The following is a 72,089-nucleotide window of genomic DNA, read 5'->3' on the forward strand; positions in this document are numbered from 1 at the left end:
CAAGGAATTAGTCTTAATTTACCAAAGATGAAAATTCTCATTCATCAAGCAATACAACTTGCATGATACCAAGTTTCTGTCCAATTGAAACTTGGGCGATGAGAATCTTTCCTTATTTGGTAAATTTTGACACTACCAGAAACGAAAGAATCATATCCATATTGCTAACATAGAAACATACAAACATCAACTTTTCACAAATGCCATTGCGAGGATATATAATAAAATAAAACAAAATTTTATTTATTATAATAAAATGCGGAAAAAACTTTTCCTTACAATGCAATTACAAATGAAAACTATGTTATTACATATTTCCTAGCAATCTATCATAACCCCTAAGCAGCAGCTCAAAAAATCCGATCTTCAAACCATGCGATTGAAATCCATCTTCGCGATCAGATTCAACATACTCTTCCTTTAAGCTTCCTTCCTTTTGCATGATCCTCCAAAACATCAAAATGCAACCTTGTCACATCATGTATTAAGAATCAACAATTAGGAACTTAATAGAGTTAGACAATAGACTTACCTGAAGTAGAGTCAAACTTTTCGATTCTACCTATTCTCAGATCTTTCAGGTAGTCAGGGCAGCTTCGCAACCAATGCCCCTTCTCTTGGCAACAAAAACATATGGACTCTTTGGGAATGGTACACGGGACTATCTCAGACTTAGCCTTTCTCTTTCCCTTGGAAAAAGAAATCTTTTATGGACTTCCATTGTTTCCATTATCAATGTCCATGGAAGTTTGGAGAGTAGATCTTCCCATCAAATTTTCTTTTCCAGTGCGCCACATCATTGCTGATTCAGCAGCAACAAGCAAATATGTAAGATCAATAAGGGTCATGTCGTGGTCTGTCACATAGTAGTCCTTAATGAACTCACTATATGACTCAGGAAGTGATTGAAGAACCCAGTCAACAGCCAACTTCCTTGAGACTTCGACACCCAATACTCTCAACCTATCAATATGTGACTCCATCTCCAAGACATGAGTACACATAGGCCTTCCATCTTCATGTTTCATTGCAAGTAGGTCTTGAGTGACCTTGAATTTTTCAAGTCTTTGAATTTGTGGGTTAGAGAGAATTATTGGAGGAGGTGGAGGAAGTGAAGTATGACTTCCACAATCCAACCGCGGGACATCATCTTCAAGGGGAAAGCTTGTTCCAAAGGATTTGGGAAGACCATAGTTGTCTAAACTAGACATCTACAATGGGAGAAATTCAATTAAGTTGATTTAAGTCCTTAATATAACACCCAAATGAAATATTAAGGCTAGGAACCAACACAATATTTTACAATTTGGAAGATGGATGCCGTAATCCAAACCGCAAAATATTTGAAGGTGGGTAAATGACGATTTACCAATTTCCACCACGAAAAACGAAAAAGAGTTTTAGGTTTTAAGTGAATTGAAACTCCTAGATCCTTTGAGATTCATTGAAACTTTCAATGACATTTTTAAATCTCGAGTGTACCCTTCAATTTTGTGACTGGGATGTCGAGGATCATAAACAAGGTGTGAATAACCATGCAAATTAGCTTGGTACACCCAATGTTACAACCACCTAATCAATGTGTCGGTTAACTACACACGCTCCATTGATATATGATTAGCATCAAGCTACCCTTTGCCACGCAATGTCAGTCCCGATTAGTGTGCCGGTTAACCACACACGCTCCACTAACGGCTTAACAAGGTGCAAAGTGTAATTTCATGGGTTAGCACCATATTCACATTTTCCTAAGTAACTAAGATTTGGGAATTTATACGTGTTTAGTTACTTTATATTTATCATTATACTTCTAATGAATGGAGAATTAGAGTCATATCCTACCCGTTCGACTAACGACCCTCCACCAGTCAAGGAAGCGGTGGGTGAGAGTGGACACCCATTAAACTGTCATTTTATAGGCAGTAACCTTATACCCCCCTTATAGACCGGCTTCGTGAATGAGGCCTACTAACGGTAAGACTGACTTTGTTATTATACATATATATAAATATTAAACCTATAATGTTATAATAGTATAAGGGTTGAATTTTAAACTTTTAAAATTCTAGGGTTTGAAATTAAATGTTTCAAAAGTTATACTTTTACATTTACAAATTCCAAAACTTGAGGGCAAGTTTTGAACTATTCAAAAACTTTTGGAATCCATAACTTATGAGTTTAATATAGGTTTTAAGAAAAGACTTTTGACATTCCATAACTTGAGGACAAGTTATGGAGTTCATAAACCATTTATGGGAAAAAGACTCTTCAAGTTCATAACCTATGATTTTAATGATCTCTTTAAAAAGAAAAACTTTTCATTTTCCATAACATCCATAACTTGAGGACAAGTTATGGAGTTCATCAAAAACAATTAGACCAAAAGTTGTAACTTACAAAAACAATCAATTTGTCTATGAACTAAATTAAACTCATAAGAACAAGACACTTCATATCAAACATATTTCATGTAATTAATCATGTAAACAATTACAAAACATGAAACTTTGACAATTATCTTTTAATTGGACAAGCATGAACATTACCCTATTGAAAAACAGGTTTCTAGGTTTAAAAAACAGTTTAGGGTAATGATCCTATTCCAATTGCAAGCCAAAACACGAAATTTTGCTCACAGGTGCATCACCACGCCGTGGTAAAAGCTGCCACGTCGTGGTGAGCAGTCAGATGCGAAAAATGGCACATTTTCAACTTAAAAAAAACAAGTAGCATCAAGTATATGAGAAAGCATGCCTAGGCTCTGATACCACTGTTGGGTTTTGAGCATTCTGACACTCCTAAGGTGTACATGCAACCCTAAATACCTAGGATCTATGTTTTCTCTATTATACATGCAAATTTGAACTTTCCAAGGTATTACCCTAACTAGCATACAAAACATTGATACTTGGGTAATAAAACAAGTTAGAAGACATACCTTTTCTTGTAGTTGGAAGCCTTGGACCTTTAAGAACTTAGTGCACCAAGTGTTGCACCTCAAATGGAATCACACAACACCACCAACAATTGGAATAACTTGAGAGAATGATACTTCCACTCACAAATCGGCTAGCCCTCTTATCACTATCACTAGTGCCAATTTCATGAGCCTTGGGGTTTCTTATATAGTGTGCACATTAGGGTTACACCATGTAACTCATGAATTTCCACATTCCTCAGGATCCATGGGTTTTAACCTCCATGGAGTATCCATGGGTCACCACATGGGCTTAGCCCAACATGAAGAACTATGGATCATAAGCCCACTTTATAAGAATGAATGATTTACCAAATCAATCCCCATTTATTTAATTAGTCTCTTTTGATCACAAAATTAATTCCAAACTAATTCTTGATCAATACTAATTAAATAATATGATTTCATATTAATATATTAGAACTTATAATATATTAATAAATCATAAATATCCTCTTCTCACAAAAGTCTATCCAAATTGTTCCGATGCCATGCAACCCAAATGGACCACGCTACTCTCGGGTCAAGTACATACCAATAATAATTATGGGCTTAGACACCTAATCCAATAATTCCCCCCTCTTGAAATTCAACAGTCGTGGCTATGCTGATAGCCCTCTTACCACACCTCATGCATGTTTATGTTTAGGTTTAACAGTTTTAAGTACTTTATCTATTAAAAAATGGTTATCTTCAAGTAATTTTAGAGATACATGCGACTGAAACCCTAAATGGAGATGGATCTGAAAAACCGTTTGAGCTGTCATACGATGATTGTCTCTCTCCCCTATCTCCCAGAAAGTCGTCGGGTGACCTCGTCGGATCTTGGTCTGATTTCGTCTCCTCCGGCTCCAATGAATGCTCCGGCAAGTAAGAGATTGAAGGTGGGTTTCAAGTTCAAGACGTTGTGGTGGATTTGGGGCAGGAGGATTGTCATGGATTTGTGTTCACACAGTAAACACAAACTCAGATACGAGAGAGAGAGAGAGAGAGAGAGAGAGAGAGAAAGAGAGAGAGATTTAATTTTATTTAATTTTCATTTTTGTATTTTTTTTTAAATCTGAAAATCAGAAAAACAAATAAGAGAGAGAGAGAGAGATTTATTTTATTTTTATTTTTTATTTTTTTAAATCTAAAATCTGAAAAACAAATAAAAACAAATAATAGAGAGAGAGAGAGATAGTGATTTATTTTTATTTTTTTATTTTTTTTAAATCTAAAATCAGAAAAACAAATAAGAAAAAAAGAAAATCATATTAACAGAGGCAAATCCGTCATTTTGAAAACAAAACAAAACAGATTGGACCAAACAAGCAACAAAATGAAAACTTTGGACCTCTGGTGTTAGTCCAAACCTTTTTGGACCAAAGTGGCAATTTTGAGCAAACCACAGGGACCATTTATGCAATTTAGTCTATTGTATTAAATAATATTTTATAAAAATTTGACACAAAAAATATAAGACAACATTAAGATTTTTTTTTCATGTCTATATAAACAACTTCGATGATCTTATTGTACTTAAATCTTTATTTATAAATTTGTCACAAATGTCATTATTATGTCACTAAACCTTTCTTTTCTTTTAGTATTGTAGTTTTTTTTATTAAAAATTATTTATAATAGATAAAGTTGTAATAAATCTAAGTTAAAAAAAAACAAAGATATATGTGTTTTTTTAGACTAGAAGATGTTTGAAGACTTTGGTCCATATCTGCGGTAAGAAGAGGATGTGTAGACCTTTTTAGGTCTGCAATTTTCAAAAAAACAAACAATATGCGAAGCTTAATGTATGCGCGTCGTCTGCGCCGTGCAGACAGAAGAGACCAAGAAGATCTGCAAACAAAAAACAAACAACGCCTTAATTGTCTAATATTCCCTCGCAAGCTAAGGTCGGGGAGCAACCTGTAGCTTGGACCATAATAAGAGAAACCGTTGTGAGGGCAGCGGCTTAGTGAACACATCAACAATCTGATCATCAGTAGATATAAACTACTGAACTGAAAGCTTCCGTTGGGCCATCTTTTATCGGACAAAGTGAAAATCAACTTCAACATGTTTTGTACATGCATTAAAGACAAGATTACTGAAAGATACGTAGCACCATGATTATCACACCATAATGTAGGAACCGACATAATAGGGACTTGAGTTCGCATAGTAGAGTTTGGATCCATGTGAGTTCAACAATTGTATCGACTAGAGCCTTGTATTCAGACTTTGTTGACGACGAGAGACGGTCTTTTGTTTTCGACCAAACCATGATACTAGGTTGGAACCTAGGTAGATAGCATATCCCCCAATAGATTGACGGTCGCAACCTGTCCAGTCAGCATCAGAGAAGCCAATTAGTGAGTTGTAAGTTGAATCAGTATAAGTATGGAGAATTGTGTCTGAATCATGTTTAAGTCATAAACCATAGTCAGCGGTGTCCTGTAAATAACAAAGAATTCTTTTGACTGCTGACCAATGATTCTCAGTGGGGGAGTGCATAAACTGACAGACTTTGTTAACAGCGAAAGTAATACCCTGTGGAGACAATGTGACATACCGAAGAGCACCTACAACTTGGCAATATTTGACCGGATTATCAAACGTAGAACTGTCACCAAGAGCAAGATTTGCATTACTGGTCATAGGAGTTGAGACCGGTTTAGCATTAAACAGACATGCACATTCTAAGAGTTCAAGGATGTACTTTCTTTGTGATAGAACCATGTCATGACCCTGATGAGTGACTTCAATACCGAGAAAGTATGATAGGCGACCCATATCCTGAACAACAAAAGATTGGCTAAGACTTTGTACCACTTTATTAATAGCTAGTGAGTTGTTTCCTGTCAAAATAATGTCATCAACATAGACAAGCATGTACAAAAGTGTGCCCCGATGAGAGTAAATAAACAAGGAAGGGTCCGTTTGGAACCCTTAAAGCCAAGGAAATGAAGAGTTGTAGATAGATGATGAAACCACGCTCTATGGGACCTACTTTAATCTATATAAGGATTTGTGAAGTAAGCAAACATGATCTGGTTTGGCCTAGTTAACAAACTCAGGTGGTTGTTGCAAATAAACTGTCTCGGTGAGATTACCATGTAAGAGGGCATTTTGTACATCGAGGTTGCCTTATGGACCATTTTTGTGTTACGGCTAGAGACAGAACAACATGAATAGTTGTCAATTTAACTACGGGACTAAATGTATCCTAATAATCAATGCCCGATTGTTGCCGAAAACCTTTTGCGACTAGCCGTGCCTTGTAATGTTTAATCCCCCCTGTTTGATCCCTTTTTAATTTATATACCCATTTGAAATCAACAACATTGGAATTGGGAACACGTGACACTAACTACCAAGTAGCATTCCGCATCAAGGCCGAATACTCTTCTTCCATGACACTACGCCACTTAGAATCCTTGTTAGCAATGGTAAATGTTGTTGGTTCGGTTTCAGGCGAAGGGGATTGGGTATGGTAGGAGATGGCAACGTAGGGTTTGGTTGGTTTGGGATTAGGAAATAGGTTGGCAGGTTGAGTATGTGTAGGTTGTCGGTGTTAGAAGAAGGAGCAGTAGGTATAGGCGGAGGTGGTTGATTGGTGGTTTTGGAACAACGGTGATAGATGTGAATTAGAGGTGGTTTGACTGTGGGTTGTTCATGAGGAGAGGTAGTGGTAGGTGTCATATCTGGTGAATCAGATTGGACATTAGGTGTTGTGAAGGGTGAGATAGTAGGTGGTAAGGTAGGATTTGGATAGATTGAGATGTAGGGATTTGTAACGGTTGTAGTCAGAGTGGTTGTAAGAGGTTTTTGAAAAGGGAAGGATTGTTCGTTAAATAGAACATGACGAGCCGTATAGATGTAATCAAATTGTGGGTTTAAGCATTAGTAGCCGTGATGAGCAGTGTTGTAACCAAGAAACACACAAGATGTAAAACAAAATTCCATTTTGTGTTTGTTATATGGATGGAGACGAGGAAAGCATTAACATCCAAAAACCCGAAGAAAAGAAAAATCAGGTTTATGTTTGAACACATGTTCAAAGGGTGAGGTGTTGGAATTTGTTCTGGACGACATTCTGTTAATAAGATATATTGCGGTGTCAAAAGCAAAATGCCAAAATCGTTGAGGAACATTGGATTGAGCAAGTAGAGTAAGAACAATTTCGACAACATGTCGATGTCTTCGTTCAACAAAACCATTTTGTTCGATGGTATGTGGACATGAAAGGCGATGCGTAATGCCGAGAGGAGAGAAAAAATGAGAGAGATTTCGAAACTCGCCTCCCCAATCAGTTTGGTTTGAAACTTTCGTTCAACCATCACATGGAATCGTTTAAAAATAGCATAAACGAAAATTTTTAGTTTTAATGGAAAATCCACATAAATCTAGAATAATGATCAACACACAACAAAAAATATGTGTGACCATCGCAAGAGGTAACAAGGGCAGGACCTCATAAATCACAGAAAACTACATCCAAAATGTGTGAACTTTTATAAATAGATGGTGACAGATGAAGTTTAGACGATTTTCCAACATGACATGAATCACAAAAAGTACTAGCACACTTATTTGGTAAAGGTAAATGCTATTTAGATAACATGGACTTCAAAAGTTGTGGATGTGGATGTCCAAGTCTTTGGTGCCATGTGGTGGATGAAGCACGGTTGGTAGAAAGTTTTTTTTTGAATAAGTTGTGTTTGAGGAAGATGAAAAGAGTAGAGACCACCATTACTTGGACCCATGAGGAGGATACTATGTGTAAGCTTGTACTTCACAACAAAGAAAGAGGAATGCAATTCAAAGTACACATGATTATCAAGACAAAGTTTTTGGATGGAAAGAAGGTTTTGTTTTATTTCGGGAACATGAAGTATGTCTTTAGGGAAAAGGTTTTGTTTGGCGAATAATATTGTGAGGAACCAATATGTGGAATGGGTAAGCCCTTACCATTTACAACATGAAGATTATCATCATTGTAGTATGCCTCAAAATTATCGAAGGTTGATAGGTCTGGTGCAACATGATGGCTAGAGCCTGTGTTCGGAAGCCAAGAGGATGTTGTTTGTGAGCGGTAGTGTGTAAAGTTAGCCGAAGGTGGTTGTCTCGTTCTCACAGTCGTTGGATCGCGGTTAGGGCATTGTGGCGAGATATGACCTATCCCACATCTGTTGCATGTGCCAAAAACAGTGTTGTGATTAGAAGCCCAATTAAATTGATTATAGTTACCTCATCCTTGATTTATGTTGTTGTAGTTCCCTCTTCCACGTCTAGGGTCACGTCCACAACCACGGTTATTTTCGGATCTATTGGTGTAAAATGCTTGAGCAGGTTGTGCATGAACGGGATGAAATGGAAGGCCAAGTTGTGACAAAAGTTGTTGAATAGTGTGTAGTTGTCCAGTTGAGGAGTGGACGAGGTAGCACCGGGAACGGCTAAGGTGCGACTATTTGTGACGGCTATGAAAGCTTGAGTCAGAGAGATGTTTGTTGTTGATTTCTTGATCATGTAATCATGGTATGATAACATGCCATAAAGTTATGCAAAGACAGTCGGTAATTGACGACCACGAAGGGTTGACTTCAACACGTTGTATTATTCTCTTAGACCCGAGATAACTAGCATCACCAAATATTTTTCTTTCATTGGTTCACCTATATTGACGAGTGCATCAGAATATTCTTGAGCCCTGGTCAAGTATGCGGAGGACATTTCATCAGCCTTCATTTCTAGCTTGAGAAGCTGGGTTTTCAGGGTGTATTCCCTAGAGGAAGTGTGAGGTGCATATGCTCGCTCAAGAGATAGCCAAAGATCACGAGAGGTGTTGCCTTGAACATGTTGGAATGACGATTCACAGATGGTAGAAACGAGTAACATACGTACGTGAGCATCATTGGAAACCTATGTTTTGTAATCTGGGTTTGGTTGTGGAGGCTGTACTGTGCCATCTTTGTCTTTGCCTAATGATGAAGATCTGATAGTAGTCGGTGGACAGGGAATTGTGCCATCAATATAACTGAACAAGTTGTTGGTGAGAAGGAATGGTTAGACCATCGCCTTCCAGTAACCATAATTGGAAGAGAGAAAAAAAGAGAGGTATTTTATTTTTGTTTTATTTTTAATAGTTTTTTAATTGTTGTAATAAAACAAAAATGGAAAATAAAATAATAAGGGGCAAAATTATCAATAAGAAAAAGTTCAAACTAAATTGGATCAAACTCGAAAAAAACCAAACTATTGGACCACCATTGCAAACCCAAACTTTTTTGGATCAAATTTGCTAGTTTTGACATACACATGACCATTCATGCAATTTTGTCTTGAAAAAAATGAGAAGTAGCCGGTTTGCCCTTCTCTTCTCGGTTACCATTTATGTGTCAAGTCACAAGTAGCCGGTTGGCTAGGTTTCAAACTTGCGGCCTAAGGTTATAAACGCAACAACACTACGACTAAACCAAAGTTTGCTTTTATGAATTAACTTTTGCCAATTAAATATATCTTGCATTAAATATGTTAATATATATATATATATATATATATATATATATATATATATATATATATATATATATATATATATATATATATATATATATATATATATACTGTTGAATTAAAGTTTCCACATCCACATCCACCCCTTGTTGAGTGAGGTCTTTACCAACTCAGCCAAGATTTATTTTTGTAATTTGAACCATCATTTTCATGTATTACGTATACCATATTGATACATATAAAAATATGTAATTAACCACCGTCAGTGTGGCCTAGTGGTAATAATCTGGTATGAAACATTTGAGGGGGTTCGAATCTTACAACTTCAATTAATGGCGGATTTAGAATAAAAAAAAAATATGATATGCAAATATAGATTCAAGATAAAAAAAAAATATGATATGCAAATATAGATTCAAGGTAATACAAACATAGAATTTAATATATATTAAAAAATATTTATAAAAAAGATATATAGGAAAATTCTAAGGATATGCAAGTGCATTCCTTTCTTATATATTAATATATTCGCTTTGACTTCAACAATGGGGTGCTATGTCGTAAAACAAATATATAATATGTATTTTTACGTATTAATATGTTTTTTTTTTTGGAAAGGGAACTTCCCTAACATATAAAATACATATAAAATGTATTAATATGTTTACATAATACGTATTAATATGTTTAAATACATATAAAACGTATTTCTAATATATTTTTATAAATAAGTATGTATTTTCATATAATACATATTACCAAATAATACAACTTTTACATTATTAATACTTGGTTTACACGTTCTTTTTTTGTATTTTATCACATAAACAAAATATAAATACGAATGTTTACATATTAATAGATATAAAACCGTTCTTATAGTTTGTTTATTTGTAATATTTGAGTTAAAATACATATAAAATAGGTAAAAAGGGTGTTGAATTGAACCAAACAGAAAATATATTTAGTATTTTCCTCCCCATGTGACCTCTCTTTGGTTTCTTAATTTGTCTAAACCAGTATTGGTGTTTGTTACACGTTATGGTAATAGTCAAGCTTTGCCAATGATTTGTCGTGGACATTTTACATTTATGCTCACTGTCCAATTTGGATATTGTTATGGCAAAAAGGTGTTATACTTTAATTGTTTTTCATGTCCTCAAGTTGGAAAATATAACTAAAACAAAGCCAACAACTTTACGATTACACTTATACCCTTTGGTGTGTAAAGACTTCTATGTTTTCAAGTGTATAAATTTTCATTGAAAGGTTTATATAATATCGCTATCACAACAAGAAAAGGCACCTTAGGGACGACAAAAAGCGTCGCTAATAGTCAAGAAAGTCGCCCCTAAAGGTATTAGGGACGACATGTCGTCTCAATTGGGTCGCCGCAAATACCTCGTAGCTAATACTCCAAAGTCGTCCCTAAAGGCGTCGTCTCTAATACTTTATCGTCGCTGATACCACTCGTCGTCCCTAAGGTGTCGTCCCTAATAATATTCCGGCCACCGGCCAGTATTATTTCGGCCAAATATTCCGGCGGGTTGTGTCGTCGCTAATGCTTAAGAGCGTCCCTAAAGGTGTCGCCACTAATGATTGTTTTTTTTAGATAAAATTTATATTTTATATTAGTTTATAGTATAAAAATGCAGAATTTATAAAATTATAAAACATATAATTTAAAATTTTGCATTACATAAAACATTAAATAACATAAACAAAGTATATCACATTAACATCATCTAAATCCATAATAACATCATCCATAACATAAAACAATATATACTAATCGTCTTCCTCATCATCGTTTTCATCGTCGTTGTTGGTCGCATTGTCGACTTGCTTGCTAAATGAGCGGATAATATCTCCAATTGCCGTCACAAACGTCGGGTTTTGGAGAAAAACATTAACATCCACATCCTACAAAGTAAGAATATAAGTTAAAATATATCATACTATAAAAACAAATTATTATTACTTAACAATTAAGTCACTCTACAAAAGTTTTATGCGGTTCTTTTTTTTCTATTATTCATACATATTATTTATGAGCAAAAAGTTGTTATTTAAAAATGTTGCATTGATGTTATCTTTACATTTGATTTTTTTAGTTTATTTGTAACAATATTTTATACTATTGAAATTTAAATAATATATACTCCTATGTAGTTGCACTGATGCTATCTTTACACTCCTTTTATCGTAAATCAAACCATATACATATTTGCAATTATAACATCATATATACACTAAATTAATATACAATCAAACACAGTTTCTTGAAACAAATTTTCAAATGCACATACATACATATACACTTACCAAATAGACATATACACATACCAATTCAATACCAAATACAAAATACCAATTATACATATACAAATACACATATACAAAATACCAAATAGACATATACACATTCCAAACATACCAAATAGACATATACATATTCCAAACATACATATACATATACACATATAGACATACACATATATCAAACACATTTTCTTGAAATACATTTTCAAATAGACATACACATATATCAAATTCCTTATACAAAATAAACATACAAACATATATCAAATTTATACATACACATATACACAAAAATTCAACGCACCTGTGGTTGTAGAGCTGAAAACAGTGGAGCTGGTGGAGAAGTTCGTCGGAGACGGTGGATGTCGCCGGAGACAGTGGTCGTCGACGGAGACAGGTGGCAACAATGGCGTTGATGTGGTGGTTCTAAAAGCCGGAGATTAGAGAAATCTCCTTAAAACCACCAAAATCAACAAAATTAGAGAAGAAAGAAAGAGAAAGAGAAAGAGAAAAAGAAAAGACGGTGGAAATGAGAAAGGGAAACGCACCTTCGCCGGTGGAGAAGTTCGTCGGAGACGGTGGCGAGCTGAGGTGGTGATAGTCGCCGGTGGAGCAACTGGAACCGGTGAGAAGCTGCAAATCCCTCCGGCAGAAGAAGTGGGATGCACTGAAATTCGCCGGAAAATGCTTCCTAATTGTCGGCGGAAAAATGAGAGAGAAATAGAAATTGGAAAATAATCACGTTCTGCGACCTGATGGGGAACAAAATATGGAACCCTTTAGGGGCGACACCTTTAGGGACGACTTTGAATCTTTAGAGACGACAATTTGGAGGGAAATTCACGCGCTCATATTTTCGCCACCTTTAGCGGCGACAGCGTTGTCACAAATGGCGTCGCCCCTATTGGTGTGAACAGTAATTAGCCCCATCCGTTGGATCAGGATGCAATCGTAGGGACAAAAATTGATCAGGAAGCATTCACGCGGATCGCCGATCAAACTCTTTAGCGACGCCTTTATTAGCGACGACGTGAGGCTTTAGCGACGACAAAAACGTGTATTGTCGAGTGTCGTCCCTAAAACTTCATGTTGTCCCTAATGGTGTCGTCCTTAAAGCTTATATTTCTTGTTGTGTATGCTCGTTGTCCAATTAGGACTGAAGTTGCAAAAAAATAAATAAATAACTTAACGTAAGGGCCATTATTGTAATTTACTCTATTACAAATTTTAACTTCCTAAATTAGTAAGATTTCTTTTGCATGTACTTCCAATATTTACTTACCATAAGCATTAGATAGTTAAAAATCAACTACTTTAAATGTTAAATAAGGCTTACAAGTTACAGGTTTCAAACAAACAACGCATTAAACAAATAATACGGCGTTACTTAATTTCATATCAGTCCTTCAAGTCTTATTTAACTTCACATGCTACCCCTCTAATTTTCCAATTTGCTACATTTAGTATTTCCTTTTTCTAACTTTAGTTAGCTTCCAGCTACTTATCAATAGTCTCTCACATTTTTTACCCTACAAAATAAAACAAAAAAATAATGAGATATTTCCGAGAGTGTAGGTGGGCGCATAAAATAAGAATGCCACGTCAGCTCATGATATACTCGTTCTTTGTTATTATGGGAAGAACACACAACAGATACAATGCCATTACCACTACCATTTACAGAGACAGTTCCTTCAAATCATCATATCCGTCTCAGCTTTTCGTACAAATCCCTTGGAAATTCACAGAATCACGCATCAACAACCCTATAAACCTACGCTCACTCAAATCTGCTTTACCCTTTCTTCAAAAAGTTTGCTCAAGTTTGATCGATAGCTTCCTCGTCACCAGTGCAAAAACCCAAACGATCCTAACTTAGGTTTTTTGTTTTTGCATTTCGAATCCTACTACTTCAAACTTCTCCAAACGTAAGGTATACTATTCCAATCTTCGTTTTGTGTTTGTCTGAACTTCTGTGCTATACAATATACTCCCTGTTTTTCATGAAATCGAGTTAACTAAAGCTTTTAAGTTTGTGCTTCGTAGATCATTTATAGGTTGATTTTGTTTATTATTTTTAGTTTTGACTACAATGTAATAAGTTTTGTAGTTGATCGTAGATCATATCATCGCAGCAAAATAGAGTTTGCGGTAAACTAATGGATAACTTTTGTTCATTCTGTTGAGCTTGTTGATTGTTACTGTGATATATTTTGCTTAAGGATAATACACATTTCAGCTTACTATCATGTTTGTAGTCGTATGCGAAGCTCTTTTTTCTCCTCATGCTTATCGTTCCCTCCAGATTGAGGGTTGTAATGGTGATTTGTTGGCTATTTCCCCCGAAATTTTGCAAAAAATAAGTGGTTTATTTATGTTAATCTAGCGTAATGCCTTTATTTCTGCAGGCGAGCAATCTAATTAAGTTGGCTTAGATGTTATCCTTGTTGATTCTTGACTTCTTTGTGTTTACTTGCATATCACGCATTGCCCTGTTAAACTGGAAATTGAAACTCCAGTTTGTTTAACTAGTTATATATATTGAGATCCTACAAGTAGACGCTCATATGAATGTTTGGAGAATTGATTGTATCTGGCTATCTGCATACATGTTTTTCTTTTCCTTTAGGTAAAGGGTTTACCTAGTTTCATATGTAATTTCATTAATTCATTTAGCATACCCAACTAATTCAGGGTTAAATGCTTGTTGCTGTTAGTTGTTACTGTTAATCTCTTGTTGTTTCTGTAAAACATTATCTTTTTTAGTTTATAGCTGTTGATTTCATTTGTAACATGAGTCAAATGAGTTTCAATATCTTTTAAAATTCAAGCTCTCAGTAGAGGTTTTCCTTTTATGAGTGATGTTATGCAGCTCAATTCTTGCGTTTGATATTTTGCAGATTAGGTGCATGATGACTGAACGAAAAGAAGAGACAATCTTTACTGATCCTGAATTTGAGGAATATAAAAACACTTCTTTCAAGGAACTGAAAGAGGGACGTGTCAATGTCAAGTTTTCAGAAAAGATTCTCAAATGTCCTTATTGTCCTGAGAGTAGAGAATACACTTACATGGAGGACCTCTGTAGGCATGCATCTAGGATTGCAAGAGAATCAAGAAGCAGTGGTTTGAAAGAAAAAGCCAAGCATATGGGACTGGAGGAGTTTCTAGAAAGAGAATTTGATACTAAAATCAAGGATTTAGAATCAACAAGTAAAAGTGACATGTCAAGGCACACGAATAGAGAAGAGCCAGTTGTTTGGCCATGGATGTGTGTGGTTGCTAACATCCCTGTTCAGTATAAAAATGGTAGGTATACAGGTGATAGTGGAAAAAGACTAAAAGATGAGTGGATAAATCAAGGTTACAACCCTAAAAAAGTTCATCCTCTATGGAGCTGGAAGGGTCACTCAGGATTTGCTGTGGTTGAATTTGGAAAAGAATGGAGTGGATTTGGTTATGCAATGATGTTTGTGAAGGCTTTTGAGGTAAACAAACATGGGAGGAAAGATTGGTATAATGGGACAAGTCGCAATGACACTAATCTTTATGCTTGGATTGCAAGAGATGAAGATTATAACTCCAATGGTCTTGTTGGTGATTATCTGAGAAAACATGGTGACCTAAAGACTGTTTCTGAAGTTGAAAAAGAAGATGAAGTGAAGAATTCTAAACTTCTCATGGGATTGAAAACAATGTTGGAAGAAAAGAACAAAAGAAGTGAAGAGATCCAGACTGAAATAAGCAAGACAGATTCCCATATGTATTTTGTTATGAAACAGAAAGAAGTGATGATTGAGAACTTCAATGTGATGATTGAGAACTACAATAGAGGTATTAATTTTGATTGTTTTTCATGAAAGGTTACACTGAAATCTGGATCTTTTCTTTTGTTCCTAACTTTGTACTTGATTAGAACATAAAACGATGCAAGAGAAGGTGAATGAGCAGCTTAAAAAGATTTCCATTGAGCATGAAGAGAGCAAATTGCAGCTTGAAGAACATGAAAAGGAACTGAGAGCACGTGAAGCTCTAAACGAAAGTGAGCAAAAGAAGCTTGACAATGAGAAGAAAATGGTATTGTGTTTCACTTTCATCATATGTTAAAACTTTTTATTTGTTTAACACTATCTTGTGTTTACATTTTTTGCAGAATGAATTGGCAATTTTGGAACAGAAGAAAGCAGACGAGAGGATGTTGAAATTGGCTGATGATCAGAAGGTTTGTTTTGTATAATGTATTCTTGAGGTTCCTTTTTATATATTATAAGGTATGAATACTTTTACAGAGAGAGAAAGAGAAACTTCACTACAAGATTATTGATCTTCAAAAGAAGCTTGATGATAAGCAACGATTGGAGCTAGAGATCAAACAGATGGAAGGAGCCATGGAAGTAATGAAGCACATGACTCATGAAGATGTTGAAGCAAAGAAGAAATTTGAGTCGATTAAAGAAGATCTGAAAGAAAAAGAAGAGGAATATGAGGGTTTGGAAGAGCTTAATCAAGCATTGATAATCAAAGAAAGATTAAGCAATGATGAATTACAGGATGCTCGCAAAGAGTTGATTTCTGTCAGCAGCTTTTTTCCTTCTTTCCTTCCAACTGTTTTCTGCATGTTTATTAATTTATAATAAAATAGTGTAATTTACCTTTTTATTATCCCTGATGTTTTGTTTGTGTGAAACAGGGTATGAATGAAATATCTGCTTCTGGTCGTGCCTATATTGGTATAAAAAGAATGGGTGAGCTTGATGCAAAACCATTCATCATTGCTGCTAAGAAGCGTTGTTTAAGTGAAAAGGAAGCAGAGGATGCAGTGAAGTTTGTATCAATGTGGGAGGATCATCTCAGGGATCCAAACTGGCATCCATTCAAGGTCATCACCATTGGAGACGAATGCAAGGTATGATTATGAATTTATCATCTTAATTAGCATATACATAAAACCTCATTTAACACTTTTTCTAACTTATTATTGGTGTGACAGGAAATAGTGAATGAAAAAGATGAGAAGATTTCAATGTTAAAAAGTGAATGCGATGAGGATGTATACAATGATGTAGTGACAGCTCTAAAAGAGCTGAATGAATACAATCCAAGTGGAAGATATCCATTACCAGAGCTTTGGAACAAAAAGGACAACAGAAAGGCAACACTGAAAGAGGGAGTGGAATTTCTGCTCAAACAATGGAAAATCCACAAACAGAAGAAACGAGGTTGAAGGTGACACAAAGGTATTATTAACTGTTAATTACTAAAATGATTGATGATTGATGATTGATGATTGATGATGATGATGAGGGGTGGTGGTTGTTTATTATTCATATTTTGTACCTTCATCTTAAATGACTGTTAGTGTTAATATGGAATTAGTGTATAAACAAACACAGGAGATGTCATCTGATTTTTGATGGTTTTATTTTATCGTTAACAATGGGAGATTATAGGCTTATAGCAGCTTACTTTGATCTTTTTTCTGCTCAATGTTAGCATTAGTTTTTCAATTTCTTTTTATCTCTACTTTGAAAAAACAGTTAAACTATAACAATAAAAACTGTTTTGTATTTGAATGGCATTGCTAAAATTGGGTAAATGAATGTATGAAATAGGATGCTATATGAAGGTAGGTTGCTATTTCTTCCATTTAGTCTTTAGTTAATCTAACTGATATTGATCAATTCAAAAATGATATGAGTTGGATAGCTGCTGATATAACCATCATATCCAATAAAAGGTAGCTTTATTTTATAACATTTAACATGAGTTTGTTTTGAAATTTTGACAAATATGTGCATTAAACTTGTTTAAAATAACATTTTAAACAAGTCTTACAAAAAAGAGTCTTTTGCTTTTAAAGGGAAGGTCTTGGGTTTGACTCTCTTTAAAATAACATTTTCCACATATTAAGTGAAGATTGAAAAAATAAAAAAGTCTTCCAAAAAAGAGTCGATAATGGAACCTCATGAGAGCCAAATGTTTTGACCAATTTTGTTCGCATTTGAAAGAAAATAATTATGTTTGCCAATTGACAGCCCCACAAAACTTGTACGAAAAAAGTACTAAAAATATTTTGCAAAAACGAATGCATTTTCGCAAAAACATGAATGGTAAAATATCAATAAGACCACTGAAAAAGTAACTTCACGGATATATTTTTTGCAAAATAATTTTTTATACTTTATTTTGGTAGAATTGAAAAGGTAGTAATTTATAATTGGGCAAATGACATAAAAGCTTAAAATTTGGTAGAAATATACAAATTTATCTTTTTATGTATTTTAGGTTCATTAAAGTTGGAGTGTTTTATTATTATTATTATTATTATTATTATTTAGTCTTAAACAAACTTTTGTTTAAGAAGCGTCCAATTGTTTTCCTTTTACTTTATAAAAGTTTTCATATTTAGCCTCCATTCAACTACACACCGGATTTTTGTGAATCTTAAATTTTGTTGGATCTAATGCCTCTAGATTGCTATGATCATGGTCAAGAAGATCTTGATGTTTCGGTTTGCAAAAATAAAAATAAAATTGTGAAGATATTTCTTTTAATATTATTGACTTATTTTTTCAAAAAAAATATTGTTATTAATATGAGTATTAGTAGAAAGTGTTATTATATATCATAATAATAAATTATATGTAAATAACATTAAGACTAGAATAGGTAGAGATGTTTTTTTTTTATTATCAATTTTCACATATAAAGAGAACTTATAAAATAATAAAAACGAACATATTCGTTTATTGTATTTTGGTGCGACATAAACTAATACAAATATTTTTTAAAATTTTATTTTGATACTAGATAAGCTTGTAAATATTATAAAATAAAAGTTTTTTTTTTTTAAAAAACAATCCCAAACACCAAACACCACCTAGATGTCAAAATAACTTTGACTCAGATTTTATTTCTCTTAAAATTAGCAATGATATTATCATTGATGATTGTGAAAATCACTTCTCCCAAGAGAATTCAACATATGCACAGTGCTACTTCTAGTCCTTTAATGTTTGTGAAAAGCACATCTCAATGCATTTTGGGTATATGACAAATGTACATGTTGAAAGGGTATCCCAAGCTCTTGTTTGATTTTTAAATTGTTCTTTTTTGGGTTTGTGGAGAATTCCAAGTGTTATTGTCTCCTACAAAATTTTTGTTTTATTTTTTTTAACAGCAGGCAACACATTAGCATTAAATTTTGTTACATGTTATAACATTTTTCATAGATAACTAATTTATGATAATGTCAAATAAAATATGATTAGATGATTAGAGATATAGCACATTGTCAATCTTGGACGCTTTTAAATACTTTTAGCTTTTCCTCCTTACCCATGATTTTGCTCCCCACATGGTGATAACTTCCCTTAATAATACCCTTAGTGCTTTTTTATCTTCTATAATACTTCCAATCGATTTTGATATTTTTTTGAATTGGATTTTTCACGAGGGGTTGAAATCAGGACTTTCTGTATCTAAGATCATTAAAGTTTAAAATGTTCAATAATCAAACGTGACTAGTATTAAAAAACCATCATCAAAATTTAACTCGAATTTTCCAAGCATCTAAAACATCAAATACCATATTAGACTCTTCTTTGTTACCTTGGGTTGAGATAAAGCAATGAAGCATTATTCATGTTCAACTTTACATGATCACTAAAACTAAGGATAAACTGTATAATCAAATACAATACTCGATTATCAAAGAAAAGGCATGATTACCATAATTTATCTTTATGTTTTATTCAGCATTCTTATTTAAATATAAAGGTATAAGACATGCTCATAGACAATAATTTTGAAAACGTATCTATTAATATACAAATTGTTTATAAGAAAACGCGTTCTTATCCATGAAAGTCCCACTTCTTAGAAAAGTAAAGAGAATTGGACGTCTTGTCAATTGGAAAAATGTGGGAAGACTTATATATCTTTTCCTAAAAAGTTATTTTGGGTTATATATAATATCTATATTTTAATAAAATAATATTTCTTGTTTTCTAGTGTTCGTGAGCAACAATATAATAGATTGAACTTTTGGTTAAAAAGATTCGTTTGCTTTATCTTAAAGATGTTATACGTAATCAATAAGTTTGTTTTTTTTTTTTTTTTTTTTTTTTTTTTAGAGCATATATCTGTATATCTATGTAGTGTGGTATTTGTTTTAATAATTAAAAAAGTAATAATTTTGGAAATCAGTTTTCAGTTGATAAAATAATTGATAGCTGATAAACTATCTTAGGAATTAATAATGTTTAGTAAAAATAATTGATGAACTAGACTGAAAGTATAAAATGACACAAATTGATATATAGATATATAACTAAAAACTAGCATTAAATATATTTAATGACATATTTGTATTATATTTGAAAAAGTTCAATAAGCTTCTCGAAAGTTATTTCAAAATAACCTATTAAAAGGTAGCTTAGTTATTTGAAAAAGTTCAATAAGGTTCTCGAAAGTTATTTCAAAATAACTTATTAAAAGGTAGCATATTTTTTTTAATAAGTTATTTCAAAATAACTTATTAAAAAGTAGCATGGTTAGTTTATAAACTCCAATAAATTATAATAAGTTAGTTTATGAGATATCTTATTTTTGTCAAAGAGGAAATAAACTGAAGTCTATGATGTGAGTCAACTTCATTTTGAAGTATTTTTCATACTAAATAAATGATCACCGTTGTTGTTGTTGTTATTACTCACACATAAACACTTCATGTAACAACGATGAGCAAGATTGATGACCCCACCTTTAAACAACAATGATATCGCACACCATAATTCCGTTGATGTTGTTCGCCTCGTCGGTGTCATTCTCACTCCAATTGAAATCCTATCATTTGTTAACCTCCATCTCCATCGATAGTGTTAAATAAACCAAAAACTAAAAACACCATTCTATTAAACCATTAATATATAAAACCCACAAGCCAATCGACACTTAAAAAGTGATACCTATGTACTGTTTTTGTTCTTCAAGTACATGCCTAATGCCTAATGCCTAATGCCTGCCTTGATGTTTTCATTTTTGAAATACAAACAGGGATTGAGAAAGGCTATTCCGTGGGGATTGGCCTATGTGTTTTGGATTTTCCTTTTGTTGGGTACAAAAATATTTCAAAAATCCATAAATAAATGTACTATATATTGATTTGTAAAAGTTATTTAATGATTTTAATCACTTGCCAAATGCATAAAAATAACAAAAAAAATATTGTATGTGAAAAAACATACTTTTAACTAATTGTTTTTATGAAAAAATATTTTTTCAAAGTAAACTTTATATTAAAGTAAATTAGGGAATAGTCTCTTTAATTGATGGTTTTTCAGTCTCTACTTTCTGATTTTTGAATCTAGGTTTTCAAGATCATGTTTTCGACCAATTCTGTCATTTACTCTAAAGTTTATATCCAAAAAGTAAACTTATTACATAAATAAAAATTAAATAATAAAATCTTTCTCTTTTACATATAATTTGGTTTATACAACAAATATGAATATTGAAACTGAAATATAATTTTACATATATACCTTTTCATAATTATAAATGGGGCCAAGTACATTATTTTCAAACTAACCCATTCTTCACAAATTTAATCACTGCAGGGCTTGCATATATTTGATGCCTCAACCTAACAATTACACAAACCCTACATTTTTAGGAGTTTTGCATTAACACCCCCTTCTTAAAAACAATACCCCAATAGTCAGAGCATTTTACCTCCCTAACTATCATATTTGCTTTTTCGTCGTACACTAACCAATTATTTCATAAAAATACAAAGAACACTATAAATCATCATACTTTGCACTTCTTTTGTTCATGAACATTTTTTTTTTTTGCGAAATACCACATATGATGGTTTAAAAAGTCAATCGATCGTAGAAATTGAATCAGCATGAAAAAGATGCTGCAAGTTGTGTTCATTTCCTACACTCGGAAATTTTTCCCGGTGAAGGTTTGACCGAACTGCCAATTGGCGGGAACAATGTTCCATGAGGTGGAGGTACGTCGGTCACTGCCTGTAACCCTGAAAGAAAGGGATTGACCGGTGAGAACAGCGTTAGATTGCCAGTTTTGACCCCAGTTACGGCTCATGCTCATCCAATTAGTCTTTGTTCCTTTCACCCATGCCTTTTGAATATCACCCGCACCCGCTACATTGCTGATTAAAACCAAGTTGAAGTAACGGAAACCGTTAATTGTGAACCTAATCCCGCCTGCCTTCCTACAAGGGACTCTGTGGAAATAAATAACAAATACAAGGGTCAGTTTTGCCAATTCCAAAAGGTGGGGGAGTTCGGAGGACAAGGAACTAAAGCTAAGGGAAGCAGTTACTAAACTTTTTTTAAAGTCAAAACTTCGCCCCAATATTTTAATATTTGTTTTTAAAAATAGAATTCTTAGAAAATAAAAATGTATTTCACAATAATACCAAATAAAAGCAATATATTACAATCTGTAAATTAAAACAATGCATTAAATATTGAGTTTTTAAATAAAAAATTAATAAAATTATTATATTTATAGTTATAAAAATAAAAAAAATCATATGATCAGTTACAAATTCAATTTAATATTAGAAATAAAAATGGTATATAAACAATTAGTCAAAAATAATAAAACTTTAAAATGTTAAATATTATAAAGAAGCAGATTGAAACATTGTTAAATAAACGGGGTTAACTGTGTCAAACAAAAAACACAAAATAAAACATTCAATAAAATCTAACATTTGTTTATTATTGACCTAAAAAATAATTAACTAACCTAAAAAAAACTCTCCTTGAATCAAACAAACTCATTTTTTAAAATAATTAATATATTCGAAAATATAAAATAGTAATTGTGGTTTTAGTACATTCTCTTGCGCAACCAACGGCATTGATTTTGTATAAGAAGGAAGAAAGCGTATAGGGTGTTGCAGGTACACCAAAAGTATCGTGGAACCTACAGAGTTTACTCTAATCACGTGACCAAAATCGATTGGGTCGTAGTACAATTGGTACCCTCTCTCAATAACGCTATCAAATTTTTTAGTTATATTCGCACATGATCAAATAAATAAAGCTTTAAATAAAAAGGGCCTTTATTTATTTTTTTAAAAAGCCAAAGGCAATCATAATGATATAAAAGTCAAATTAAAGTTCCACTTTAAATATTTTAAAATGTGAATGAAAAGCATGGAATAACAATTAACAAATCTAAAAAGCCGATCATTTGGAAATCAAGAAACTTTTATATTTGATTGAGTGATTTAACTATTTAAAGGGTGCTTTGTTATTATATGCTATAGTTGAGGGTAGTAAAATGAAAATTCTACAACTGGAAACCCATAGAGGCGATTAGTCGTCTGCAGGTACGGCAAACCATGTGTGCAACTCTGCATATATAACTAAACCAGTAACATGCTCGCAATCAATATGTTCCAGGGGCATTTTAGTCAAATCATAGCAAACAGATATAGATATAGATGTATATTCTCGCCTCGGGGTATTTATGTCAAATCGGTCGAATCATTGGTAACTTGTACCTCATGCATAAAATGTTGTATGTTTCACTGGAATTGTGTTATTGAAAAGAAACGTCGGAGGATAGAAAAGCATACCGGCGGTAAGAGACGGGGACGATTCCGGCACGATACTCCGCAATTTTAAGAAACATGGGCATGGCGAGGTCAAAGTGAGTACGGGGAGGGTTGCACCAACCACCATTGTCGTTTGGTAAAGCGAAATTCGGTGGGCAGAAGTTGGTGGCGGTGATGAAGATAGAGGGGCTTCCGGGGTGGCACCACCGTGGGTCGTTGGCACATTTGATTTCAAAGCAAGAACCGCAACTAAGTCCGTTATTGAACAGAGCTGTGCTCAACGCCGCCGTGTTAACGCCGTAGCCTTGGCTGTATAGGTTGCCGTATCCACAAGCACCTCCTGTCATGAAACAAATGTAAACTCAACATTATGCATTGGAAATTTCGAATTTGTAGTAAGGTTGTAAACCAAGGAATATTCCGGTGACTGGTAACATACCCATAGTACCGGAAGCGTCACTGCCGCCGTAGAAGGTAGCATGAGCACCTTGCCATGCCCCGCCGGCGTAGTTTCCGGGGATTCTAGCTTCGGTTACCGACAATAGAGTGACGATGAGGAAGACAATGCCGCCGGTGATTACCATTTTAGTCATGGTTCACTGTACTTTGCTGGAGGAACGGTGGCTGGTGGCGGTGGGTATGAAGAGGAATGGCAGTGGGTGTAGGGTACTTATGGAGGGGAGTCATGGGGATGGATGTACGTAAGGGCAATTATGTAAATTCATATGTTTGAAATGTCCCTGTTTGCGCGTATTAAATAATAATAATAAAATATAAATTACGCTCGTAAGACGTAAATTAAGTTTAAAGTGGAGAGATTGTGTGGGGCCTCTAAAAAAGTTACTTAATTAACTTTGCATTGTTGGATTGTTGTGCACCGGAGTAACCCGACTCATATTTTAGATTACCAGATCCGACGGACATTATATCATGTTCATCACATTTTTTTGCATTTAATTTGATTAGATGCAATCGTAAATATTGTTTTTCAGAAATTGGGTAATAGTTTCCATGTTCTTCGTATACAAAGTTCCTTTTTTTTTTTTGGTTTATGAAAATACCATAGTTGTTTTGATATAAAATATGAAATACAACCATCATAGTATGCATTTATGTATATAAAGAAGCAACAATTAATTACATTTTTGCAATGATCATGTGCTAGTTATTTTAGTAATGCATAAATATAATTTTGAAGTCGGACTATTATTTTTTTGTTAAATTACATGTCAAGTATTATTAATCGGTGCTGAAAATTTTATATTATGATCACACATCATTAAGGATTATGTTTGACATATACGTTTTTAACTTTGTATTGGTAAAAAGGAAAGTAAAAATGGAAATAAAGTCGGATTATTCCATTTTAGGGCACACGAAATAGCTTTTACATTATGAAAGTAAATTGATTAATCATAAGAGTGCCCTAAATTACCAAACAAATGTACAAAATATGGTTGTCTGTTCAAAAGTAGGGCTATTAATTGGGGGTGTTGAGTTAGGAGAAATGTACCTTTTATTTATATTTTAAGTGTTCCCTTTTTAATTTTTGGGTTGTATTTTTGTTCATATACTATTGCAAATTTGATTGTTATAAAGTAATTCTTACTATTGTAGTTAAATAATAGGATTCGACATAGGTGTCGAGCGTTTGAACTCATAATAATGAATTATGTTAAAATAATCCTACTTTATTTTACTTGCGAGGATGAGCTTTTAGAAACGAGAATATTTTACTTGCGAGGATGAGCTTTTATATGATAGAATTGAGGTCAACGTATGAGTAGGTATTTTGCTTTTTATATCTTACAGAAATAAATTCTGTAAGGTATTTTGAGATTAAAAGTAAGGGAATTTTGAAAATACATCCCACAATTTGGCCAAATTCATTGTAAATCTTACAAATTGAGTCCTCTATGTCATTTCTTCTCTTTTAACTTACATAATATATTTAGACAAAATATTTTGTAGTTTTCAAAATCTATCAATAGATAACGTTGAAAGACGCTACATCATGGTTTTATGTGTTAGAAAAAACAGACAATACTTGTTAAAACTCAGAACAAATCTGATGTCACTTGTCAAGTCCGGATGACCATCGTTAGAAAGTAATGCAGATAACACACAAAACCAAAAGCATACAAAGACACAATATTTACATGGTTCGGTTAAGATGACCTACGACCAAGGACAAGAGGTGGTATTCTTTATTCATTGAGTTCTCAAACAGAGATTATAAGTAGGATAAATTATACCATTCGTCCCTCGTACATATGCCCAAACGCATGTTTATTACGATTAGCCCGTATACTTTAATTTTATACATATTAGCCCCAAAAATATAAAATTTTAGCTGTGGCCCCCCTGCTTATCGATTTTTATACATATTATATTCCCGGCCCCCCCAAATTAAATGTTGAAGCTCCGCCCCTGCATATCATTAAAAGGTGCACGCTACATCCCTCGTTAGTTTAACTTTGCACGTTTCATCCCTTTTGAGACATGAAAAGACTATAATGCCCTTTTCATTTTCATTTTAATTTCTTTTTTAACATTTTTTTTATTATTTTTAATTTTTAAAAAGCATTTTAATTATTTTTCTGTTTTGTTGAAGAACACTTGACCATCACCATCGCCTGATATCTACATCACCGGAAAATGGAGCACCCCTGCCACCCCTCAACTCACCCCGCCCAAACCCTGGTTCAAAGCTCACCCGTTCCACTGAGAATAACCACAATCAATCTTTTTTATTAAATTTCAGCGACTTCCACAACAACATCATCAGAAGTCTGACCAACCTCCTATTTAATCTTCTCATGTTTTTCAAGCGTTTGTTTTTCTTCTAGGCTTTCTTCCGATGAAGTATCCACAAAGGAGTGCAAATCTGAATGGTAAGGAGAAGGTTAGGGATGAGTGCAGATTCGTTACCCTTGAGTCGGAGTGTGGATTCGCTACCCTCTAGCCGGAAAAACGAGAGACATATATGGTTTGTTACAACGATGGTGATGTGTATGTGCATATCTATTTGGAGCTTTCTTCACAATCACTCATTGTGAGATCTGCAATTTCATCAGAGAAGATGATTCCCGAATCTAAACTCTATTCAACTATCGCCACCTGTGAGCTGCTCTGCTACCATAGATTTGCGCAGAAACCTAACATTACCACCTAAAACCCTAACTATCACGTGAAGAAAGGGAGAAGCGGTGGTTTCTGGTCTTTTGAGTTTCTGATCTGTACTGGAGTTTCAGATCTAAATATAGATCTGAATGGGTAGGAGATTGAGGAAGGGTTTGATTTTCATATTTAAATGTAGGTTTTGGGTTTAATATTTGATGTTTGATAATCAGATAAGGTTCATCAATGGTGGAGGTGGTGGTGATTGACGATAATTGGAGGTGGTGAAGATTGCCTGTAATTATTGGTGGTTTCTGGAAGGTTGTTTGAGCTAGACGATGGTGATACGAAGGAGATTGAAACAAATGATTTTTGGCTGGTTAGTCTCATCGGAGAAAGGAGGAGGACATGTGGTTGTGAGGAGCGAGTGAGAAGCCGGAAGAAAAAGAAGGGACCGGAGAAATTTATTTTCATTTTTTTTAAATTTAAAAACTGATAAATATATAATAGAAAATTAAAAAAAAAATTGTTAAGGGCAAAATAGTCTTTTTATGTCTGGAGGGACTAAGCATGCAAGAAAAAACAAACTGAGGGACGGTCCGAGTTAAAATTTGAAAATAGGGACTAAACATGCGTTTGGGCATATGCACGAGGGACGAATGATGTAATTTACCCTTATAAGTACAACCATTAGAGATTCGACCTACTCACTAGGGATACAAAAAGACACTTCTAATGACTTAGCATGCATACTTATTTATAGTGAAGTGATCAGACCTAGAACCCTAATGGGCCAAACCCATTGTCCCATAGGCCTATGAATGGTGTCAACAAATCATAATCCACCATGCATAGCTTCTGGAACATTCATCCTGGTGGCACATCATAATGACACATCATGATCCATAGTGGCACATCATGATGCAAGAGTGGCACATCAAGATCCACATGGTACATCAACCACCATGGTGGCACATCATGCAATAATCCTTGAGCATCTTCAACTTCTGAGCATCCCTGGACAATCTTAGGCATCATAGTAAACATCACAACATAAGTGGCACATCAGGGATACCACGACACATCGAGGAACACAAATGGCACACCTTGCACCAAGATGGCGCATATTGTGCAAGGAATGGCACAACTCCTCCAAGGGTGGCAAATCTTCCTCCAAGATGGCACACCCACCTCCAAGTTGACACTCCTTCTTCACATATAACACACATTCCTTCAGGTTGGCACATCTTCCATCCTTCACAAATGTCATACTTGCATCCCAAGGTGGCATACATTGTTTCAAAGTGGCACACATTGTCTCCAAAGTGGCGTATCCAAGCATAAGATGACACATCTAGATCATAGATGGCACATTCATGAACCATGATGCTCTATTCCACTCGTAGGTGCTCCATACCCCCATTTAGAAGATTCTTTCCTTTGTCAAGTTCACTTGATCCATTCCTTTGTCAGATAATCTATTCCTTTCTCAGATGATCCGTTCCTTTGTCACATGCCCCATGAACCCCAAGTGCTCCATTAAACTAAAATTCTCCATGCAAATGCTCCAAATGCTCAAGTCACATTTAACAATCTCCAACTTGACTTGAACATCCTCTGAACTCTACCTTAAGCAAGAATTTCCTCTCCCTTACCACCTGCGAACATCAACCAAGTCCAAGAAAAGCTTAAACTTCTCTCTGGGCAATGTCCTTGTCACCATGTCTTTCAGATTCTCCTTGGCACCAAACTTTTGAATGCATAACTTGTCATAAAACATGATAGGTTTCGCCACCTTCAAAAGAAGACTCTAAATGAGACCAACCGCCAATGATCTTCTTATCTCCAGATCACTTTCATGGTCTAAGTCTATCAATCCAACCAAGTTCGTATGTAGTGCATTGGCACCATACACCAGACAAACATCAAGTGTTCCCTTCAAGTGTCGCAAGATCCACTTGGCCATTTCCCAATGAGCTTTTCCCCGATTGTCTCGAATCGCTAAAGAAGTAACAACAAGTTTGGACTGGTCACAATAGAATGATCGCAAGACTTTCTCAATGTAATGAGAAATGTATAACCATCCTACTCTTATATCCCTACGAATCTCCATCCTTTCCATCTTCTTTTTAGCACCTAAATCGTTCATCACAAACTCATTCTACAAAAGCTTCATCAAGTTGTCTTTCCCGACATCAGCATCACTAGACACTTCTTCCATAGGTTGTTCAAGGGATTCCTCACATCACTGTTGTTCCATGCTACCCTACTATTCCTCATTTATCACAAAACTATGTGTGGTTTCTGTTTCAAACTCCACCTTTTGGCTAGCATCATGATCATTCCCCACAACACTTGTACCACCTCCTATAGGGTTACACATAGCAGATTCAAAGGTCACATCTCTGCTAATAAAAAAATTTGGAGTCTTTCCTTCTTTTGTACACCACATACGATGTACTTTCCCTCCAGATGCATATCCTAGAAATATGCACTTCATTGCCCTCAAATCCAGTTTACCATCATTCATACGAGCGTAAGTAGGGCATCCAAACATGCGTAAACCATAATTCTCAAAGGGTTTCCCAGACCACTATAACGTCCTATTTTCACAAACAAAATTTTCAATTTTAATTAAGGTAAAACACCATTTCCATAAAACCCAAGTTAAGAAAACTCATTTATTCCAAAATACAATTGTTTGAAAATCAAAGTAATATGATAAATGTGGAATCACCAATGTTGCCGATGAGTGTGTATAATAACGTCTTTGCCTTCCTACGATCACCAATGACATCTAAGAAACATTTAATCCACAACTGTGAGCTAAAGCTTAGTGAGTTCCCCCAAAATACCACACACCACAATACACATAAAATACATGCACACACGAGCCTTCAGTCTGACTGGACTGCCTCGTAAGGCCTACAGTACACCTGAACTGCTCACTTGGGCCTCCAGTCCACGACTGGTCCCCCACCCATGCCTACAACATACAGATGGTCCGCACCTGGCCTACAATGCACTGTTGCCCCGCCCGAGTATCTTGGCCTACCGTACAAAGCAGGACCGCCTCAACCCACAACCCGATATGTCGACATATAAATAAAACAAGCAATCAAACAAGAACATAAACACGGGAAACTATCTACACTAGTCTACCTATCTAATAGCTCACTACAGCATAATGGGCCTCATACAACACTCTACACCACTACTGGTAGATCACCAATGAATGCCTAGTTATATATAATCAGAGGTGAGATAGACAGTCGGATAAGTGATCCCACTCTAGAACCATAACCAAACAAGGAACATGTAAGAAAGCCTAGATCAAGAGTTCTCAGGTTATCCTACATAACTACATACAATCCCTAGGGTACTCAACGAGACGATCACCGACCCCTGGTACTCTAACCAGCATACCACTACTCCTATATCCTAACATACATGGATATATACTACAATACATAGCATAGTGAGGAAAATCACCTAAATCGAAGACCCCAAGGAGCACAACAACACACTCACTCCCTACACTGATCACTCCCACAAACCGACTAGCACCAAACAAATATAGATCCTTAATCAATAACCCAATTCCTTCAAGTTTAACCCAAGGTACAATTGGTCAAAAGTCAATGATCAACAATCAACAAAAGTCAGCCAAGTCAGCGGTCACCACGACATGGATACCTCTTGGCCACATCGTGGGCATGCTAGGACAAGATAGCCGTGATGCAGATTATCACCACGTCATGACAAGCCCTTTTCCACGTCGTGGTCACTAGCATATTTCCATATTCATCATTAAGAGCTTAATCCTTTAATCTACTCGTTCATACTTCCACGAGTCATTATAACACCCAAATACATCATAAAAATCATTGATGTATGGACATGCATGGAAAATTCATGTCCTTTCCAAACTAGGTCACTAATGAAAGAAATGAACTCCCAAAACTCATGCTTGAGGCTAAGGACTCCATAAAACATTAGATTTGGAACATATAACCATAAAGTGACCTTAAGGGTCCATAAAGTTGCCAACTTTATGGAATCCATCCACTCAAACCACCTTAAATCATGAAAACAATGTAACATCCTGTTTCGAGAAGTTCTTATTTCAGGACCGTGGATACTAAATGGATCAAAATGGAGGTCTTGGGCTTCAATGGAATGAATTTTAGACTCTATTGGAGGTGTATGATGTTGGACAAGTGATTTAAACCTTGGATTGTTCGATGGAAGCTGAGGGGTAAAATGGAATGGTTATGTTTCGGACTTCTTGCATAAATTAAGGATTTTAGTTCGAGATGTTTTTAGTCATAAGTATCAAGATAGAATTGTAGAGCTCGTCGATACCTTTTCGTGGATATAAAGATCGTCGAAAACAGAGTTGGAACGAAGAAGTTATGGCTGCTTGAAGTTAAGCTGGAAGAAGAGAGTGTGGCAGTACGTTGGGCGTACACCAGGAGTATGATGGGCGTACTAACTGAGGAAGTCGCGTTTTTAGGGTGTTATGTTGGGCGTAACTTTAGGTACGTTGGGTGTACCGCCGCAGTGCAAAAACCCTATTTTCATGGTTTTGAGCCCTATTTAAGGACTCTAACCCCTTGGGGTCCTTCCTAACATCAACCTCCACCCTCTTGAGCCTTCAACTCGAAACCCTAGCCCCTTAAATCAAATATTGAGCCTTTCTATGTGTTTTGAGTGCATTTTGGATGAAAGAGAAGTTCAAGCTTATTGATTGTTGAAGCTCAAGCTTTTAGATCCAGAGCCTACATTGCTTTTATCAACTCTAGAAGGTATAAAGTTTGAATCTTGATGATGCATTTGTTAGATCTATCTAGTTTTGGGTTTTATGAGCTTTTTGGTCACTTTAATGCATAAAGTTTAGATCTTGAAAGTTTGTGACCTTGTTATAGATAAGGTTAGAAACTCTATCCATCTAAACATCATATTGATTCAGATCTGAAGGTTGGAGACTTGGAATTAATGAATTAAGTTGAGAAAGATGCATTTTTGGTCCCTTTGAGACTTAAAGACTAGATCTTGGTTGTTTCGACCTTCTTAATGGATAAAGTTGGAAACTTTATCCATTATGGATCTATTAGGAGTCATAAAAATGTGATCGTGGTCCCTTTCTTCCCTCCATGCAAGAGTCGTGATGCTTTGGTTTGTGTATTAAGTTAGGATTTTGGTGTATGGACTCCTTCTAGCCATGGAAAGTCATAAAGTTGGAAACTTTATGACTTAGAATGTTATTTGGGACTAGATTTAAGCTTTGGACGTGAGATCTTAATGTAATAAGTACTTAATGAAGGTAAATGGAATTGGTCGAGTACGCTGGGCGTACCTGGTAGTACGTTTAGCGTACCAGGTTGGATCCCCGTAATCAGGAAGGGATCTACTACATTGACCGTAGTGATTGGGTACATTGGACGTACTCAGTCTGTGTTGACCTCCTTTGACTTTTTGACTTTGACCAGGAATTTGACCAAGTTTGACCTAAAGGCATTTTGGGTAATTTGAATAGTAGCTGAGATTTGGGTCCTTGTTAACTAGTAGAGATAGCTTTTGGAGCAGTGATCGGTGCAGCTATTCCTTTAGACTGTGAGGCGAGTCTCCTCACTATACTTGTGGGTCGAAGGCACCAATGTTGGCCCACTGGATTATGTTGTAGGATAGTAGTGGTCTTCGTGACACTTACTGATATGCTTGTATGTGCTTGTTGTCTTTATGACTCTTGCTAGTATGACTGTATGCTTAGTTGTAGGGGTGAAATAGACCTGTACCGATTGAAAGATATCGAAGGAGTAGGAAGGGACTCAGAGAGTCGGAAGGGATACGTCGAGTTGGAAGGGACTCGTGGGTGAAATAGACCCGTTACATGTTTGAGTATGATATGTATGTATGATGTGTATGTTGGTATATGGTACTTTGGGGAACTCACTAAGCTTTGTGCTTACGATTTATGTGTAAAATGTTTTCGGGTACTTCTGTTTTCAAAAGGAAGGGCCCGACTTGATCGCAACGCATCCCCTGAAGAATTATTTTGCATTAACTATTTATGATTCTACACTGATGTTTTGAGAATACTTTTATTATGATCATCTTTTGGGATAATGAATGAATGGTTTTGACTTATTTAAATGAAAATATTACTCGGTATTTTCGGGACTTTACAAACAAGCTTCTAAGCCTAGATCTAGAAGAATAACACATAAAGATAGAAACTTAGGGACTTACAAAAGTCTAGAAGGTATGCAAGAAGGTGGTGAGGAGGTTTGCTTGTGGGATCTTTGCTCAAAGGGCACCTTCTTCTTCTTCAAGTTGCAATCCAAGACTTAATACTTCAAGAACACCACAACTACACCAATAACACTCGAATGAGGCTAGGGTTTCGTCGTGAGAGGGTGGGGGCTGAAGAGAATGATCTAACCCTAAAGTTAAGGTCCTTAAATGTGTAGAAAACCCTAAAAATTATGGGCTTAGGTTGCATCAGCTGCATGTCGTGGCATCACTCTTGCACGTCGTGGCAACCATCGGATACACATTTCTTGAAATTGAAATACCACGTCGCGGCACTTTAGTCACCAAATTATGGCTCAAGGTTTTTCCCAAAAACCTTAATTTTGATCTCTCAATTCCTCAACTGATCTATTTTGGAAAACGGGTGTTACAATCCCCCCCCCTTAAATTAGATTTCCTCATCGAAATTGTTTCTTACAATTACCTATTATAGTTGTCAATCCCCTCTCACGGGTCCTTCCAATCCCACTAGAATTGTATCGGCCGACACAACTCTCTTACTTTGGCTTGCAGTTACCACCTGTAGGCCTTCACGAATAGATGCAAAGTCTATTCTTAAACGATATGTCTAACAATCGATCTCTCAACCGCCGTAACATTGGATTGATGCCCTACCCAGACGACCACTACCGAAACCAATGCCAATTTAATCTTTTTATGAAAACATGCGCCCCGTCGGAGAACGATAATTAACCACATTGAGAGAAATTAGTTCCTCATAATTTGAAGACTCCAAGGTCGTGCCTGAAAATATGGAGGAAACTTTCATTCTATAAATCAACCATACTAACTGAAATATCACATATTCAATCTGCCCAAGATCTCCCTGCCCTCACGTCATCCTGCTGATAAACTGAATTACAGAACCCACGACTGACTACCATCGTCGATAACCTCGCATACAAACGCACTATCAAAACCCCTGACCCGTTAACCACTAACAAATCCCAAGCTAACCCTTGATCCGTCAACCACTAACGACTCTCGGGGTTACCCCTGATCCATCAACCACTAACGACTCTCGGGCTTAACCTCGATTCGTTAACCACTAATGACTCTCAGGCTTACCCCCGATCCGTCAACCATTAACGACTCTCGAGCTTACCCTTGATTAGTCAACCAATAACCAAGCCACTCAGCCTAACATAGACACCCACCGAACCTGTGACAACTTAACTATCCCTATCAAGCCTTTGGGTCGACTCAGACCCTAAGTCCCAATCAAACAATCAAACAATAACAGATAAGGAGATCATCATTGTAACCCTCGACTAAACTCCTAACACCCTAAGACACCTAAGCACAATGATGCCCTACGAAATACCAACACAAACTGCAATTAAAAAAATCCGAAAGGAATTCCACCAATTGACAATGGCCCCAACACAGAACTCTGAAGATTAAGAAATTACGTGCAAGCATTGAACTTGAGCAATATGGCTAAAAATTGCACCCTAGTATGAGATTCTTCTTCTATGAAATCTCCACTACCCCCAGTTGGAATATACAAATTATTTGAACGCAACCCAAACAAAACTAAAGATCCCAATCGAACAAACTGGAGTATTACCCATTTATGCCCCTAATAAATAATCAGAAGTGGAGTGATATAGTCTTTTGAACCATTCAACTCAACCCCCAAACCTTCATCAAACAAGAACAGGTAAAGAGGTCAATTTGAAAGTTCATAGTCTATGTTACCCCTAACACTGCAATCTACCAAGAACCTAACACCGCCCCGAATGAAAACACTTATACAAGACAATAATCAAAACCAAAGTAAATCTTTTAGAATCAAAATTTAACACATAAATGCAAAAATAGATAACTGGAAATATACCCGCAGTCTACTTAGTCGGCACACCTGGATCCTCTACGACACGTTGGCAGGCTTTTACTTCATTTTAGACACCTTATCCCTCACCTGACGTACATCTGGCATTTGACAAGATAAAGGTGTAGGGTTCTCTACTTCACCAAAAATAAGAAGGGGACAATAGGCTCTGATGTGGCCCTCCTGGTCACAATGAAAACAAATTCACGCATTCTGCCTGCAATACCTGCCGAAATGCCCCTCTTTGCCATATTTACAACATGCAAAAGATCGAAACACTCCATCATGAAGCTTCCGATACCACAATCGGAACTCCACTGCTCTACTGCTCTTGATCTCGAGTCAACGGAACTGAACCGCTTGGTCGCTGGCTACGACTGCACCGAAACTGGCCTCTCCCCCCTTATGAATCTCTAACTCAATCTCTCTCTTCCCGACATCGATTGCAGCTCAGACAAAGTCCGATATTGTTTAGTCAACACGAAATATCGAATCTCGTCGTTGAGCATGATTAATTATTGAAACATCTGCATCTGCTCTGAAGCAAACATACTCAGGGTGTTAAAAGGGCTCTCTCTGTTAACATCTTAGTGATCCCTATCACCGATTCTGTCGTTTGCTTGAGCAATAGATGATCTTGTGCCAGTCGCTCTCTCTCCACAAGTGGAACATACTCCGCACAAAACATCTCCAAAAACCGTCCCCAAGTCACTTTGCCTCTCTCTACATGCAAAAAGGTATGGGTTTCTGATGGGTTTTGAGCAATACATCAATCCTATTGTGTACATGCAAACCCTAATAGCTTTGGATCTAGTTTGTCTAATGAACATGCAATTGATAATCCAAAGCCATAAACCCTAGATCTAATAAAATATAACTGAAATTAGGGTTTAGATCTTACCTTTGATTGTTATATAGCAATAACAATCAATCCTTGGCTTCAGAAAGAGTAGTGTCTCAAGTGTTGCACCTCTAATGGAGTCACAAACACCACTAAGCAATTAGATGAAGGAGAGAAGAGAGAGGAGGCACCAAAAACAGCTGGAAACCCTAAAGGAACACTTAGCCACGTTTTTGGGGCATAGTGGTCCTTTATATACATGTAGGCTATTAGGGTTAGCAACTAGGAAACCCTAATCTGACTGCTTAGGCCCTAAGCAGCCCATGGACTCCTTTAACATATCCCTTGGACGAATTCCTTATGGGCTTCCCATAGAATTCGTCCAACCTATATATTATTAGGTGATCCATAGCCCAATTGTAATTATCTTATAATTACAACTCCAGTCCCCTAAGTTTAATTAATCTCTTTTAGCCACAGAATTAATTCTTTATTAATTCTTGACTAATATTAATTAAACAATATGATTTCTCCTTTAATATATTATTCTCATAATATATTAATAAATCATAATTAAACCTTTCTCTCCTTAATTCATCCTACATATTGCTATGGTGAAGGCAACCCAAAAGGACCATGCTCATAATTGGGTCAAGTACATACCAAAATAGTTATGGACTTAGACACTAATCCAACAGTCTCCCACTTGGATAAGTCTAATAACTATTTTGTATAACTTCAGAACCTGATCAGCAATCGTAGCTTTCAAAAGCCGCTGTCAACTCTGAACTTATCAGATACACGTGACCTTTAGATAAGGGATCATATATTCCTCCATTCTACAAGATATCGTATAGACATGAGACATGGATTTAAATCATTCTCTCTGTCTATGTATTGTTTCCCGACATCTGATTTATGACGACTGACAACAGACTACAATTGAACACATCAACTTAGTCCCGGCTTGGCCAAGCGCTTAGGGTGTCATCACTAAATCATCGAGGGGCCCACAAATATCGCTTTTATCCCACTTTGGGTAAAAGGAATGGATAAACTTTGACTCAAATGCTTGCTTGCACCAACTAATCGAATCACACACAACAATAAGTTTTATAACACCAAGTTACTGGTGCGTTTACTTATCATCAATGTGCAACCGACCAGCAAATAACAACTCACACGTCTCGGTTTCAAGAATATACAATGTTATCGTCTCACTAATCACCCGTGATAAATCCATAAAGTGATTCAAGTGAGCGTGGGTTTAATCCAATACTTTAATATTATCAAAGCACTCATGAACTCTGCAGCAAACTTGTGCTATGTCTAAACACTTTAGACAATCTACAGACAAATTCATGACAGTCTTGCTTCATACCTACTTCCAACGTATGACCGACTGTGGAGGTTCGAATAACCCAGTTATTCTGGAAGTCAAAACATGCAAAGTGAAACGCAATAATAATATTAATCCTATATGGCCCCAAAACTTTTAAGCGTAAATAAAAACACTTTTATTTAAACACCATATTGATTACTCATTATTCATTGCTTACTGTTTCAGAAAATCAACTTATTACTCGAATTATAACCACAATTGTCCCATGCTCCAAGCATGCACACTTTGGTTTCCTATGGTCCATACTTTGTGAAATAGATCAATTGAAAAACTTTTCCAATGAAACTCATTTCACAATCCCCAATCCTTATTATTAGTATAAGAATACCAAATTCTTGTCACTTTTAGAATATGTCAGATTCTAACATTTTATGCAATGATTCTTTCGTAATGTCATAGCACAAAAGTTACCAAGACCCGGCTAATGAAATTACAAGGTATTCTATTGGAAATTTTTACAAGACAATTCCATAGACGTGAAGTCTCACATTCAAAGTACATTCCTTTGAACATCCTTCTCGCATAAAAGTTTCTAATCTAGACATATTTCTTAATATCCAACTCCCATGAATGGAAACATTTCCATATTTGCCATATGACAACTCATTCTTAATAGAATCTTATCTATTCATAATAATGTCAATATAGTCCATCCAGTACTATACTTCCAACTACTCACAAGCGACAAATCCTCAGTGAACCTCAGATCGTCCTTTGATAGTTGTTTAATTATTTTAGTCAAAACCGATTCTAGTCCCTTTTTCCCTCTTAATGCCCTAGGCATTTGGAAAATTTTAGAACGGTCAAATATTATAGCATATGCAATCGATCCTATACTCGAAGCGTATTGGACACGATGCATAATGTCTCACATAAAGACGTGATACTTTATCATCCTTCTGCCATAATATTTTATGTGCCATGTTCCCACAATTCGAACTATGAAGAGGGATGCCGTAATCATAATCGAATATTGAGAATGCACTATGTATCCTTGACTAAATTTATTAACATTTCTCGATCTAAGCTTTAGATTTTTGAAACGAAGTATAATATTCTCTCCCTTAATTATAGCAAAACAACTTTTCAACCCTTGCAACTTTGCAAAGTGAATCTTTGTTTTCTATAATTAATATTGCTAACTTGCAATACTTACCATAATAATCATGCTCCCACTAACATGATGATTATTTTCTTACCAGCATAACACTTATGCTCCCACTAGCTTTGACATGTATTCAGAAAACAATTGAACTTCCAGAAAACAATGTTTATTGAATTCCTTAAGTCCATATTTCTAATACCTAATGCTTTGATAAGCCTTTATCTAAGCTTTTTAAGCTCATACACCTTTGCCTTAGATAGCTCACATGTGTGTCTAAACAATTCAGAATTTATGTTACTAAGTCCCAAATGTTTAGACCAATTGCCAAATCTCACAATTCGAACTATGAAAAGGGATGCCGTAATCATAATCGAATTTGAAAATACAATTATCAGAATTGCTATCTTCTTAAAACCTCTCTTAGTGAAAGCATTTCCTCACAATTATTTTCATGAAGGAGGGAAACCTCATGACACTTAGATTTTAAAGTGTATGTGTTCCTGTCCATGTGAATTTGCCAAAACCAAAGTTTGCGACAAATCCAAACTCATATGGACCGAACGTGCTCAATCTCGATTTCTTGCCTCATGGTAACACGAGTGCCCACCATGTCTTCCAAGTGGTTTAGCAACTCATCCTTACTTATCAATGTACTTTCCATTGATCATGGTGCTTTGTCTTTATGCATTCACATGAGAACTCATAGAACTCACATGCATAATTAACTCAATTGGAATGGCACAGAAAAAGAGTATGTCATCCACGATAGGCTTTAAACCTCAAGTCGTGTGCTAGTGATGATCAACTAGGTTTAACTCTTGATTTGTTCTTGAAACCTTTCAAGACCATTAAGACTCCCACTGACTCCTTGACATATAAGATTCCCTTGTCAAGAAACATTCCTTGATAAAACAAATATTCAAGAGTTAGTGTAGTTTTTATCAAGACTATCACTTCACATAATTGGTTCTAGTTGGTCTTTGTCTTATCCAAGACATCACAACTTACCAATCTCAAATGTGCAGGAATAAGAAGACTTTTTCCAATTCCACATTTGTTGAGTGTTATAAACCTACTAAAGACGTGTCACTCAAGTCACAATCTTGGAGTATGACTCTTAAGACTTGATATTGGAACGAAGTATGATTGACTTATTGATTTAACTATTTCCATAATTCTCGATTCCTCTTCTTAGACATGCAAATGCACTAAGACTCACTTAGAGGACCAATTGAGAAATAGTTCTTAATCATTAAGACCTATCATAAAACACAATAAAAGGTACTCTCCCTTCTTCTTAGAATATAAAAACTTTTATCTTTCTGCCTACTTGATTCTTCTTATTCGTTCTGCTATTGATTGAAACTCTTTCGATCAACTCAGAATTATACTTAATCTTATAAGTATAACCATATTTACTAAACTTTTAGTAAATCATGACGAATATCTTTATCACTCTTGTGATGGACTTGATCAACGCACAACCTAGTGTACTTGATCTCCTAGTCCTTCTCTTGACACTTTGTCAAAAATAGTCTAATTTCCAAATATGAAGTTTCTCATTCATCACGCAACCTAGTTGTATGATTCCAAGTTTCTGTCCGATTGAAACTTGGGCGATGAGAATCTTCCCTTATTTGGCAAATTCTCGACATTTCCACAAATAACATAATTAAGAATCAAATCCATTATTGCTAATAATAGAAACAATTAAACATCAATTTTTCATACACACCATTGCAAGGATAAATAAATAAGACAAAATCAAAATTTATTTTATTGCGGAAAAATTTGTCCTTATAATGCAATTCAACTGAAAAACTATGCTATTTCATATTTCTTATCATTATATCCTAACTCTAGAGTAGCAGCTCAAAAAATCTGATCTTCGAATCCATGCGATCGAAATCCATTTCTTCATGATCAGATTCAGCACGCTTCTTCCTTAAGCTTCCTCTCTTTTCTTTGATCCTGCAAAACATCAAAATGTAATCTTATCACATCATGTATTAAGAATCAAAAATAGGAACTTACAGAGTTAGATAATGGATTTTACCTGAAGTAGAGCCATATTCCTTGACTCTCCCATCTCTTAGATTTCTCAGGTAGTTTGGGCAGCTTCGTCTCCAATGCCCCTTCTCTAGGAAATAAAAGCAAATGGACTCCTTTGGCACAGCACATGGGACAATCTCATGCTTAGTCCTTTCTGGACTTCCAATGTTACCAGTGTCCATTGAAGTTTGGGAGTTTGATTCACCGGACAAATTTGCTTGACCAGCACGCCAAATCATAGCTGATTCAGCAGCTATAAGCAAATATGTGAGATCAATGAGGGTCACGTCGTGGTCCATCATATAGTACTCTCTAACGAACTCACTATATGATTCAGGAAGCGACTGAAGAACCCAGTCAACAGCCAACATCTCTGAGATATCGACACCCATCATCCTTAACCTATCAATGTGTGACTTTATCTCCAAGACGTGTGCACTCACAGGTTTCCCATCTTCGCGTTTACTTGCCAATAGGGCTTGAGTGAGCTTGAAATTTTCAAGCCTTTGAACTTGTGGGTTAGGGAGAATAATTGGAGGAGGTGGAGGAAGTGAAGCATGACTCTCATTTCCTTGATCGTATCGTGGAACGTCATCTTCATTTGGAAAGCTTGTTCCAAGGGACTTGGGAAGACCATTGTAAGATTTAGACATCTACAAAACGGGAGAAAATTCAAGTTAGTTGATAAGAATCCTTGATGTAACACCCAAAAGAAACATCAAGGCTAGGATCCAACACAATACTCTACAACCTAGAAGAGGGATGCCGTAATCTAGTTGCAGAATATTTGAAGGTAGGTAAATGACGATTTACCAATTCCCACCATGAAAAACAAAAATGAAGTTTAAGTTTTAAATGAATTGAAACTCCTAGATCTTTTGAGATTCATTGAACTTTTCAATGGCATGTTTAATCTCGATTATGCCCTTCTATTTGTGACTGGGATGCCGAGGATCACAAATAAGGTGTGAATAACCATACGAATCTACGTGATGCACTCAATGATACTATCACCTAATCAATGTGCCTGTTAACCACACACGCTCCATTGATCTATGATAAACATCGAGCCACCCTTCACTACCAATGTCAACCCCAAATTAGTGTGCCGGTTAACCACGCACGCTCCACTAACGTTTGGCAAGGGTGTGAAGTGTAATTCCATGGATTAGCATACAAATTCACATTTTGCCTAAAGTAACTATGATTTGGGAATTTGTGAAAGCATTTAGTTACTTTGTACTTCGTTATACTTATAATGGAAGGTTTCATCCTATCCTACCCGTTCGGCTAACGACCCTCCACTAGTCAAGAGTTCGGTGGGTAAGAGTGGATACCCATTCAATCGCCATTTTATAGGCAATTTCCTTAAACACCCTTTATAGACCAGCTTCGTGAATGAGGCCTACTAACGGTAAGACTGACTGTTTACTCATACATATATATAATATTAGACTTTTAATGTTATATATAGTATAGGGTGTATTTTACACTTTTAAAATACTAGGTGGTCTAATTTAATAAATTATACTTTTAATTTTAATTAAATGTAAACCAAAACTTTATGGGTTTATTAAATCTCTTTTAATTATACACCTTAATTAATTAATAAAACCATAAGGGTGTAATTTGAACTTTTCAAAATACGAGGGTTTTAGAATTTAACATTTCAAAATTAGATTTTTAATCAACTTTTAAAATCCAAAACTTGAGGGCAAGTTTTTGAAACTTTTCAAAACATTTTGGATTGGAATTTAAATATTTCAAAATTAACTTTTAATCAAAAATTTAAATTCCAAAACTTGAGGGCAAGTTTTGAAACTTTTCAGAACATTAGGGTTTAACTATTTAAATTTCAAAAACAAAACTTTTAAGATCAAATTTAAACTATAAAACCTAAAGGGGAAAACTGAAACTTTTCACAAGATAATCCAAATCTAAATTACAAATAATCAATATTTATTTAATAAAACAAAAGATTATCTAAATTTTGATAATTATCTTCTATTTTGGCAAGGATAATCTCCAAATATTGATAAAAATCGGATTTTATTAATAAAAAATGTTTTAGGTAATTATCCACAGCCAAAACAGGTCAAAATCCCGAAATCTGCTCCATCTGCGACTCTGACTCGTCGAGTCTAGCTTGGACTCGTCGAGTTCACTATGGACTCGGCGAGTTCAACCATGGACTCGACGAGTCCAGCCCCCAGAAACCAAATTTTTTTGATTTTAAGCATGAATAATCAACTATAGCATCAAATACATCAAACAAACAGCCCTAGGCTCTGATACCACTGATGGGTTTTGAGCAATACATCAATCCTATGGTGTACATGCAAACCCTAATAGCTTTGGATCTAGTTTGTCTAATGAACATACAGTTGATAATCCAAAGCTATAAACCCTAGATCTAATAAACTATAACTGAAATTAGGGTTTAGATCTTACCTTTGATTGTTATATAGCAATAACAATCAATCCTTGGCTTCAGAAAGCTTAGTGCCTCAAGTGTTGCACCTCTAATGGAGTCACAAACACCACTAAGCAATTGTATGAAGGAGAGAAGAGAGAGGAGGCACCAAAAACGGCTGGAAACCCTAAAGGAACACTTAGCCACGTTTTTGGGGCATAGGGGTCCTTTATATACATGTAGGCTATTAGGGTTTGCAACTAGGAAACCCTAATCTGACTGCTTAGGCCCTAAGCAGCCCATGGACTCCTTTAACATATCCCTTGGACGAATTCCTTATGGGCTTCCCATAGAATTCGTCCAACCTATATATTATTAGGTGATCCATAGCCCAATTGTAATCATCTTATAATTACAACTCCAGTCCCCTAAGTTTAATTAATATCTTTTAGCCACAGAATTAATTCTTTATTAATTCTTGACTAATATTAATTAAACAATATGATTTCTCCTTTAATATAGTATTCTCATAATATATTAATAAATCATAATTAAACCTTTCTCTCCTTAATTCATCCTACATATTGCTATGGTGAAGGCAACCCAAAAGGACCATGCTCATAATCGGGTCAAGTACATACCAAAATAGTTATGGACTTAGACACTAATCCAACAGTTACAAACTCCCACTAATCATTCGCCTCCAGTGAAAAAGGTTCAACGCAAACTTCACTTTTTGGTCCTCAGGACACAAAAATGTGTAGAAAAATCCCTCCACGTCAGATATCCATCTTAAGGCGATACATGCCGAAATGGCCCTCTTTGCCATATTTACGACATGCAAAAGATCGAAACACTCCATTGTGAAGCTTCCGATACCACACTCGGAACTCCTCTGCTCTACTACTCTTGATCTCAAGTCAGCGGAATTGAACCGGTTGGTCGATGGCTACGACTGCACCGAAACTGGCCTCTCCCCTCTCTTCTTAATCTCTAACTCAATCTCTCTCTTCCCGACATCGACTGCAGCTCAGCCAAAGTCCGGTATTGTTTAGTCAACACGAACTCTCGAATCTCATCGTTGAGCATGATCAAGTATTGAAACATCTGCATCGGCTCTAAATCAAACATACTCTGGGTGTTAAAAGGGCTCTCTCTGTAAACATCTTAGTGATCTCTATCACCGATTCTGTCGTCTGCTTGAGCAATAGATACTCTTGTGCCAGTCGATCTCCCTCCACAAGTGGAACATACTCCGCACAGAACATCTCCAAAAATCGTCCCCAAGTCACTGTGACTAGCTCTGCATGAAAAAAGGTCTGGGTTGCAAACTCCCACTAATAATTCGCCCCCCAGTGAAGAAGGTCTGTGTAGAAACATCCCTCCACGTCAGATATCCATCTTAAGGCGATAATCATGTCCTTTCCCCCTCTGAACTCTGGAGGCTTCATACTATTGAACTCTCGAAACTGCATTGCTCCACTTCTTTAAAGTCCCACAACGGCGATGGCTGCGACAGAAGCAGCCTGCGTGACGGCGACATAGTACCTTTCGAACTCCTCAATCAGAATGATCTTGATGGCCCCAAACATATCTGGAATCGCCTCTCTGATTACCGCGACCACCTTGGCAACAATAATGTCGTGAATCTCCTCATCACTCGTACCCGTCCCATCTGGGTTGCCAACACGTGATACTGAACCTCTGATAGCCACCATATTGAAAAACGCCCAATGAAATGGGTCAAACATCAAGACATAACACTCAAACACACTATGCATTTAACTATTAGTTCCTTAGTAACCTCGAGATTCCTTCTGATTCTCATACAGATCCTATGCTTTTAGTAGTACGAGCCCATACTACCTTCCACATCTATGTGTCGTCGACTCAAAATTCATCTCAAGGTCCTAAGTCACTACACTATACCAATCCTAGGTGTACTAACACCCACATGCTCCTAATCCCCTAACCAATCTAGGATTAAATATATTGTCGAATAAATGAATCTACCCTAAGCCCCCAACCAAACAAATAACATAAAATAAGGCTAAGTCAATCATTTCTAAGGATATGTAATCCTAATCGTATAGAAATATACAACATACACTTAGCAATTAATATAATCAAGTAGCACATAACAAGCAATTCTCTAGGCTATAAGGCATCACAAAAATCAGGCAATATTATCATACAGTTCCTGAAGGGATCCTTAGCCTATCCACTAGCATGCATTTCTAACAATTTTCACATATCAATAAGTTCAAATTCAACATATATAACAAGTATGGATATTTTGGGAATCACTTTCCTATTTGGGCTTTGCTTGACTGTACACATCGCATATTCTTGTAAAACCAAGGCCGAATTAGAGATCCATGTTCACGATCCCAAGAAAACAATCAAACAAGAATATGACAAGAGATCGAGCCCATGTCTCCAACCCAACCGTTTTATTAAAAAAATAGAAAACATTTTGTGAAAATTCTTAGATCCTAGTTTGAGTTTGGATTCACACAAGTGTTCCTCCAAATCCCTCAAACATGGGCTCTGATACCAACTTGTAATGTCCCATTTTCAGAAACAAAAATTTCAATTTTAATTAAGGTAAAACATCATTTCCATAAAACCCAAGTTAAGAAAACTCATTTGTTCCAAAATACAATTGTTTGAAAATCAAAGTAATATGATAAATGTGGAATCTCTAATGTTGTCGATGAGTGTGTACAAACACGCCTTTGCCTACCCACGATCACCAATGGTACCTAAAAAACATTTAATCCATAACTGTAAGCCAAATCTTATTGAGTTTCCCCAAAATACCACACACTGCAATACACATACAATGCATGCACACACGAGCCTTCAATATACCTAGACCGCCTCACAAGACCTATACTATACCTGGACCGCTCACCTAGCCCTCCAGTCCACGATTGGTTCCCCCTCCCATGCCTACCACATACAACTGGTCTGCACCTGGCCTACAGCCGTTGGTCTGCCCGGGTATCTTGGCCTACCGCACAAAGCAGGACCGCCTCAACTCACCACCCGATATGTCTACGTATAAATCAAACAAGCAATCAAACAATAACATAAATACGAGCAACAATCTACACTAGTCTACCTGTCTAATAGCTCACTACATCATACCAATCCTAATACAACACTCTAGTCACCACTGGTTGATCACCAATGAATGCATAGTTATATGTAATCAGAGGTGAGATAGACAATCAAACAGGTGATCCCACTCTAGATCCATAACCAAATAAGGAACAAAAAAGAAATCCTAGATCAAGAGTTTTTACGTTATCCTACATGACTGCATACAACCCCTAGGGCACTCAACTAGACGATCACCGACCCATGGTACTCTAACCAACATAACACTACTCCTATATCCTAACATACAAGGAAATATAATATAACACATAGTATAGTGAGGAAAATCACCTAAATCTAATACCCCAGGGAACACAACAACATACTCACTCCATGTATTGATCGCTCCATTGAATAGATCCTTAATCAATAACCCAATTCCTTCAAGTTTGACCCAAGGTCAAACTAGTCAAAATTCAACTATCAACCAAGTCAAAGCTCACCACAATGTGGAGACCTCTTGGCCACATCATAGGCATGCCACGGCAAGATAGTCGCAATGCAGAGTATCACCACATCGTGGCAAGCCCTTTGCCACATCATGGCAAGCCTTTTGCCACGTCGTAGTCACTAGCAGATAGCCATATTCATCATTAAGATCTTAATCCTTTAAGCCACTCATTCATACTTTCCATGAGTCTTTCTAACACTCAAATACATCATAAAATCATTGCTTTATGGACATGCATGTCTAATGCATGTCCTTTCCAAACTAGGTGACTAATGAAAGAAATAACCTCCCAGAACTCATGCTTGAGGCCAAGGACTCCATAAAACATTAGATCTGTAACATATAAACATAAAGGGGCCTCAAGGATCCATAAAGTGGCCAACTTTACGAAATCCATCCACTCAAACCACCTTGAATCATGAAGAAAAATCTCCTAAGCCTATATCTAGAAGAATAACACATAAAGATAGAAACTTAGGGACTTACAAAAGTCCAGAAGGTATGCAATAAAAAGAATAACACATAAAGATAGAAACTTAGGGACTTACAAAAGTCCAGATAAAAAGAAGTGTTGAATGCTTCCGCCCAGAATTGTTCTGATAAATTAGTAGATAATGGCATGCACTGAGCATGCTGCACCAGTATTTGGTTCATCTGTTCTGCCACTCCACTTTGATATGGTGTTAGGCATACAGTATGATACCTCACTGCACCTTCTGTTTTTGTAGAAGTTGTCAAACAAAGCCTTGCAAAAGTCCAACCCATTTTCCGTTGACGTGGTTCCTGGTCTATTTTTCAACCATAGTCTTCCACTCATTGAGCCTCCCAAACACTTCATCTCCGTCCTTTGTCTTCAGAAAGTACACCCAGGTCTTCCTTGAGTAATCATCAAGAAAAGTCACAAAGTATTGACATCCACTACGATACTTTACAGGAAAGGGACCCCATAGATCTAAGTGAACACACTCAAGGATCTCCTTGCTTAAGTGTTGAACCGAACTGAACTTCACCCTGCGTTATATCTCTTGAACACAAGCTTCACCTGGTTTAGAATTTCCAGTTGCATCTCTACCAAACAACGCCTTCTCTCTCATATGTCCCAACTTATGATGCCACAAATTTCTTTCATCATCATACTGATCCAATGATTGGGATACAATTATTGTTCCCCTAACCGTCTTGCCTTCTGGGATATAAATCCCATGTAGATTCATCTTTCCCTGCATAACTACAAGAGCACCCTTATAGACTCTTACCCAGTTACCTTATCCAAAATACTTCAATCTATCCTTCACTAAAGTGCCATGAGAGATCAGGTTCTTTCAAATATCTGGAACAAACTAGCAATCCAGTGTCCTGACCATACCATTATGCATCTTGATATGCACTGTGCCACTGCTCTTTACCATGCTCATCCAATCATCACCTATCTTGATTGTGCCACTCCACCCTTTAAAGGAGTCAAACCAGTCGTGATCGTACATCATGTGATATGATGCTCTAGTATCCAAGACCCAAGCATCAACAGAACTAGCTGTACATACAGTTAAAACTTCACCATCATCATCTTCATCATAATTTCCCTAAAACACAACAACATTGTTGTTGATTGATTAAAAACCACTATTCCTTTTATTTAGAAATGGATAATCTCTTCTGAAGTGCCCCTTTTCCTTGTATTTATAACATTTGATATTGGCTTTAGATTCAGAACTTGACTTCACTTTGTTACCTCTACCTCTATCTAATGTTCTACCTCTGCCAACGAACAAACCGGATCTGGAAACTTCTTCTCCAACTAAAAGTTTTCTTTTCAATTCCTTGGACATCAAAGAATCTTTCACATCATTCACAGTGATCGTTGTCCTAACATACAACATGGTATCAATGAAATCCTCATAAGAATTCAGCAGGGAACATAAGAGGATAAGTGTTTGATCTTAATCTTCAATCCTTACATTCACACCTTGTAAATTCAAGATGATTCTATTGAAGTTATCTAGATGATCTTTCACTTGGGTTCTTTCTGACATCCTAAGAGTATACAAACGTCGCTTTTGATACAACTTGTTCCTCAGATAATTCTTCTGATACTTGTCGCATAATTTTTCCCAAATCCCAGATGCACTCGTTTGATCCACGAATTCTCTATGTACTTCGTCTGTCAAACTCAACAGAATAGCGCTATGCGCTCTTGCCAGAATATCCATCTTCCTTTTAGCTGTCATGTCCTATGGCAGTTCCGCTTCTCCTTCCAGTGCTGATGCACATCCTTGTTGAACCATAAGAGCCTTCATATTCACCTTCCATAAAGTGAAATCATTCAAACCATTGTTAGGAAGTAATACGGATAACACACGAAACTAAAAGGACACAAAGACATAGTATTTATGTTGTTCGGTCAAGGTGACCTATGTCAACGGACAGGACGGGGTATTCTTTATTCACATAGTTCTTAAATAGATGTTACAAGTATAACCAAAAAAGATTCGACCTACTCACTAGGGATACAAAAAGACACTTCTAATGACTTGGCAGCCATCCCAATTTATAGTGAAGGGATCAGACCTAACACCCTAATAGACCAAGCCCATTGACCTCTAGGCCCATGAATGGTGTCAACCAATTATAATCCGTCATATAGTAGCTTTTGGAACATTCATCCTGGTGGAACATCTTGATCCATAGTGGCATATCATGTGCAAGAGTGGCACAACAAGATCATCATGTCACATCAACCACCATGGTGGCACATCATGCAATAATCCTTGGGGATCTTCAACTACTGAGCAGACGTGGGCAATCTTAGGCATCATAGTGAACATCACAGCATAATTGGCACATCAAGGATACCAAAACACATCAAGAAACACAAATGGCACACCTTGCACCAAGATGGAGCATCTTGTGCAAGTAATGGTGCACCTCCTTCAAGGATGGCACACCTTCCTCCAAGATGGCACACCTACCTCCAAATTGGCATTCCTTCTTCACTGGTGGCACATCTTCCTTCAAGTTGGTGCATCTTCCCTCCTTCACAAATAGCACACTTGTATCCCAAGGTGGTACACCTTGCTTCTAAGTGGAACACCTTGTCTCCAAAGTGGCACATCTAAGCATAAGTTGGCACATATAGATCATAGATGATACATCCATGCACTAGGATGCTTTGTTCCTTTTTCAAGTTCACTTGATTCGTTCCTTTATTAGATGATCCATTCCCTTCTCATATGATTCGTTCTTTTGTCACATACTCCATGAACCCAAGTGATCCATTGAGTTCCAAGTGCTCCATTAAACTAATATGCTCCACATGAATGCTCCAAATGCTCAAGTCACGTTTAACATTATGGTTTTATTTCGTATTATGGGTGGCTGTGGAAATATGTCTTTTAAAATTGACAATTTGTATAATATTTGAGGGCTATTTTGTCTTTCCAGCAAATCAGGTCTAATATGTACGGATCATGTCTAAATTAGACTATATGTATAATTTGGACTAATCATATCTGAAATAGATTACATGTCTAAAATGGACTATTCATGACAATAAACTACTTTCTAAAAGTGCAAATGCTTCATTGTTAAAGGGCCAAATTTGACAATTTTGGCAAACCTTTATCTTTTTGTAGCTTAAATTGAACGTATCTTTTTCTGGAAGAGTTTTAAGAAGGCATCAAATCAAGAGATCTCTATTCTTATTATTTCCCCTTTTTGAAGCTACGTTTTTGGGGTTTTCTCTTACTCACCAAATCACCATTATAACTCATTGTAATCTCTTTGAATAAGCTCTGTAAACTATGCACTATCTAGTGGATTGGTTCTCGGCTTCCACCACCTGTGGTTTTTTTTCCCAATTTGAGTTTTCGACGTAAATCACTTTGTCTCTCTGATTTACTGTTTGCTTGGTACCTTTCATTGCATGTGGTTGATTGTTTTTTGACTTATTAATCCTATTCTGCTTGAACTAATATTGTTCTTGTGATTCAAATTTCTGAGGCTGTTTGATGCATCAGGGCTTTTTCGTTTAAGTGCATCGTTACCCTCTTTGCTTACTACAGACTATAGTGGTTATTTTAATTAACAAGGATAAAAACTACCATCAACTATATATAGAAGGGAGTTAGTTTGTACACATTAATTTTTCTTCATACACAACAATTTGTGCATTAAAATGTTGTATTGTATAACTTTATAAAGCATAAATTATTATGTGTTAAGAAAAATTGTTGTGTACAAATCACTTCCCTATATAAAATAACATTCTTATCATTTTCATAAATTTTAAAAAAATATATTTTACTGTTAGAATGGACTTTTTTTCCAACTTCACACCTCTAACTTGACTACCCACCATCCCCCGAACCACCTCTAGTAGCTACCTTCCTTCATCTCTCTCGTTCCTTACAATCTCACATTCTAAAAGTTGAAAATTACATTTTTTTAACACATAGAAAACTAAAAAACTGTTTCTTCTTCAACTTTATACAATCAAAAAAATCAAAATATTATAAATATTTGTAGCCAAGCAATCAAAATAAACCCTAAATAAAGTATCTCGAAGCAAACAACTAAACCCAACTATAATTTTCAGGTCAGTCAAGCGTATCGTATTCATCTTCAAACCTCTATACACCTGTTAATATGCAACTAAACCAAGAAGAAGTAAGAAGAGAAATCCAATCCCACATAGTCTACAAACACAATGGTTTTGAATCTAGGGAAATCGATTTTGAATTTTTTGCCTATAAGTTGGTACTGACTTTTCGCGAAACTCTTAATAAGATTAATATTATGAAGTGATATTAAAAAAAATATACACAGAGGAGAAAATATATTTATATGATGAAAAAGGCATTATAATTTTCTCTTTATCACGTTCTTTTTGATATATATATATATATATATATATATATATATATATATATATATATATATATATATATATATATATATGTAAGAGTTCATTTGAGATATTAAGAATAATATTATAAAGTGATATTAAAAAAAATATACACAGAGGAGAAAATATATTTATATGATGAAAAAGACATTATAATTTTCTCTTTATCACGTTCTTTTTGATATATATATATATATATATATATATATATATATATATATATATATAGGTAAGATTTGATTTGAGACATACATAATTTTGTGAAACCGTGAGACAAAATATCACTACTACAAAAATACCCTTTAATGACACGCATTGTGTGTCGTAAAAGCCACAGATGACACACAAATGCGTGTCAAGGAAGACCCTGTCATAAAAGAAGACGACACACTTTTGTGTGTCGTAACCTTACGATGCGCATTTACGACACACATTGCGTGTCAAGGAAGGACCTGTCATAAAGGAAGATGACACACATTTGTGTGTCGTAACCTTACGACGCGCGTTTAGGACACACATTGCGTATCATTAAAGCGATGACACACATTTGTGTGTCATAAACTTCAACAACCATTTACGATATGCATTTACGACGTGCCTTTACGATACTAATTTATGCATAATACAAAACAATTTTATTTTACCAGCTTCTTCGAATTGTCCCACATCGGCGATATGATAAAACATTCTAGAAATTTATCTTCTATTAAAGCACAACTCATTTCCTCATTTCTATGACTCTAAGTGTGTAGTCCCATATCGGATGTTGTAAGAAACATCCCCTAATTTCATACTCTATATATCTCCCGAGTTTGAAGTTGAGAATTTATGAAAAAACCGCGGTTTAAAGTGGTTGAGTCTACCCGGTTAAACCTGGTTTTCTAGTGAACCATCCGGTTTACACCGGCTCGAAAACAAACAGTTTTCGGGAATCAAAAAACCGGTTGAACCGGACATTCCGGTCCGATTTTCAAAACATTGAGTAAAATACCTTTTGCCAATTGTCATTGCAACAATTCAACCAAAAAACAAGCGGAGTATTTTCTTTCATCATCCCTGATTGAGATTTTTGGTAAATGCTTCACTAATACATATTCTTCTTTTAGCTTGGAGCCATACTCTAGACAAAATGATAACTTTAAAGCCCCCATAAACTTGCATAGCTGTTTTCAATAGAATTTTTGTAAGAAAGAAGAATATGATTCAAGTTTCCAATATAAAATATAAGTTACCTCTCTGGAATTGACAATGTACTAGGTATAGATAATGTGGTAATTTGAGAAGACAAAAAGGTCCTTAAGAGAGAAAGAAAACTCACTCACTAGTCGCTAGTCGCTACCTACCGAAATACAAAACACAACAATGAATTAAGGGATGATACACTTCTAGAGAGAGAGAGAGAAAAGAGAAAGAGAGAGAGGCCCTCAACATGTGATAGGATGCGATTGTTATCTTGAATTATATTTACTCTGGGAAAGTAGCAAGGGTGGGTGGGGTCATGCTTCTTTGTAGAGTTGACTTAAACACATATCACAAGGACAAATCCACTACTATTAATTTATTTCTATATTTATTAATTAGATTTTTTTTTGAAAAGATAGGTAGGTAAGTAGGGTTAGGTACCTAGGCAAGGAGTATTTGATATTAGGTTGATTGGAATATGCAGCAAGGGGACCTCGTAGGCTACCATACTTGTTCTGAGCACCCTCAAGTTGTGGTGAAGGAAACTGTAATTATCAACAAACAATAATCATATTTCATATATAACTTAATATAAACCAAAAAAGAATCAAATACAAAATATGAAAGTGAAAGTGAACAAGGGGACATACTTACTTTTAATAAAACACGAAAAGAATGTGGTTTTTTTGTGAAATGCATTTCAGAAATCCAACCCACAACTTTGGCATTCTCCATACCTATACACAACCACAAACATTTATTTCCTATATATATATATATATATATATATATATATATATATATATATATATATATATATATATGCTTAGTGACCTGGTTAGGTCGGTATCCTGGTATATAGGATGATGTTATGTTAGTGATCGGTTAGATCGATATCTTGGTTATAGGATGGTTGCCATGATTAGTGATCTGTTAGATCTGTATGACTATCTGTACTTGCTAGCTAGCGTATGATATGTATGTGCACATGTTTGTTGGTTTGGGGAATGGGTTGAGGCAGGTCCTGCTTCGTGCTGTTGGCCAAGATACCCAAGGCGGTTCGGATAGACTACAGGCCCAGGAGGGCCTGTTGTTCAGACCGAAGGCCAGGCGAGCAGTCCAGATAGGCTGTAGGCCCTGCGAGGCGGTCCAGACGTGCCGAAGGCTCGAAGAGCGGTACAGATAGACTGAAGGCCTGCGAGGCGGTCCAGTCAGACTGATGGCTCATTATGCATGTTGTTTGCTTATATGTTTATATGATATGGTTATATCGGTATGACGTTGGTATTTTGGGGGTAACTCACTAAGCCTTTGAGCTTACATTTATCGATTATTGTTTCAGGTACTTCTGATGACCGCGGGAATGCGAAGGCGTGACTGTACACTTCCTCGATTTATGATTATGATTTCTAGGAACTCTGATATGATACTATTTTGAAAACGAATTGTAATAACTTAATGATTTTAATGTTTTAAAAAGTTCAAATTTGGCATGATTTTTATGGATGTTACAATGTCACTTTTGGTGATCATCAGTGGAAGGTGACAAAGGGAAACTTGGTGGTTACTAGAGGTCAGAAGTGGGGTACACTTTACATGGTGGAAGTTTCTGATGATGAGGCACATGCTGTTGAAGAAGTTGTGGTATCCACTCTATGGCACCAAAGACTTGGACATATGAGTGAAAAAGGAATGAAGATGCTTGTCTCCAAAGGAAGAATTCCAGATCTGAAGAATGTGAAAGTAGATTTCTGTGAGCCATGTATTTTTGGAAAACAGAAGAAAGTTACTTTCGCGAAGATAGGACATCCACCCAAGACAAGGATGTTGGAGCTTGTTCATTCAGATGTCTATGGTCCCACTTCAGTTGCTTTAGTGGGAGGATCCCAGTATTATGTTACTTTCATCGATGATTGCACTAGGAAAGTTTGGGTCTATTTCTTGAAGCAGAAGTCTGAAGTTTTCAGTGCTTTAAAAAATGAAACTAACTTGAAAATCAAGTGTTTCATATCCGATAATGGGGGCGAATACAACAACAAAGAATTTGTTGATTTCTGTGTTGAACATGGAATCAGGATGCTGAAGACCGTTCTAGAAACATCTCAACATAATGGAGTAGCTGAGAGGATGAACAAAAAATTAAATGAAAGGGCGAAGAGCATGATACTGCATGCATGTTTACCCAATATGTTCTGGGCGGACACAGTCAACACAAATGCATACTTAATCAATAGAGGACCCTCAGTCCCCATAGGGTTCAAAATTCTAGAGGAAGAATAACAAGGTCACGAGGTTTCATTCAAACATATGAAGGTATTCAGTTGTGTCTTGTATGTAAAAGTAAAAGACTCTGAGAGATACAAGCTAGAGGCAAAGTCAAGGAAGTGCACCTTTATAGGCTATGAGATACAAGCTAGAGGCAAAGTCAAGGAAGTGCACCTTTATAGGCTATGGATTGGACGACATGGGATACTGCTTATGGGATAACGAGCACAAAAGAGTTATCAGAAGTCAGGATGTGATGTTCAATGAGAATACGCTATACAAGGATGAACTTGCTAAGGGCTTAAGCAGTAACAAACAACCAGAAAAGGAAGAACAAGTTGAGTTAGAAGAAACTTCAGAAGACGTCAATACTCCAAAGATAGGTGAAAGTTCTGGAAGCAGTGGGAGCTCTAATGAAACTGGAGATAGTGGGAGCATGGATGATAATAGTTCAGAGAATGAAGGTGTAGAAACTAAAACTCCTACCATTCGTAGATCCACTAGAGTATGAAGGCCTCAATTCAGGTATTCTCCTTCAACAAACTTCTTGTTGCTGACAGAAAATGGCGAACCTGAGTCTTATCCAGAAGCTTTGAGGATGAAAGAATCCATACGGTGGAAGAAAGGTATGGAAGAAGAATTAAGCTCACTTGACAAGAATCACACTTGGTCCTTAGTCAAGCTCCCAACAGGGAAGAAAGCATTACAAAACAAGTAGGTGTTTCGGTTTAAGGATAAGATTGATGGCACCAAGAGATACAAAGCAAGATTGGTGGTCAAAGGTTTCCAACAGGAAGGGGGGTTGATTATAATGAGATCTTTTCTCCAGTTATGAAGATGACTATAATCAGAATGGTTTTGGGAATTGTGGCCTCTGAAGTTCTCCGTCTAGAGCAACTAGATGTGAAAACAACTTTTCTCCATGGCGACCTTGAAGAAGACATGTACATGGCACAACCAGAAGTCTAGAAGCTACACACAAGGATGAGGGTTTGAGGACTTACAAGAAGTCTAGAAGCTACACACAAAAAGATGAGGGTTTGAGGACTTACAAGAAGTCTAGAAGCTACACACAAGGATGATGAGGGGTTTCTTGGAGGAACTAAGCACCAATTATTCTTGTCCTTCCTTCAAAACCACCACAAGCTTGAAAAAGTGAGCTCAAAAGTCTCAAGAGGGATAGGATTTGGCCAACAGGGCGTTTTGAGGTGATAGAGGCTGAAAATGAAACCCTAAATCTGAGATTAGGGATTTAAATACGAAGGAAACCCTAAAAGATCATGGGATTGGGCTACACCCCTTTTCACGTCGTGACCATACTCATGTCACGTTGTAACATTGCTACAATTACACATTTTCATTTTGGATTGTCACGTCGTGACACATAATTTTTCCCAAAAACCATGTCTTTGACTCATTTATTCCCTACACTAATCCAATCCGGAAAACGAGTGTTACATATGTGATATTATGATATATAAAAATTTTAAATACTTTAATCATAACGATGATATGTATGTGTCAGATTCGACAAAGTTTACTCGACTAATTGTAGAAATAGATATGGATGCATGTATGAAAAAATACAACCAATTTTGGATTCATGTTTGTTTCCAAAAATAGTGATGTAAAATATATATTTAATAAATTTGTGTTTCTACAGAATATATATACATAACCATATTGACAATTACATGCAAATTATGGCAACAAACTAGGAGCCTCCACACCCACCATCCACCACACCACTTTAGATGATTTAAACATGTATAAGAACAATGTCACGTTTGAATCAAACAAGACTAAACCCTCATGCTTTTGGTGAGGGACGTCAATCCAACAATAACTAACACCACTAAGTCAAATACTATTTAATAAATATTGTGTTTAGTAGTAAAAGTAATCAAAGTAATGGAAGTATCTATTTCGCAAATTACACTTTGCAATTCAACCACACGGTTCGCGAATTACATAGATATGGTTTGCAACGTTCAACCATAGAGTTCACAAACTTGTTACTCGATGGTTCCACTCATCCCCACTATAAAATCAAAATGTTGCCCTTATTGAATATTCTATAATTTTACACATTCTTTCCGAGGTTGCTTCCAAAGTTCACGAGATTTGAATCATCATATTCTACGACCCAATGTCTTAAATCTTTGAACATCTTAGAACTTCTCGAACTTCATTTTTAAGCAATTTTAGTGAATCACTCTAATATTTATATAAACTAGAAGATGTGCCATTGCTACGATGGGGGTTGATGAAATTACCTTCTATTTGTTGATTATTCAACTTTGACGGTGTATGTTTAAAGTATGATTGTTTTTTTCAAGAATTGATTTTCTCATTATATTCTTCAACCGCGAGGGTGAGTATAACCAAAAGACCTGGTTTTTCTCACAGACATTCTAAGAATGAACATAAATAGGAAATTACATATACTAGCTAAGTTAAAATTATGAAAAAGATTTTGCCAAAAGCTTCATATATACGCCAACTGGAGTGTCACCATTTATCAAAGTATACATACCACAACCTTCTCTTCTTCCTTCATGTCACGCACCTTTATATCTATATCCATTTGCAAATTGGTACACACAAAAACCATACATCTTGTCTGCAAAATATTCTCCAACATATGTATCCCCATTTCTGCATCATCATATCGTCATCACATAATCTCAATCACATTGTAAATAATATTAGTGGAAGAATTAATAGTGAGCTATATGCCCAAGAACATGAATGAATTCAAATTTATGTTAGATTAGTGGAGTGCTAAATTACTAATCAATGTATTTTGTACAGTGAATGTAAATGTAAAAGCCAAGGGTATGATAATTGATAAATACGACCCTTAAGATATCAATGTATCAGCTTGTTAACCAATTTAAAAAACATAGTTCACTATTTAGTGAGATTTAAGATTTTGATGTGCTATGAAGATTCAAGAAGTTATGTTAAAAAACTTTACCTGAAATTCTTTGATGCACACAACTCCTTATGTTTTCCTCGTTTCAATATCCTCATCATTAATATGGAACACACAAAGCATATATATAAATACATCAAACATACATATCTTATGAAATAGAATCATGGGAAACCTAGGACACCAACAAGGTAACAATTTCTTTCCTGAACAAAAAATAGAAAAAGATCATCATACCCTATTAAATAATCACATAACTGTTGTTATTTCACAACAAAATAATTAATCAAAATCTCAATTACTCTATAATTTAAAGATTATCTTTTAAAAGTTAAATCTGACCAAGCTTGTTTTTGTAAGTTAAGCCTAACCAAGTTTGTTCATGTAGGCTCACCAAGAGTCGGACCTGCAATATACATTTCAACAATCATCTGACGGGGATACCCAAAAGGCAACGTTGTAAAAAACGCTCGACAGTAGCTAGTCGGTTGATCCTAAATTGCTAATTCTTTGATTTTAAAAAAAAATTAAATATCACTAATATCATAATAAAGTTCGTACATATCACTAATATCATAACAAAATAGGTTAATATGATTAATGCAACACTAATCATTCCTTAAATAATTTCTATTGAGATAGAACTTCTTAAAATTCTTAAAATTTTATTGTTTTCTTCTGCTTTCGTTCATTATGTAGACAATGATTAATCCCTACGTGCCTTCTAGTCGGTTGGGGAGCGCCAAGGAACTAATCAAAGATTAGTCGGGACCTAGTCAAGGTTTTTATATGTGACATCCCCATTTTCACGGCTAGAAAAGACCGATTTTGTTTATGCTTTATAAAAATCAGAATATATCTTTTAATAAAATTGTTGCGGAATTTGTTCCCTGAAAAAAACATGGTAAATACGTTATCAAAGCATTTCCGAATAAACGTATTTTTTTATTCATTTTAAAACATTTGGGATGTCATCGTCAATACAAAAACATAAGCATAAACAGAACTTACAATCATTTACACTAGTGATCTACATCTCTTTAATCTCTCAGTGTAATGTAACTTCATATCGACACCTGTGATACAATTAAGCTTGAGTGGGTCAGGTTGGGAAACCTGGTGAGTACATAGGGTTTTCAACCCACAATAATATAATTATTATGTTTAATCATCAAACAGTTAACCCAATTACCCATCCCCATTATTTTCCTTACTCTTAAGGGTATACCCTAAGAATTAGCTATCCCTTGTTCATTCATTCCTAAGAATCATCCTAAGGAATCGGCACGAAATCCATCGTCGCCATAGTTTACTCAACAGGCACTACGTCGCACAGTCGCCAGGGCTTAGGCACTAAGTCTCATAGTCGTCAGGGTTTATACAACAGACACTAAGTCGCATAGTTGTCAGGGTTTAGGCACTAAGTCTCATAGTCGCCAGGGTTTATACAACAGGCACTAAGTCGCATAGTCGCCAGGGTTTAGGCACTAAGTCTCATAGTCGCCAAGGTTTATCCCGTTTATCAACAATATCATTTTCGAGAATCCACTCGCAATACATGTCAATGGGTTTTTAGAGTACAGCTGGTGAATACACAGTTCAAATAAACACCTACAGGTTGCGAGCCTGCTAGTGTTCCACTGGACTGTCTAGAATAGTCCGTGGTTGTCATCCATACTCTCCTAGATGACGGGGCCAACACTTGGGTAAAAAGGCTTCCCTCATGGTTCACCTCTCACCCTTATCTCATGGTCTATATCATATCTCATCATTTTATTTTTGTCACACAACAACTATTTCATCTACCCATGTTTTACCCAACACATTTTGTAGATATAAAATACATATACAATTTAAATCATTTAAAACATGTATAAAAATCTTTCACCCAGCATAGACGGCAAGTATACAGACAATATGCACACATAACATGTAGTTTATATTAAATACTTCATATCTATGTGTAAGATGAAAGTAACTATGCACTCACCTGATAAGGTGGTGACTCGGTACTTGGACAGCGCTTCGTTAATCTTAAAACAATTTCCCTCGGACAAAACCTAGTATCACTACGACTAGAGTTTAGTCTAATATTAACCGAGACTAATTATTACTATTATATAAGTGTTAACACAATACTCTTCACCCACTATGTACATACAGACAGGGGCCAGACATGAAAGACCGGAGGGCAGGATCATTTTGGCATATAACACTTCTGAATCCAGCAACCCAAGCGGCCCTCCAAACCAGATTCCTCGTACCGCGAGTGGTTAAAAAGATATTATAACGACACTTATATAACTCATAATAATAGCCCAAATACTCATTATAAGGTCCTAATAACATTACTATATTAAAACATAAGTTATACTAAAGATAGGGTAGGCGTAGCTCACTTACAGCGGGTTTTTCGTAAAACCGGGCTTCGCTGGAGCAGCGTTCCCGAGCCGAAAGGCTCTTTTCTCAGGGCTCCGAGAGCCTCGGGGCTTCCTTCAGGTGCTAGGGGGTTTACCTAGACTTTAGGGGGCTTAAGGGAGGCTAGAGAGAGAGAGTCTAGAGAGAGAAAGTGAAGTTGGGAAGGTGTGAGAATGAATGGAACCCGACACTCTTATTTATAGGCTGAATTCCTGATGGAATCGCCGAGTTGAGTCACTGACTCGCCGAGTCAGTGCCACTTGTCAGCTTTCTGGTGGCCATACGTGTGTGGCCTGTATTGTGCCATGTCGCCCCTTTTGCAGTAGCACCCTGCCGACTTCTAAACCCCGTAACTTTCGCATACGAGCTTTGTTTTCGACGTTCTTTATATACACGCATAGGTAAAACAAGATCTACAACTTTCATTTTGACTCCATCGGCTAATTCTCGACCGATCTTAAATTTAATAGTAGGAGGAAATTAGACTGTTAAATGACCGCGAAAAATTCGTAACTCATTCATACGGACTCCGTTTTCGTCTGTCTTTTTATCGTTGAGTTCCTATTAATGAGATCTTCAACTCTCATTTAGGTCACGTAGGCCAAAAACCGCTCGAACTAAAATTCGAGTTTCGGGCCGTGCACTGCTATGTCAAATCTTAGAAGATTCATAACTTCCTCATACGAAGTCAGATTTGGGCGTTCTTTTTATGGACGTTCTCGGTTTAACATATTCTACAACTTTCGTTTAGATTAATAAGGCCAAAAAGTCCTCTATCGTAAATTCACTATTTTACATTTCCCGGTGCCGTGCCGGTTTTGCCGCGAAACTTTGACGGTTCATAACTTCTTCGTTATAACTCGGATTTCGGCATTCTTTATATGTACGGAACCCTTGTAACATGTGCTACAACTTGATTAAGATTACTCCTTCTAAATAATCTTTCATTAAAAACTCATTTTTGATGCTCATTGTCTTTAAATTGACTAGCCCGGATCTACGGGCGTTACATTATAACATTGCTTAAAGGTAATAAAAAACAGATACCATGGAGGAGGAATAAGGAATAGGTAGTTGCACAAAATCAAAAAGGTTTTCAGCCCAAGAAAATTGAAACTTGTAAAGTAAAGAAAATGAAACAACTAAATTGGAACGCGTATATAGGAAGGAACTGCGACCAGTAGCAAACACCACCATATGCTTCACCTTACAAAACCAATTTCCTTCTAGAAATTCTACTCACCGAAGTGTTGTCAATGTCACGGGAAACAACACGACTCAAATGTTTTTTTGTATTAATGTGTCTAAGGTCACAACTAAATTGGTGTGTTCTTGTAATTAAAAGCAAAGTCATTTTTGGGTTGCCCTCGTAACTAGAAATAGATTAGAATGACATTTGGAGAAAGAGGAAATGATTTATTAATTATTATGATTAATAAATTAATTGGAAATTGATTGAATTGATTTATAATTGATCAAAATTAATTTGGAATTATTTTTGAGTCGATTGGAGTTAATTAGAGGTACAAGGGTTGATATGTAATTGCTTAATAGTTATGCAAATGAAGGATTCTAGATCCTTCCTTTCTTGGACGGTTTTGGAGGCTCCTTAGGGAGCTTCTAGAAGCCTTCAGGTATTGATAAGGATAACCACTTAATTTGGATTAAAATAATATTATTTTGAATTCAAATTAGTGTTTATCTTAGTTATCTGACAAGTATAAATAGCCAAATTAGGGTTTATCTTAGTTATAGTTTCATAAGTATGTTGCTATTAGTTATTAAAAGACATAGATCCAATAGGTTACAGATATTTTAAGTGTTAAGTGTTTTTTTGCATGTACATTGATTTTGTAACCTATAAATTCTATCAGTGGTATCAGAGCCATGTCTTACAATTATATGTGCATAATAGATGAAACCTTATATATATATATATATATATATATATATATATATATATATATATATATATATATATATATAGGGCACACCGTGCTTTTCAAGAATTTCGTTTTTCTGTTTTTGTTACCTTATTCGATTAATAGGGTAAAATTTAGTCATTATCTCTATTTTAACTGTTAAAATCTGAATCCAATAATGTTAGTTGAATTTAAAACCCTAATTCGAATTTTGAGGAATTAAATGAGGAAACCTAATCTTTAATTATAAGATAATTAAATGAATTATCTTTAATGGATTTTAATATAAAATTTAATTAATGGTTAATCAAAAGATAAATATTAAATTCATAATTGGTTTAAATGATTAATTAATTAATTTTTAATTCAGAAAATTTAAATTTAAACCTTGAAATTTTAAAATGTTTTAAAATACATCATATACATATATAAGAGATTTAATACTATATGTATAACTAAAGTTAGTCGAATCTATAGTAGGCCTCATTCACAAAGCCACACTATAAGAGACGTATAAGGAAGCAACCTATAAAATGACTGTTGAATGGGTGACCTTTTCACCCACCGCTTCTTTGTATGGTGGAGGGTCATTAGCTGAACAGGTTTGATTGGACATAAATAACATTAAAAGTATAATATATATATATATATATATATATATATATATATATATATATAGTACTAGAACATACTACAAAATCTCACTCTAGTTACTTTAGGAAAAGAATGTGAAATGTATGTTAATCCATGAAAACGCACATCGTTTCTTTGCTAGTCGTTAGTGGAGCATGTGTGGTTAACTAACACACTAATGTGGGCCTACAAATATGAAATGATGGCATATACTCGAATTTATGATTTTTGATGGAGCATGTGTAGTTAACCAACACATAAATATGAGATCATAAATGACCTCGAGTATGTCATGCGGGTTTGTATGGTTATTCACATCTTGTTTGTGATCCTCGGTATCCTAGTCACAACAAGAAAAGAATAATTAGAGATTAAACATGTTATTTATAAGATTCAATGAATATCAAAAGATTTAGGATTTTCATATTAGATTAAAATTGGTAATATGTCTTACGTACCTAAATAAATTCCCAATTGGATTACGACATCCCTCTTCACAATTTCGAATTGTATTTTAGATCCAAGCCTTGAATATTAATTTGGGTTAAAATATTAAGGATTAATCAACTAACTAAAACTTCTCTCTTATTATAGATGTCTGGAAATGGTGATGCTCCTATTCCTTAAAATTCTACTCCTAATTCAAACTTCACTCTCCTATCGATTATGTTAAAGGAAAAATCTCACTGGTCTAAACTACATGGACTAGATGCGCAATCTGAAGATGACTCTTTGTTATGAGAACATAGAGTATGTTCTTGATGACCCTATTCTTGAGAATTATGAAATGACTGCTACTCCTGAAGAACTTGCTCTTCATAAACAACATGTTGATGATGTCACAAAGGTAGCTTGCATTATGATTGCAACTATGGTACCTTACCTACAAAAGTCCTATGAGGACAACTGGCTATATGAGGTGAAATTGGCTCTTGATGAAATGTTTCACAAGAAAGCAAGAAAAGAACGCTATGAGGTCGTCAAGTCCCTAATGACATGTAAGCTTAAGGAAGGAGATTATGTGCGTGCACACATGAAAAAGATGTAGAGACATGTGGAAAGATTGGAGAAGCTCAATGTGAATTTCGATAAGGAGTTAGTCATTGACATGGTACTAAACTCCTTACCTGCTAGTTATGATTAGTTCATCCCGACCTATCATCCGAACAACACTGAAACGACATTGACGCAACTCCGTGACTTGTTGAAAATTGTTGAAGCAGGAACGAAAAACTCTTATGTCCTTGCTGCAACAACTTCTCATGTACTAGCCATCAATCATGGAAAAAGAAAGAAAAGGAAGGCAACTGCACAACCCAACTGGAAGGGGAAAGCCCATACTGGAGGGTCTAGTATTGGGTCAAAAGGGAAAACCGACTTTGAGGTTCCTGTTGCCAGTGATCCTAAAGAGGCCACTTTCTTTCACTGTGGTGAAAAGGGGCATTGGAAGAGAACTTGCCCAAAATATATGCACGAGTTGAGGGAAGGAAAGATTAATCCATCTAGTTCTTCATCGAGTATATTCACTACTCAAATCAATAACACAAAACTTGATATTTTTTGCGTCCTTGATACATGATGTGGGTTTCACATTTGCTCTGAAGGGTTTAAGAAGAAGTGATTAAATCAAGCATGGAAGATTGAACCTGGTCATGGGGAATATTCGTTCTTCGCCTGTCACCAAGATTGGATCTTATGAACTTGTGCTTGATAGTGGTGTTAGGGTTGAATTATTAAATTGTTGTTATTCTTCTGATATGATTAGAAACATAATTTCATTTCATGCTTTGTTTAGACAAGGATATCACTACTCAATTTGATAATGATAATGGTTCTATTTATGTTTATAAGAATGGTGCTTTTATATTCAAAGCTTTTCCTTGTAGTGGCATGTATGAAACTGTTTTATGTGTTGATAACTTAGGCAATAGTGTATTTAGTATTGATTATCTAATGGTGTAGACAAAGCATTCTTATAACATTATTGTCTTTGACATATAAGCAAGAAACGCGTCGCCCAACACCAAAAAGATGGAGTGTTGGAATCATTTGACTTAAGATCAGATGATGAATGCAAATCATGTCTATTGGGAAAGATGACTAAATCACCTTTCACTAGAACATGTGAAAGATGTGAAGGATTGTTAGACCTAATCCATACTGACGTATGTGGGCCTTTCAAATATACCACAAGGGATGCTAATCGCTACTACGTGACATTTACTGATGATTATAGCAGATATGGATACATCTACTTAATCAAACATTAATTGGAAACTTTTGAAAGGTTCAAGGAGTTTAAGCACAAAGTAGAGAACTAGTTGTGAAGGAACATAAAGATGCTCTGATTTAATAGAGGTGGAGAATATCTTAGTATCGAATTCAACGACTACCTCAAGGAATGTGGAATTGTTTCGCAATTGACACCTCATACAACACCACAACTTAATGGTGTGGTAGAGAAGCACAATCGACATTTGCTGGACATTGTTCATTCCAAGATGAGTTGAGCCACTCTTCCTATATCCTTCTGGGGGTATGCATTACAGACAGCCACCCATATCATAAATCTTGTTCCAACCAAGAAGGTTGCCAAGACACCTCATGAGATATGGACAGGGAAACCTCCCTCGCTCGCACATATCAATGTTTGGGGTTGTGAGGTTCTCATCCAACGAGAAACTCAAGAAAAACTTGAACCCAGAGCCGAGAGGTGTTTTTTCATTGGTTACCCACAAAAATCCTTTCGATACTTGTTCTGCAGACCTAGTGAAAACATGGCCTTCATAGCTCTAAGAGTAAGGATGTCAACAGGACCAAACAGGATCATAAATAGCCTCCCCTTCCCCCGCCCCGCCCCCGAATCCCCCGGTTAACTAGCCCCCGATCCCGTCCCCGAATACATCTATCGCCCCTGATCCCGCCCCCGTTTCACCATTTTATGGGCTTAAAATTGACTTTTTATGCTAAAAAATGCTATATTTTGGGCTAAAAAACAATTTTTAATAACTTTAAAAGCTTAATATAACTTTTTTAGCAATTCAAAAATTACAAATCCAACAAATCCAACATTACAAATACGACATATCCAACATTAAAAAGAAGAAAAACCAACAAACTTACACATATAAAATACGACAAATCCAACATTACAAAATAAAGTTCTACATCACCAATATACATTAATTGTCATCAACTCCCTCCTCCTCTTGAATATGTTTTGTTGAAGACCTGAATCAGAACAAATAGTAAAAACAAACTTATCAATTAAATTTAACACAAAGCATAACAACAAACATATCAATTAAATTTAGCAAGAACTGATATTATTTCATTAAACATACATAATATAATCTAATAAAATTTAGCAATCAAACAATATACCACAAAAAAGATCCAACAAAACAATACATATGAAATCTATAAACCATACACAGTAACCAATCATTCTAATCGAGAATATGTAATGTAACCACAAACTACATTTCACAATTAAGAAAGGAATGCAACATAAATTCAACTAACATATGAAATCCATATTAAATGGGTAATCGACACTAACAGATAACAAGAATGCAATCAAATTTCATAATGAAGTTATTATTTCATTTAGCATCTCATTTCAGGAAATAATCATAACCAATATGATTAAAAAAATAATAATAGAATGAGCGTTTAGTGCTTACCGTCGGAGGAAGGTAGGTCATCGGCAGGTGGACGACGACTGACAGAAGGGGGCAAACAGAGAAGACGAACAACGACATGCGAATTCAAGTTGTGTACTCCGGTCGTCATTCTGTACTTCCGTTAGTCGTCTTGGACTCTTATCGTCGTTCGTTGCTACTTTCTAGAGAGGGGTGTGAATGTGTGAGTTGTGAACTGTGAAAGAGTTTGGATTCTTTAGAAGCAAAGATGAGTCATGCATATATGTCAAAGGTAGTGGGAGTGTAGTGACTTTCCTAGTATTGTATGTCGATGACATATTCCTCGTAGGAAACAATATTCCAACATTGCAAGAAGTAAAGTCTTGGCTTGGGAAATGTTTCGTTGTGAAGGATCTAGGATAAGCGACATACATTCTTGGAATAAGAATTTATAGGGATAGAAAGGAACGTCTTATTGGAATTAGCCAGAATACATACTTGGATAAAATATTGAAACAATTCAATATGAAAAATCCAAGAAAGGGGATTTTCCCATTCATTATACTGTAAAATTGAGTAAGACTCAATGTCCCATTACTGATGAAGAAATATATGACATGAGTCGATTTCCATATGCATATGCTATAGGATCGATCATGTATGTTATGATGTGTACTCGTCCTGATGTGTCTTATGCTTTAAGCATGGTCAGTCGATTTCAGGATAATCCAGGCAGATCCCATTGGACAGCAGTTAAGAATAATCTTAAGTATATGTGAAGAACCATAGACACGTTCTTAGTTCTTGGTAGCAAGGATACATTAAGAGTAAGTGGTTATAGTGACACCGAACTTCAAATAGATAGAGACAACTTTTGTTCTCAATCTGCCTGGGTATTCTTGTTGAATGTTAGAGAGGTAACTTTGAAGGGTTCCAAGCAGAAAATGGTGGTTGATTCTACTTTGAGTCAGAGTACATCGCAGCGAGCGAAGCATCAAAGGAATAAGCTTAGTTGAGGAATTTCATTGGGGATCTTGGATTCGTTCCGACTATTAAAGAACCAGTGAAACTCTTCTGTGATAAAGAAAGAGTGGTTGATTTGACCAAAGAACCGAAGGATCATGGAAAGACCAAGCACATCAAGAGAAAGTACCATTATATCTGACATAGAGTTAAAAATGGGCATTTGTTGGTGAAATGAGTATAAACAGAGATGTAACGTCCCATTTTCACAACCAAAATTTTTCATTTTTATTAAGGCAAAACTTCCCAATTATAAATCCATTCTAAGAAAAACCATTTATTCCCAATTATATTTATTGAAAATCAGAGTATTATAACAAATGCGGAATCCTCCATGTTGCTGATGTGTGTGTACAGTCCCACCCTCGTCCTCCCATGATCACCGATAGAATCCTAAAACATAAACAACTGGGTAAGCACAAAGCTTGGTGAGTTCCCCCAAAATACCCCATACAACAAACATACTAGCATGCATAACGGGCCCACAATCATCAGACTGGAGTACCCTGGCCAAGTCAATCATCAAACTGGAATACCCTTGACCAATAAGTCATCGGATTGGAATACCAACATGCAACGGGTCCAATCATTCATCGGATTAGAATACTCAGGGTTTGTTGGCCCGCCGCCTCAACCCAACCGCTCTTCCCGAGCCTCTATGCTTATGGATTGCAGTCGGCTCACACAAGTATCTTGGCCTACAACACATAGCAGGATCACCTCAACCTCAACCACTACTATATGTTGAAATATAAACAAACAAGGATCAAGTAGGCACATAATACAAGCAATATCAATCATACAATTCGCTACCGCCTACTAGATCTCTCACAATACATTGGTCTGCTACCAGCTAACCTCCATGGAATGCGTAACCATAAGTAACCAGAGGTGAGATAGCCACCCGAACAGATGATCCTACTCTAGAGCCACAACCAAAGAAGGAATAGAAAGAAAGCCTAGATCAGGAGTTCTCAGGCTTTCCTAGATAACTACGTATAGTCCCTAAGGCACTCCACTAGACGATAACTAGCCTACTGGTACTCTAACCAGCATAGCACTACTGCTTCATCCTATCATACAATGATATATACATAAATATAGCCGGTCACTATAGTACAACAGCACACTATACACAAGGATACATAACCAACAATCCAAGGAATGCATAACCGTATATACTTAGAGGTGAGATAGACACCCAGACAGGTGATCCTACTCTAGAGCCACAACCAAATAAGGAACAATCAAGAAAGCCTAGATCATGAGTCCTCAGTCTATCCTACATGACTACATATTTTCCATAAGGCATCCCTCTACTAAATGATAACCAAAACTAGTGGGCTGGTATTGGTGCCTTCGACCTACGGGTACAATGAGGCAAAACTCACCTAAATCGAAGAACCCAGAAATACTGCGATACACCCCCTTCTACACTGCTTTCTCCCCCGAATCCACTATCACCAAAACCAGATAAAATCTTAATCAATAACCCAAAACCCTCAAGTTTAACCCAAAGTCAAACTTGGTCAAAACGTTAACAGCCAAGAGAAGCCAAAGAAAGTCAAGATCCAAGGCTGGTTGAGTACGCCCATCATACGTGATTCAAGTCTAGTACGCCCGGCGTACTCCCAGGTATGCCCGTCGTAAGCGACCTGTTCTCACTCCTCCATTAAGCACTTATTCTCTTAAGGACTTTTCACCCAAACTCATATCTAGACCTAAAACATCTTCCTAAGTCATAAAGTTTCCACCTTTATGAATTTCCATGGCTAGAAAAGGTCCAAAAGCTAAAATCCCAACTTAATAATCCATTAAGACATCATAACTTGTGCATAGAAGGGTTAGAAGGTCCAAGATCACATTTTAATGATTCGTAGCACTCAAAAATGTTTGAAAGGACAACTCTTACAGTCTAGAGTAAGCTATACTCAAGAATACCAATGTTATGGGATAAAAATGCATAAAACTTAAGAACTTAGCAAGATATAAGGAAACATTCATCAAGATTCTACCTTTATACCTTCTGGAGATAAATTAGGGAGGAGAAATTCCAGATCCAAGGCTGATTCAAGCTTCCAAGCACTATCACCACCTTCTTCTTCCTTCAAGGGTACCCAAAAGCACACTCTTTGGCTCACAAGGCTCAAACTAAGGTTAGGGTTTCAAGGGAGGATGTTGGAGAAATGGAGGCTAAGAATGGAAAGGGTTTGGGGAAGTTAAGGAGCTTAAATAGGGATCAAAACCCGAGATTTAGGGTTTGGGTTCTGCTCACGTACGCCAAGAGTATCAATTGGTACGCCCGACGTATGTTTCTAGAAGCGAGACTTAAGTTCCTAGTACGCCCAACGTACCTAAGGTACGCCGAGCGTACTACCCTTCATCCCAAACTCAATACAAATTCAAACTATCACAACTTCTTCGATTCAACTCCGATTTTGGCGTTCTTTACATAAAAAAAAAGGTATTGAAAGGCCCCACAATCTAGGATAATTGACTTGGACTAAAAACTTCTCGAACTAAAATCCATATTTCTAAGGGTGTTCACTATTTGGTTAAAACCGAATTGTTTAATCGGACAATTTGGATTGGACTATTTGGTTCAGATATTCGGATTTTTGGATTGATTTTAAGCTAAACCGAATTATTATTTTGGATTTCAGATTGGTTTTGATTTATAAAATAAAAATCGAATAGTCCAAAAAACCGAATAACAACTTATTATTTATTTTTAATATATATCTTTAGTTATTTATCAATTTCCTAAATTATTTTTTTAATTATTAGAATCTTTCATACAATATAATACCTTAATAAGTATTTCTTATAAAAAAAATTTGTCAATGAAATATTAAACTATAATCAATTTTTGTTAATAGTTGTTTATAAATATTATAATTCATAACTAAAAAGTTTTTTTAGATACTTTTATAGAGTTGACTAATATTTAATTTATATATTTTTTGAAATGCCACGCCACTTAAAAACCGAACTGTAAAAACCGATCCAACAAAATTGTAATTTGGTTGGATCGGATCGGATTTGAATTTAGTTTGGACTATTTGGATCCATGTTTTGAAAATAGAAATCTATTTGGATTTACTTGATCGCATCTGATCAAACCGATCCATCCAAACGAACACCCCTACATATTTCATGCAAAAAACCCGACCTATGACTTTTTTCCTTTCCTGGATCATCAAATGGTGCGACATCCTACCCTGTTCCTTCGGCTCTGTAATGGTGATTGTTCACTTTGCAGATAACTGGGGTAGGTGTGACATCCCCATTTTTACGGACAGAAATGACCGATCTAATTATGCTTATTTCATTTCAGAATATCCTTTTTAAAGAATTTTATGCGGAATTTGTTCCTAATTATGTGATAATATTATTACCACGCATTTTCAAAGAAATGTTTTTCAATAATAACTTTGGGATGTAATCGTCAATACATAAATATAAACATAACGAAAATATTACATGCCTTACAATAGTTTATTACACTATGGCCTATAAATATCCATAAATCACTCAACATCATTGGGCCTTCGTGCCTCTACCTGTAATACAAAGAAACTGAGTGGGCCAGGCTTGGGAGCCTGGTGAGTACATAGAGCTTTCAACCCACAATAATTAAGTTCTTTAATTATATATAGTTTAAATAATATAATTTACCCGATTACCCATTCCCGTTATTCTCACCTACTTATTGTAAAATACTGATCTCAAGGGATCTATCCTAAGGATCATAATCATCAACGGGTAGACAATACTGCTTGGGGGATACCTTTAACAATAAATGTCAATAAGGAAACCATGGGGGATAGAGTACATCAATGAACTTATAGTTCACTAACACCTATAGGTTGCGAGTCGGCTAGCGTTTCCACTTGAGTGTCTAGAATAGTCTGTGATCGTCATCTATACTCTGCTAGACGACTGGTTCATCAAAAGTCAAGTGCTCTCATTATTACATGCATTTCCTTTTTTCTATTTTTGTATACAAAATACAAATTGTTATTACTACCCAATATAATTTATTTATATATATGAAAATAGGTATATGACTAAATCAATTAAAATCATATAATTCATTTAACACATATATAAAATAATACAGATAATAGGAACACATAACATTTAATCATCTAGATACTTTATATCTATGTGTAAGCTGAAAGTAACAATGCACTCACATATTAAAGTGGATGACTATAAAGTTGGACACCGCTTTGCTTCAACACTTGGCTTTTCCTTTGATGTGATCTAGTATAATTATCAGTAAGTCTTAGTCTAATTATCCTTATGACTAATGATAGTAAAGATTCCTCAATAATCTCAATGTCTACTGATCTATAGCTGATAAGAGACAACCAGGTAGGATCATATTGGAGGTAGGGTCCGTTTGGTATAAAAAGTATACTGGTTGGAAATCTCACTTTAAACACTTCACTAAATCCAACCTATAAATCATCCCCATAAGTAGATCAATCAGTAATATGACGTTGGATTTACTGACAAATCTTATTTATAAATTCATAACAACGACTATGAATTTAAATATAAAATTACACTAAAATAATATATAGTGTACTTTAACTTACGGAGATTCCCTAGACAAAAGTATGGAAATTGCACTGATAGAGCTTCTACTTGAAGGCTACTACTTGTCGGGCACTCAGGGGTCGCAGTGCTTCGCCGGTATACTTGAAACTAAGGAAATTTGGATCTAATGCAGAGAGAACTCGAGGGATTGAGCTATATGGGTGAGATATGAGAAGCATATACAGAGGCAACTATTTATAGCCAAAAAAAAGATATGTGCGCCATGCACTCTGTCGGGGCACGCTGCACAAATTGTCGAGGGGCTAACGTGTCGTTCTATAAGTGGTGCCATGTGCAGATTGTTATAAAATCTTATAAAACTCATATATTCTTCATACGAGCTTCGTTTTCGAAGGGTTTTATATCCACACGTAGCTATCAACGAGATCTACAACTTTCATTTAAACTCTGACAGCTAATTTTGAACTTATTTTTAAAGTTATATTTTTAACATGTTTA

At 35.8% G+C, this 72,089-nt stretch overlaps 2 protein-coding genes across 2 annotated transcripts; one reads left to right on the forward strand and one right to left on the reverse strand.

Moving 5' to 3' along the window:
- Nucleotides 1-13,459: 13,459 nt before the first annotated feature.
- On the forward strand, nt 13,460-17,281 carry LOC145133111 (protein INVOLVED IN DE NOVO 2-like). Its single transcript, XM_079068044.1, has 7 exons — nt 13,460-13,727; nt 14,695-15,628; nt 15,711-15,871; nt 15,948-16,016; nt 16,084-16,368; nt 16,485-16,700; nt 16,785-17,281. The coding sequence occupies exons 2-7, from the start codon at nt 14,704-14,706 to the stop codon at nt 17,016-17,018; spliced, it is 1,890 nt and encodes a 629-aa protein (XP_078924170.1). The 5' UTR covers nt 13,460-13,727; nt 14,695-14,703; the 3' UTR covers nt 17,019-17,281.
- Nucleotides 17,282-21,586: 4,305 nt separating this feature from the next.
- LOC145132227 (expansin-A4-like) lies at nt 21,587-24,032 on the reverse strand. The gene is made up of 3 exons (XM_079066935.1): nt 23,836-24,032; nt 23,418-23,736; nt 21,587-22,049 (listed from the first exon to the last, which is right to left on the reverse strand). Exons 1-3 carry the CDS (start codon nt 23,987-23,989, stop codon nt 21,740-21,742), a joined length of 783 nt encoding a protein of 260 aa, XP_078923061.1. The 5' UTR covers nt 23,990-24,032; the 3' UTR covers nt 21,587-21,739.
- Between the last annotated feature and the right edge of the window lie 48,057 nt (nt 24,033-72,089).

This window comes from Lactuca virosa, chromosome 8 (genome assembly GCF_052849685.1).
Source record: "Lactuca virosa cultivar CGN04683 chromosome 8, Lactuca_virosa_CGN04683_v6, whole genome shotgun sequence".
Classification (NCBI taxonomy): domain Eukaryota; kingdom Viridiplantae; phylum Streptophyta; class Magnoliopsida; order Asterales; family Asteraceae; genus Lactuca; species Lactuca virosa.

Bases quoted from the DNA above. Each gene is read 5' to 3' on its own strand.
- LOC145133111 (XM_079068044.1), top strand. From the start codon at position 14,704: ATGATGACTGAACGAAAAGAAGAGACAATCTTTACTGATCCTGAATTT. The intron at 15,629-15,710 runs GTATTAATTTTG...GTACTTGATTAG, and splicing joins GATTGAGAACTACAATAGAG to AACATAAAACGATGCAAGAG. The intron at 16,017-16,083 runs GTTTGTTTTGTA...ATACTTTTACAG, and splicing joins AATTGGCTGATGATCAGAAG to AGAGAGAAAGAGAAACTTCA.
- LOC145132227 (XM_079066935.1), bottom strand. From the start codon at position 23,989: ATGACTAAAATGGTAATCACCGGCGGCATTGTCTTCCTCATCGTCACT. The intron at 23,737-23,835 runs GTATGTTACCAG...GTTTCATGACAG, and splicing joins TGACGCTTCCGGTACTATGG to GAGGTGCTTGTGGATACGGC. The intron at 22,050-23,417 runs GTATGCTTTTCT...TTATTTCCACAG, and splicing joins GTCCCCGTCTCTTACCGCCG to AGTCCCTTGTAGGAAGGCAG.